At 45.4% G+C, this 52,500-nt stretch overlaps 1 protein-coding gene across 1 annotated transcript; it reads left to right on the top strand.

Moving 5' to 3' along the window:
• Nucleotides 1-19,943: 19,943 nt before the first annotated feature.
• LOC120042381 (L-threonine 3-dehydrogenase, mitochondrial-like) lies at nucleotides 19,944-46,399 on the top strand. The gene is made up of 9 exons (XM_038987219.1): nucleotides 19,944-20,101; nucleotides 34,449-34,645; nucleotides 35,366-35,408; nucleotides 35,693-35,763; nucleotides 40,609-40,758; nucleotides 40,880-41,052; nucleotides 41,411-41,501; nucleotides 42,772-43,041; nucleotides 44,390-46,399. Exons 2-9 carry the CDS (start codon nucleotides 34,462-34,464, stop codon nucleotides 44,527-44,529), a joined length of 1,122 nt encoding a protein of 373 aa, XP_038843147.1. The 5' UTR covers nucleotides 19,944-20,101; nucleotides 34,449-34,461; the 3' UTR covers nucleotides 44,530-46,399.
• Nucleotides 46,400-52,500: the final 6,101 nt, after the last annotated feature.

Here is a 52,500-nt window from a genome sequence, read left to right as displayed (position 1 = left end):
CACACACACACACTGACTACTATAGGACACATAGACCCACATACACACACACTGACTACTATAGGACACACAGACCCACACACACACTGACTACTATAGGACACACAGACCCACATACACACACACTGACTACTATAGGACACACAGACCCACACACACACTGACTACTATAGGACACATAGACCCACATACACACACACTGACTACTATAGGACACACAGACCCACATACACACACACTGACTACTATAGGACACACAGACCCACATACACACACTGACTACTATAGGACACACAGACCCACATACACACACTGACTACTATAGGACACACAGACCCACACACACACACACACTGACTACTATAGGACACACAGACCCACACACACACTGACTACTATAGGACACACAGACCCACATACACACACACACTGACTACTATAGGACACACAGACCCACACACACACTGACTACTATAGGACACACAGACCCACATACACACACTGACTACTATAGGACACACAGACCCACATACACACACACTGACTACTATAGGACACACAGACCCACATACACACACTGACTACTATAGGACACACAGACCCACATACACACACACTGACTACTATAGGACACACAGACCCACATACACACACACTGACTACTATAGGACACACAGACCCACATACACACACACTGACTACTATAGGACACACAGACCCACACACACACTGACTACTATAGGACACACAGACCCACACATACACACGCTGACTACTATAGGACACACAGACCCACATACACACACTGACTACTATAGGACACACAGACCCACATACACACACTGACTACTATAGGACACACAGACCCACACATACACACACTGACTACTATAGGACACACAGACCCACATACACACACTGACTACTATAGGACACACAGACCCACATACACACACTGACTACTATAGGACACACAGACCCACACACACACACACGCTGACTACTATAGGACACACAGACCCACATACACACGCTGACTACTATAGGACACACAGACCCACATACACACACTGACTACTATAGGACACACAGACCCACATACACACGCTGACTACTATAGGACACACAGACCCACATACACACACTGACTACTATAGGACACACAGACCCACACACACACACTGACTACTATAGGACACACAGACCCACACATACACACGCTGACTACTATAGGACACACAGACCCACACACACACACTGACTACTATAGGACACACAGACCCACATACACACACTGACTACTATAGGACACACAGACCCACACACACACACTGACTACTATAGGACACACAGACCCACACATACACACGCTGACTACTATAGGACACACAGACCCACACACACACACTGACTACTATAGGACACACAGACCCACACATACACACGCTGACTACTATAGGACACACAGACCCACACACACACACTGACTACTATAGGACACACAGACCCACATACACACACTGACTACTATAGGACACACAGACCCACACACACACACTGACTACTATAGGACACACAGACCCACACATACACACGCTGACTACTATAGGACACACAGACCCACACATACACACACTGACTACTATAGGACACACAGACCCACATACACACACTGACTACTATAGGACACACAGACCCACATACACACACTGACTACTATAGGACACACAGACCCACACATACACTGACTACTATAGGACACATAGACCCACATACACACACACTGACTACTATAGGACACACAGACCCACATACACACACTGACTACTATAGGACACACAGACCCACACACACACACTGACTACTATAGGACACACAGACCCACACACACACACTGACTACTATAGGACACACAGACCCACACACACACTGACTACTATAGGACACACAGACCCCAAAAGATAAGGACGATTTGAAAAAGAAATGTTGAAAACATAAAACAATATCGTCGCTGTCAAAATAAAACCCTATATATCCAAAATGAAAACTTTTAAACAAATGGGGGGGGGGGGGGAACGACCATTTAACCGTAGTCTTGGCAGACGTTACTACTGCCATTGCTGTTCTGCTTGAAAATAGCTTTTTTGGGAGAGGTATTTCATGTGTAATATTGTTGTTATACTAGCTAACTACAGTAGATGGAAGTTTGATTGTGTTGTATGTTTAACACTATGATGAACCTGTTGTGTACGTTTCATTGACTTGCTGTCTTCATTGGTCAAAATGTCTTAAGATAACAGTATAGGGTGTTCATCAGGATTGGGGTCCATTCCAATTCAGAAAGTTAACTAAGTTAATTACCAAAATTCCAAAATGTTCCTAGTTTAAAATGTATTGCAGAGAATTGGAATGGAAATTGACCCCCAAAAAACCTTGGTGGGCCCCGTCTTATCGCCTCAGACCAGAACATCGACCGTCATTTTCTGTTCGTTTCCTGATGATTCTACGTGTTGAGTCACCGCCAGTCGTTGACACCACGTCGCGACTGTCCTGCTGCTTTTTACAGGTTCATCTTCCTGTTTCAGTTAGAAGAAGAAACACACGGTAAAAAAACTACTGACGCTGAGGTTGAGCGATCAGTCATCTTATGACGTGACACAAAGCGGCATAAACATTCGTAAAAACCCTCTTTTATGACTCTCGTGTCCTGTGTCGTACGTGATTCTATCGAGTGTAATGTGATGGCGGCGTTGCCTATAGCAACCTTCCAAGCGCACGCCTGCATTCTGAAAGGGAAAGGGCGATACCTAGTCCCCCTAGCCTCATGTAGAGGTCAAAGGGCGATACCTAGTCCCCCTAGCCTCATGTAGAGGTCAAAGGGCGATACCTAGTCCCCCTAGCCTCATGTAGAGGTCAAAGGGCGATACCTAGTCCCCCTAGCCTAATGTAGAGGTCAAAGGGCGATACCTAGTCCCCCTAGCCTAATGTAGTGGACTATTTAGAACACAGGAAGTCTTTAAATCTATGAACACTGTCTTAATAATGGGACTGACTGGCTGCTTAGCTCTCTGCTAAGTCATGTTGCAGGGTTGGGTAGCCAACCCTCTTTACAAGAGGGTCTGAAAATTACACTGTCATTTGGGTAAAAAGCTGAGCGACTTAAGAGACCGAGACGGTTATTTGGATCTGTATATTGAAAGATTTTCTGAAAAGGGTTTTCGTGTTCGATGTATGCCCAATTATATACCTATAATTATCTTTGTGAAACCATATAATGATTTGCATGTATGAATGACTTTTAGATGTCAAACTAGTTACGGCTTCAGAATGACATAGGAAAGAGCTGTACATATATAGCCTTTATATTTGTGTCCACTGTTATCACGTGGGTTATTATTAGGCTCATGCTATACTAATGCATTGCTGTTATCACTGACACAAGTTGTTGTACTGTTCAGCCTTCTCACGGTCTGATTGACATTCACTCCTCTGATCAGTGCAATTCCTTATGGGGGGGAAGAAAAAAAAATATTCTGTTTAATCTAAGTTAAATATTTTCGTTTTTCTATCGTCTCCGTTTTGATTTCTTTTTTTGAAATGAACCTTTTTATTAAGTGATTTAAATTAAATATGTTTTCTAGGGCATTAAAATATGATTGTGCTAAAGGTATTGATGTGTGTTTTATTGTGCCTGTGTTCCTGTCTCAGGACTTATTTCAGACCAGTTTGTATTTCAGCTTCACACCGGACAGGCATACACTACATGACTTGCTCGTCCAACATCTCATTCTAAAATCATGGGCATTAATATGGAGTTTGGTCCCCCTTGTTGATGCTATAACAGCCTCCACTCTTCTGGGAAGGCTTTCCACTAGATGTTGGAACATTGCTGCTATAACAGCCTCCACTCTTCTGGGAAGGCTTTCCACTAGATGTTGGAACATTGCTGCTATAACAGCCTCCACTCTTCTGGGAAGGCTTTCCACTAGATGTTGGAACATTGCTGCTATAACAGCCTCCACTCTTCTGGGAAGGCTTTCCACTAGATGTTGGAACATTGCTGCTATAACAGCCTCCACTCTTCTGGGAAGGCTTTCCACTAGATGTTGGAACACTGCTTGCTCTCATTCAGCCACAAGAGCATTAGTGAGGTCGGGCACTGATGTTGGGCGATTAGACCTGGCTCGCAGTCGGTGTTCCAGTTCATGTTTTTATGGGGTTGAGGTCAGGGATAACATCAAGTTGTATTTGTCACATGTGCCGAATACAACAGGTGTAAACCTTACAGTGAAATGCTGAATACAGGTGTAGACCTTACAGTGAAATGCTGAATACAACAGGTGTAGACCTTACAGTGAAATGCTGAATACAACAGGTGTAGTAGACCTCACAGTGAAATGCTGAATACAACAGGTGTAGTAGACCTTACAGTGAAATGCTGAATACAACAGGTGTAGTAGACCTTACAGTGAAATGCTGAATACAACAGGTGTAGACCTTACAGTGAAATGCTGAATACAACAGGTGTAGTAGACCTTACAGTGAAATGCTGAATACAACAGGTGTAGTAGACCTCACAGTGAAATGCTGAATACAACAGGTGTAGTAGACCTTACAGTGAAATGCTGAATACAACAGGTGTAGTAGACCTCACAGTGAAATGCTGAATACAACAGGTGTAGACCTTACAGTGAAATGCTGAATACAACAGGTGTAGACCTTACAGTGAAATGCTGAATACAACAGGTGTAGACCTCACAGTGAAATGCTGAATACAACGGGTGTAGTAGACCTTACAGTGAAATGCTGAATACAACAGGTGTAGACCTTACAGTGAAATGCTGAATACAACAGGTGTAGACCTTACAGTGAAATGCTGAATACAACAGGTGTATTAGACCTCACAGTGAAATGCTGAATACAACAGGTGTAGTAGACCTTACAGTGAGATGCTGAATACAACAGGTGTAGACCTCACAGTGAAATGCTGAATACAACAGGTGTAGTAGACCTTACAGTGAAATGCTGAATACAACAGGTGTAGTAGACCTTACAGTGAAATGTTGAATACAACAGGTGTAGACCTTACAGTGAAATGCTGAATACAACAGGTGTAGACCTTACAGTGAAATGTTGAATACAACAGGTGTAGACCTTACAGTGAGATGCTGAATACAACAGGTGTAGTAGACCTCACAGTGAAATGCTGAATACAACAGGTGTAGTAGACCTTACAGTGAAATGCTGAATACAACAGGTGTAGTAGACCTTACAGTGAGATGCTGAATACAACAGGTGTACTAGACCTTACAGTGAAATGCTGAATACAACAGGTGTAGTAGACCTTACAGTGATATGCTGAATACAACAGGTGTACTAGACCTCACAGTGAAATGCTGAATACAACAGGTGTAGTAGACCTTACAGTGAGATGCTGAATACAACAGGTGTAGTAGACCTTACAGTGAAATGCCGAATGCAACAGGTGTAGTAGACCTTACAGTGAAATGCTGAATACAACAGGTGTAGACCTTACAGTGAAATGTTGAATACAACAGGTGTAGACCTTACAGTGAAATGCTGAATACAACAGGTGTAGTAGACCTTACAGTGAAATGCTGAATACAACAGGTGTAGTAGACCTTACAGTGAAATGCCGAATACAACAGGTGTAGTAGACCTTACAGTGAAATGCCGAATACAACAGGTGTAGACCTTACAGTGAAATGCTGAATACAACAGTTGTAGTAGACCTTACAGTGAAATGCTGAATACAACAGGTGTAGACCTTACAGTGAAATGCTGAATACAACAGGTGTAGTAGACCTTACAGTGAAATGCTGAATACAACAGGTGTAGTAGACCTTACAGTGAAATGTTGAATACAACAGGTGTAGTAGACCTTACAGTGAAATGCTGAATACAACAGGTGTAGTAGACCTCACAGTGAAATGCTGAATACAACAGGTGTAGTAGACCTCACAGTGAAATGCTGAATACAACAGGTGTAGTAGACCTTACAGTGAAATGCTGAATACAACAGGTGTAGTAGACCTTACAGTGAAATGCTGAATACAACAGGTGTAGTAGACCTTACAGTGAAATGCTGAATACAACAGGTGTAGACCTTACAGTGAAATGCTGAATACAACAGGTGTTGACCTTACAGTGAAATGTTGAATACAACAGGTGTAGACCTTACAGTGAAATGCTGAATACAACAGGTGTAGACCTTACAGTGAAATGTTGAATACAACAGGTGTAGACCTTACAGTGAAATGCTGAATACAACAGGTGTAGTAGACCTTACAGTGAAATGCCAAATACAACAGGTGTAGACCTTACAGTGAAATGCTGAATACAACAGTTGTAGTAGACCTTACAGTGAAATGCTGAATACAACAGGTGTAGACCTTACAGTGAAATGCTGAATACAACAGGTGTAGTAGACCTTACAGTGAAATGCTGAATACAACAGGTGTAGTAGACCTTACAGTGAAATGTTGAATACAACAGGTGTAGTAGACCTTACAGTGAAATGCTGAATACAACAGGTGTAGTAGACCTCACAGTGAAATGCTGAATACAACAGGTGTAGTAGACCTCACAGTGAAATGCTGAATACAACAGGTGTAGTAGACCTTACAGTGAAATGCTTACTTACAAGCCCTTAACCAACAATGCAGTTTCAAGAAAATACAACAACAAAAAAGTATGAGAGAAGAATAACAAATAATTAAAGAGCAGCAGTAAATAACAATGTGAAGGCTATATACAGGGGGTACCGGTACAGAGTCAATGTGGAGACTATATACAGGGGGTACCGGTACAGAGTCAATGTGGAGGCTATATACAGGGGGAACCGGTACAGAGTCAATGTGGAGGCTATATACAGGGGGTACCGGTACAGAGTCAATGTGGAGACTATATACAGGGGGTACCGGTACAGAGTCAATGTGGAGGCTATATACAGGGGGTACCGGTACAGAGTCAATGTGGAGGCTATATACAGGGGGGTACCAGTACAGAGTCAATGTGGAGGCTATATACAGGGGGTACCGGTACAGAGTCAATGTGGAGGCTATATACAGGGGGTACCGGTACAGAGTCAATGTGGAGGCTATATACAGGGGGTACCGGTACAGAGTCAATGTGCAGGGGCACCGGTTAGTCGAGGTAATATGTACATGTAGGTAGAGTTATTAAATTGACTATGCATAGATAGAGAGTAACAGCAGAGAGTAACAGCAGTATAAAAGAGGGGGCAATGCAAATAGTCTGGGTAGCCATTTGATTAGATGTTCAGGAGTCTTTTGGCTTGGGGGTAGAAGCTGTTTAGAAGCCTCTTGGACCTAGACTTGGCGCTTCAGTACCGCTTGCCATGTGGTAACAGAGAGAACAGTCTATGACTAGGGCGGTTGGAGTCTTTGACAATTTTTGGGCCTTCCTCTGACACCGCCAGGTATAGAGGTCCTGGATGGCAGGAAGCTTGGCCCCGGTGATGTACTGGGCTGTACGCACTACCCTCTGTAGTGCCTTGCGGTTGGAGGCCGAGCAGTTGCCATACCAGGCAGTGATGTAACCCGTCAGGATGTTCTCGATGGTGAAGCTGTAAAACCTTTTGAGGATTTGAGGACCCATGTCAAATCTTTTAAGTCTCCTGAGGGGGAATAGGTTTTGTTGTGCCCTCTTCACGACTGTCTTGGTGTGTTTGGACCATGTTAGTTTGTTGGTGATGTGGACGCCAAGGAACTTGAAGCTCTCAACCTGCTCCACTACAGCATCGTCGATGAGAACGGGGGCGTGCTCGGTCCTCCTTTTCCTGTAGTCCACAATCATCTCCTTTGTCTTGATCACATTGAGGGAGAGGTTGTTGTCCTGGCACCACACGGCCAGGTCACTGACCTCCTCCCTATAGGCTGTCTCATCGTTGTCGGTGATCAGGCCTACCACTGTTGTCATCTGCATACGTCATGATGGTGTTGGAGTCGTGCCTGGCTGTGCAGTCATGAGTGAACAGGGAGTACAGGACGGGACTGAGTACGCACCCCTGAGGGGCCCCCGTGTTGAGGATCAACGTGGTGGATGTGTTGTTACCTACCCTTACCACCTGGGGGCGTCCTGTCAGGAAGTTCAGGATCCAGTTTAGAGGGAGGTGTTTAGTCCCAGGGTCCTTAGCTTATTGATGAGCTTTGAGGGCACTATGGTGTTGAACGCTGAGCTGTAGTCAATGAATAGCATTCTCACATAAGTGTTCCTTTTGTCCAGGTGTGAAAGGGCAGTGTGGAGTGCAAAAGAGATTGCATCATATATGCATATGTTGGGGAGGTATGCAAATTGGAGTGGGTCTAGGGTTTCTGGGATAATGGTGTTGATGTGAGCCATGACCAGCCTTTCAAAGCATTTCATGGATACGGATGTGAGTGCTACGGGTCGGTAGTCATTTAAGCAGGTTACCTTAGTGTTCTTGGGCACAGGGACTATGGTGGTCTACTTGAAACATGTTGGTATTACAGACTCAGAAAGGGAGAGGTTGAACATGTCAGTGAAGACACTTGCCCGTTGGTCAGCGCATTCTCACAGTACACGTCCTGGTAATCCGTCTGGCCCTGCGGCCTTGTGAATGTTGACCTGTTTAAAGGTCTTATGAACATCGGCTGCGGAGAGCGTGATCACACAGTCCTCCGATTTCTGACGTGCTGTTCCTTCTTTTTCCGTAGTGTATTTCTGTATTGTTTTAGTGATTCACCATAGTGAAGGCGTAGGCTCAGGTTTTTCTGAGTCTCTATGTTTTTGATTGGATAGGTTTCTCAATTTCTTTCTGAGGTTTTTGCATTCTTCATCAAACCATTTGTCATTGTTGTTCATTTTCTTAGGTTGTCTGCTTGACATTTTTTGATTTGATAGGGAAACTGAGAGGTCAAATATACTGTTTAGGTTTTCTACTGCCAAGTTTACACCTTCACTATTACAGTGAAACATTTCGTCCAGGAAATTGTCTAGAAATGGTTGAATTTGTTGTTGCCTAATTGTTTTATGGTAAATATCCACACTACTTTCCTTTCATCTATAGTGTTTCTTAATATTATTCAGTTCCTTTGGCTTTGATGCCTCATGATTGAGTATTGCTCTGTTCAAGTAGACTGTGATTTTGCTGTGGTCTGATAGGGGTGTCAGTGGGCTGACTGAACGCTCTGAAAGACTCTGGGTTGAGGTCAGTGATAAAGTAGTCTACAGTACTACTGCCAAGTGATGAGCTATAGGTGTACCTACCATAGGAGTCCCCTCAAAGCCTACCATTGACTATGTACATACCCAGCATCCGACAGAGCTGCAGGAGTTGTGACCCGTTTTTGTTGGTTACGTTGTCGTAGTTCTGCCAATTGGGGCATATGGGGGAGGGAATGCTGTTACCTCCAGGCAGGTGTTTGTCCCACTGTGTGCTGAGAGTGTCAGGTACTTGTCCAGTTCTGGCATTTAGTTGCCACAGACTAGACATGTCCCTGGGCCTGGAAATGGTTGATCTCCCCCTCCAGGATGGAGAAGCTGTCTTCATTAAGGTATGGAGATTCTAGTGGGGGGATATAGGTAGCACACATGAGGACATTTTTCTCTGTTGAGATAATTTCCTTATCAATTTCTATCCAGATGTAAAATGTTTCTGTTTAAAACTAATTTAATAGAGTGGGTTAGGTCTGCTCTATACCAAATTAGCATACCCCCTGAGTCTCTTCCCTGTTTCACACCTGGTAGTGTGGTGGATGGGACTACCAGCTCTCTGTAACCAAGCGGGCAACTAGTGGGTCCATCTCCTCTATACCATGTTTCACACCTGGTAGTTTGGTGGATGGGACTACCAGCTCTCTGTAATCTAGAGGACAACCAGTGGGTCCGTCTCCTCTATACCATGTTTCACACCTGGTAGTTTGGTCGATGGGACTACCAGCTCTCTGTAACCTAAAGGGCAACCAGTTGGTCCGTCTCCTTTATACCATGTTTCTTGTAGGATGACAATGTCTGTATTTCTGATTTCTTTGATGAAGTCTGGGTTCCTGCTCTTTACGCCAAAGGCAGATGACCTCAGACCTTGTATATTCTAGGATGAGATAGTAAAAGCTTTGTGTTCCATAGTGTCAAGTGTTGTTTTTTTGTGTGGTTTAGGCCCGGACCATCGCAGTAGGTGTGAGCAGAGCATGTTGCACATCTGATACATACCTCTTAGGTCGCAGGATGGGGCTTGGCCGGGTGTAATAGTGGGGGTTGAGCCTGTTGCAGGATGGGGCTTGGCCGGGTGTAATAGTGGGGGTTGAGCCTGTTGCAGGATGGCGCTTGGCCGGGTGTAATAGTGGGGGTTGGGCCTGTTGCTCTGCTCACGGCATGGGCATATGTCCTGCTGTCATGTTGAGGTCCTTCTCTCTCTCTCTCTCTCTCTCTGTGTCTTTCTCTCATACACCATGTCCCTTAGCAGTACACAGCAGGTGCCCTGCATGCTTTAGAAGCCCTGCTGTGTGGAATTCTGGCTGTTGTCCTAGCCCTCTTTAGAAGCCCTGCTGTGTGGAAACCTGGCTGTAGTCCTAGCCCTCTTTAGAAGCCCTGCTGTGTGGAATCCTGGCTGTAGTCCTAGCCCTCTTTAGAAGCCCTGCTGTGTGGAATCCTGGCTGTAGTCCTAGCCCTCTTTAGAAGCCCTGCTGTGTGGAATTCTGGCTGTAGTCCTAGCCCTCTTTAGAAGCCCTGCTGTGTGGAATCCTGGCTGTAGTCCTAGCCCTCTTTAGAAGCCCTGCTGTGTGGAATCCTGGCTGTAGTCCTAGCCCTCTTTAGAAGCCCTGCTGTGTGGAATCCTGGCTGTAGTCCTAGCCCTCTTTAGAAGCCCTGCTGTGTGGAATCCTGGCTGTAGTCCTAGCCCTCTTTAGAAGCCCTGCTGTGTGGAAACCTGGCTGTAGTCCTAGCCCTCTTTAGAAGCCCTGCTGTGTGGAATCCTGGCTGTAGTCCTAGCCCTCTTTAGAAGCCCTGCTGTGTGGAAACCTGGCTGTAGTCCTAGCCCTCTTTAGAAGCCCTGCTGTGTGGAATCCTGGCTGTAGTCCTAGCCCTCTTTAGAAGCCCTGCTGTGTGGAATCCTGGCTGTAGTCCTAGCCCTCTTTAGAAGCCCTGCTGTGTGGAAACCTGGCTGTAGTCCTAGCCCTCTTTATAAGCCCTGCTGTGTGGAAACCTGGCTGTAGTCCTAGCCCTCTTTAGAAGCCCTGCTGTGTGGAAACCTGGCTGTAGTCCTAGCCCTCTTTAGAAGCCCTGCTGTGTGGAAACCTGGCTGTAGTCCTAGCCCTCTTTAGAAGCCCTGCTGTGTGGAAACCTGGCTGTAGTCCTAGCTGACGATCTGGGGCTCCTTATCTCACTTTCTCCCTCCAAACGTTCCAACTTGGAACCATAGAATTTGAATGATTCTCCTAGTTTGATTCTGACCTCAGATGAAACAACAGCACTGGCCATTCTATTAAAACAATGGAAGGAGGATATAGCTGCATGTCTTAGTCCTGGTCCTGGGGAATCTCCCCTTCACCATAGAATCTAGGGAATCTAATGGATGCCCTCAAATCAATACAGCTTATTCAACCATCCGACTGGTTTAATACAGCTTACTCAAACATCCAACTAGTTTAAAACAGCTTATTCAACCATCCGACTGGTTTAATACAGCTTATTCAACCATCCGACTAGTTTAATATAGATTATTCAACCATCCGACTAGTTTAATACAGCTTATTCAACCATCCGACTAGTTTAAAACAGCTTATTCAACCATCCGACTAGTTTAAAACAGCTTATTCAACCATCCAACTAGTTTAATACAGCTTATTCAACCATCCGACTAGTTTAATACAGCTTATTCAACCATCCAACTAGTTTAATACAGCTTATTCAACTATCCAACTAGTTTAATACAGCTTATTCAACCATCCAACTAGTTTAATACAGCTTATTCAACCATCCGATTGGTTTAATACAGCTTATTCAACCATCCGACTAGTTTAATATAGATTATTCAACCATCCGACTAGTTTAATACAGCTTATTCAACCATCCGACTGGTTTAATACAGCTTATTCAACCATCCGACTAGTTTAACACAGCTTATTCAACCATCCGACTAGTTTAAAACAGCTTATTCAACCATCCGACTAGTTTAAAACAGCTTATTCAACCATCCAACTAGTTTAATACAGCTTATTCAACCATCCAACTAGTTTAATACAGCTTATTCAACCATCCAACTAGTTAATACAGCTTATTCAACCATCCGCCTAGTTTAATACAGCTTATTCAACCATCTGACTAGTTTAAAACAACTTATTCAACCATCCGACTAGTTTAAAACAGCTTATCCAACTAGTTTAATACAGTTTATTCAACCATCCAACTAGTTTAATACAGCTTATTCAACTATCCAACTAGTTTAATACAGCTTATTCAACCATCCAACTAGTTTAATACAGCTTATTCAACCATCCAACTAGTTAATACAGCTTATTCAACCATCCAGCTAGTTTAATACAGCTTATTCAACCATCCAACTAGTTAATACAGCTTATTCAACCATCCAACTAGTTAATACAGCTTATTCAACCATCCAACTAGTTTAATACAGCTTATTCAACCATCCAACTAGTTAATACAGCTTATTCAACCATCCAACTAGTTTAATACAGCTTATTCAACCATCCAACTAGTTTAATACAGCTTATTCAACCATCCAACTAGTTAATACAGCTTATTCAACCATCCAACTAGTTTAATACAGCTTATTCAACCATCCGACTAGTTTAATACAGCTTATTCAACCATCCAACTAGTTTAATACAGCTTATTCAACTATCCAACTAGTTTAATACAGCTTATTCAACCATCCAACTAGTTTAATACAGCTTATTCAACCATCCAACTAGTTAATACAGCTTATTCAACCATCCAGCTAGTTTAATACAGCTTATTCAACCATCCAACTAGTTAATACAGCTTATTCAACCATTCAACTAGTTTAATACAGCGTATTCAACCATCCAACTGGTTTTATACAGCTTATTCAACCATCCAACTAGTTTAATACAGCTTATTCAACCATCCAACTAGTTTAATACAGCTTATTCAACCATCCAACTAGTTAATACAGCTTATTCAACCATCCAACTAGTTTAATACAGCTTATTCAACTATCCAACTAGTTTAATACAGATTACTCAGACATCCAGCTAGTTTAATACAGCTTATTCAACCATCTGACTAGTTTAATACAGCTTATTAAACCATCCAACTAGTTTAATACAGCTTATTCAACCATCCAACTAGTTTAATACAGCTTATTCAACCATCCAACTAGTTTAATACAGCTTATTCAACCATCCAACTAGTTTAATACAGCTTATTCAACCATCCAGCTAGTTTAATACAGCTTATTCAACCATCCAACTAGTTTAATATTGCTTATTCAACCATCCAACTAGTTTAATACAGCTTATTCAACCATCCAGCTAGTTTAATACAGCTTATTCAACCATCCAACTAGTTTAATACAGCTTATTCAACCATCCAACTAGTTTAATACAGCTTATTCAACCATCCAACTAGTTTAATACAGCTTATTCAACTATCCAACTAGTTTAATACAGCTTATTCAACCATCCAACTAGTTTAATACAGCTTATTCAACCATCCAACTAGTTAATACAGCTTATTCAACCATCCAGCTAGTTTAATACAGCTTATTCAACCATCCAACTAGTTAATACAGCTTATTCAACCATTCAACTAGTTTAATACAGCGTATTCAACCATCCAACTGGTTTTATACAGCTTATTCAACCATCCAACTAGTTTAATACAGCTTATTCAACCATCCAACTAGTTTAATACAGCTTATTCAACCATCCAACTAGTTAATACAGCTTATTCAACCATCCAACTAGTTTAATACAGCTTATTCAACTATCCAACTAGTTTAATACAGATTACTCAGACATCCAGCTAGTTTAATACAGCTTATTCAACCATCTGACTAGTTTAATACAGCTTATTAAACCATCCAACTAGTTTAATACAGCTTATTCAACCATCCAACTAGTTTAATACAGCTTATTCAACCATCCAACTAGTTTAATACAGCTTATTCAACCATCCAACTAGTTTAATACAGCTTATTCAACCATCCAGCTAGTTTAATACAGCTTATTCAACCATCCAACTAGTTTAATATTGCTTATTCAACCATCCAACTAGTTTAATACAGCTTATTCAACCATCCAGCTAGTTTAATACAGCTTATTCAACCATCCAACTAGTTTAATACAGCTTATTCAACCATCCAACTAGTTTAATACAGCTTATTCAACCATCCGACTAGTTTAATACAGCTTATTCAACCATCCGACTAGTTTAATACAGCTTATTCAACCATCCAACTAGTTTAATACAGCTTATTCAACCATCCGACTAGTTTAAAACAGCTTATTCAACAATTCAACTAGTTTAATACAGCTTATTCAACCTTATTCCTAGCCCTCTTTAGAAGCCCTGCTGTGTGGAATCCTGGCTGTAGTCTTAGCCCTCTTTAGAAGCCCTGCTGTGTGGAATCCTGGCTGTAGTCCTAGCCCTCTTTAGAAGCCCTGCTGTGTGGAAACCTGGCTGTAGTCCTAGCCCTCTTTAGAAGCCCTGCTGTGTGGAAACCTGGCTGTAGTCCTAGCCCTCTTTAGAAGCCCTGCTGTGTGGAAACCTGGCTGTAGTCCTAGCCCTCTTTAGAAGCCCTGCTGTGTGGAAACCTGGCTGTAGTCCTAGCCCTCTTTAGAAGCCCTGCTGTGTGGAAACCTGGCTGTAGTCCTAGCCCTCTTTAGAAGCCCTGCTGTGTGGAAACCTGGCTGTAGTCCTAGCCCTCTTTAGAAGCCCTGCTGTGTGGAAACCTGGCTGTAGTCCTAGCCCTCTTTAGAAGCCCTGCTGTGTGGAAACCTGGCTGTAGTCCTAGCCCTCTTTAGAAGCCCTGCTGTGTGGAAACCTGGCTGTAGTCCTAGCCCTCTTTAGAAGCCCTGCTGTGTGGAATCCTGGCTGTAGTCCTAGCCCTCTTTAGAAGCCCTGCTGTGTGGAATCCTGGCTGTAGTCCTCGCCCTCTTTAGAAGCCCTGCTGTGTGGAAACCTGGCTGTAGTCCTAGCCCTCTTTAGAAGCCCTGCTGTGTGGAAACCTGGCTGTAGTCCTAGCCCTCTTTAGAAGCCCTGCTGTGTGGAAACCTGGCTGTAGTCCTAGCTGACGATCTGGGGCTCCTTATCTCACTTTCTCCCTCCAAACGTTCCAACTTGGAACCATAGAATTTGAATGATTCTCCTAGTTTGATTCTGACCTCAGATGAAACAACAGCACTGGCCATTCTATTAAAACAATGGAAGGAGGATATAGCTGCATGTCTTAGTCCTGGTCCTGGGGAATCTCCCCTTCACCATAGAATCTAGGGAATCTAATGGATGCCCTCAAATCAATACAGCTTATTCAACCATCCGACTAGTTTAATATAGATTATTCAACCATCCGACTAGTTTAATACAGCTTATTCAACCATCCAACTAGTTAATACAGGTTATTCAACCATCCAACTAGTTCAGAACAGCTTATTCAACCATCCGACTAGTTTAAAACAGCTTATTCAACAATTCAACTAGTTTAATACAGCTTATTCAACCATCCAACTAGTTTAATACAGCTTATTCCAACTAGTTTATCATCAAACATACCTGTTCAATTCCAGGTATCAGGGTCCAGGGGGCTCGATTTGGGACATAACCCAGAGTAACCTCGTTGAGGTCACTGAACTTTGTTTACTGTAAAAAGTGTGTCCCTATAAATCACTGATTAACCCGTTGCTTTGGAGTGAGGGGCCTAAAGTAGTGCACTATGTAGGGAATAGGGTGCCATAGCGCTTTTGTCTAAAGTAGTGCACTATATAGGGAATAGGGTGCCGTTTGGGCGCACACGGAGTGTTTACAGTTCTCTTGTCGCCCACTCTTCCTCTGTGTAGAAGGAGCAGGTGCTTGCCTACCTAGCTGGTACCTCTTATCTACAGGATGGAGCTCTTGAAAGACTGAACTCTGGTCTAAAGTAGTGCACTATATAGGAATTAGGGGGCTATTTGGGATGCACTTAGTGTCTTGTTTCCTAATTCCCATACCCCTGATGACGGAAAAGGGGGTGTGCACCTATCGACCAATCACAGGTCAGCTGAGTTATGAGCCTGCACTCTGGTTACTCGGGTCACTCCGTTGTCGGCCCTGCCCTGCCTCTCCTCAGATACAAACAAACCTCAAAGTCTAACGAAGGGTGTGGAAAAACCAACATGTTCAACACTGTAGGTCGAGTCACATGATCTGTAGGCCTGGTCAAATGATCTGTAGGCCTTAATCACATGATCTGTAGGCCTAGTCACATGATCTGTAGACCTAGTCACATGATCTGTAGACCTAGTCACATGATCTGTAGACCTTAATCACATGATCTGTAGACCTAGTCACATGATCTGTAGACCTTAATCACATGATCTGTAGGCCTTAATCACATGATCTGTAGACCTTAATCACATGATCTGTAGGCCTTAATCACATGATCTGTAGGCCTAGTCACATGATCTGTAGACCGAATCCCCTAGAGTATTAACATTAAAATCCCCATCAGAATCTGTCTGTTTAAACTTAAAGATATAATTTTTTTGTTTGGGCTGCGTCTCAATCCACCGCATCTGCCTATGTCTGTATTCCAAACACGTAAAAGTCACTCTCTCTCTCCCCTCAGCCCTCAAATTAAGTGGACACTTCTGATGATCTATCATGAGTTAACACTTGCAGGGAGAGGGAGGAATGAATGAATTTTAAACGAACCGCCTTTGCATGGAAATTCGTCATTTGTTTGTCCCAAGGTAGTGTTTTCAGTTATCATGGAACCACCGGTAGCTGTTGTGTGTGATTTATATGCGCTACAGCCAAATATGATTGTATTTTAATATCTTGGCCGAAAGAAAATGCATCCGCAGACATCGAATACTAGCCATCTGATGATATCAGGTAAATTGAAAATTATAACGTATAAGTGTGATATCAGGGAACGTTATGCACTAGCTATCCTTTCCAAAAGTGAATTAAACAAAAAAACATGAATTACTTTAATTAAGAAGAGGTGTTTGTGCCATCATGTGCATTAGTAGCACAATTTCTAACTTATTTACATTCATTTTTACTTATACTTGTAAGTTGACTCCATATTGATGTTAGTTTTAAGTTTTGGTAAAATTTTCTTTGTGATGTACAATCATCCCGAATTGAATTATGGGGTGTTTCAGGCCCTGGCGTGAACAGAATTCGATCACTAAAACACTCGGATCACAAACGAAGGCTGAGGGACTTAGGTTACCAACTTTCCTTACTTGGCTAATTGTTTGGACCGACAGCAAAGATGGCCGCTGGGATTCCCCCGAGGGCATATGGTGAGGGTAAGTGGACAAGCATGTGTCTCTTTGACGTGTTTGGAATGCAGCCCCTCGTCTGTGGTGGAAAAGGGGTAGAGCTACAGTGGTGTTTGTCAGACCAGGTGACATCCCCAAAATCGGTCTTCTCACCAAAAAACGTCTAGCGTCACGAATACGATGGTGTTCTCCGTAAGTATTGTGTATGTGGAAATATATGATAATAAGGGTGTATTGTATGTATTAATGCCGAGTGTGTAATGTACAGAGTCTATTTTCTATACAGCAGTACATGTGTCTAAGTCAGTTCTCTATATATATATATATATGTTACGCCTGTATTTTGTACCAATTGACAGCAACACAAATGAAATGTTCTGTGAACTGTTTCTTTATTACAATGTTATGGGATTTTCAACAAAAAAAAGTATATAATTTTAAGATACTTGTCAGAACATTTCTCTGGTAACAGTTTACTGCACCTAGCGTTATATTCCGTATCTTATCATGATGCTGTTCCATACTCCCATTTGAGGTCAGTTGCCAAATACCAGCTGTGAGGTCATACATTACACAGTATACCGTAATAACGTTTCTTACCCCAATTACAGAAATCACTGGTTGACTCAGTGTCACGTTCTGACCTTAGTTCTTTTGTATTTTCTTTGTTTTAGTATGGTCAGGGCGTGAGTTGGGTGGGTTATCTATGTTTTGTGTTTCTATGTTGGGTTTTTCGTTTGGCCTGATATGGTTCTCAATCAGAGGCAGGTGTTAGTCTTTGTCTCTGATTGGGAACCATATTTAGGTAGCCTGTTTTCTGTTGTGTTTTGTGGGTGGTTGTCTTCCGTACGGAACTGTTCCGGTTTTCAGTAGTTCACTTTATTGTTTTGTATCTCAGTGTTCAGTTTGTTCTATTAAAGATTCATCATGAACACTTACCACGCTGCGCTTTGGTCCTCCTCTCTTTCTCCCAAAGAAGATCGTTACACTCAGTATCATTTTTTTGTTGTTGTAAATAGACTGTACAAGCAATTTGGCTTCCAGACATTAGAGGAGGAGTTTCTGCATTTTTTCAGTTTTGTCACCTCTCATGTCCCTTCACACACAATAGTGATGAGCGGCTTGACTCATAAACCGCAGTCTAGACGGGTTTAGGGTCATTCGATATTGCGTGGCTGAAGGGCGGGCGGGTTGAATAAAGAGAAACAATACCTTAAAAAATGTATAAATGTATAATTATTGTGCAATGTATATCTATAGGCTACATTGAGGTCTTTCCTTTCATTATTTGAGGCTATCTAGTTTAAGAGCATAAGCCTAAACGTTAGGGTTTCACTGAACTCGCGCCAAATAGCCAACACAGCCAAATGCCAAGTGATGCTTTTGGGCTCAGCAGTGCAGTCTGTGTTGTGTGATGATTGTGAGGCTCTATTACAAATTCTACAGTCACAAGATGGGACTTCAGATAGGCCTTGTGGCACGTCAAGGGAACTGTAGCCTGCTGTTTAGATGGGTTAAATGGAAACTGAAATCTGGACACTGACTGTAGGTCTATAACCTCTCACATTACCTTAATAACTCCTGCAGAATTAAGCATTGTTTGCAGTAAAATGATACACCAAATGTAGGCTAAATTTGGACCAGGGAACAGGAGCGGAGAAATATGATTTATTTATTTATGCATCGTGAGAGAACGCAAGAGTCAGATACAATCTGTAGAGGTGCTGTCTTCATCATAAAAGCATCATAAAAGCAGATAGTATTTCAACCACATAAAATATGCATCAAAGCCGAACTGAAATCATATCAGAAACACGTTGTGTCGTTTGACAGCTTTCTTTTGCCTTTACAACCGGTCAAACTGATGTCATTTGAACATTTTGCACAAACATTTTTCCCGTTTTTTTGTTGTTGTTGCGTTATTGTATTTTCCTCCCCTAAACATCTTTGCACCGTGAAAGATCACCGAGAACTTTACTGATGTCAACTAGATTTAAGCATTTATTCTATCGATCTATTACATTATTCTGTTGGGCAAGGGTTGATTTAGGGCAACATATAATGACAAAGGAGAAGCTGTATGTATCTAATTATAGACAAGTTGACTAACAAAAAAGCCTTTTGTAAATGTCGGAAATTATCATCAGAAACTAAATCAGACAACAACAGAAAAATCCTGCGTCCCCTGTAAAAAAAAAAATCATTCTGCCGTCTTTGACTGTAGCCTATAGTGAATGTTCTATATTTACGGGTTAGGTTTGAGTGGGGCCTCAGATTTTCACATAGAGTCGTTGAGTCGGCGTGCTGGCTCAGTCAATATCCTGACAGAACACGCCAGTCACTGACGTCATGTGGGTGTGGTCTCAGCGCGGGCGTGGGACCGCACCTCCGAGGCTCCGCCAATCCGAGAGGAAACCGGCTTCTCTTGAACCCAGATGGCTTCGGCTGATATATAACGCCCGGGGCTGAGAGATAATTTATGAAAACGTACCAGCGTCGTATAGCTTTGTCTAGCTGACAGCGAATAGGACGGAGCAGCCAAACTTGAGGAGAAGCATACCTAACCAAGGCGCAAAGAAACAAGGGACACTTCGAATTGTATAAAGATCCAGACTATTTATTTGGTGAGTAATTATTCATTTTAATGTATTAAGTTAAAGCAGATATGTTGTGTAAACTGAATTGATATTTTTTTTTTCAAATTTCTTGAAGCAAAATGTACAATTATATGGGATAACATTGAGTTTTTTTTATACTGATGCAAATTAGGACTTTTATTTTAAGGACTTAATATAAATAACTATATTATAGAGACTGTCGCTTATTGTTATTATTTCTCGAAATCAGCAATCTAGTAGAATTAAAACAACTCGATCGATTCAACTGTTGGCACACCTAACCTTCGCGCAAAAAAAAAGGTATTTTAAGGAAACAACACAACATAGAGAAGAAGATATAACACTACTGCTTGAAATTAAACCCTGCCAATGTGGTTTATAGCCTTTCCGTTACGTGGCCTCTACCCGGTCTTTGTTCGGTATAGAATTTTCCAATCAGTCCTAGGACACGTTCATATGAACCAGGGTGAGGAGTTGGACTAAAGCCCGGCAGATGGCGATATTGAGTTGTTTCATCTTACCGTCCGAAGGGAGTGCATGCAGCCGGCTTATACGTTTATCCCCCATGGACCAATTCCTTACATAAAACATTCTCCATTCAACTGCAAAGGCATCAATTTCCTCAACTCGATTTAATGGCGAGAAGGCGGGAAAAATAACTGATTGGCTGAAAGTGACATGGCAACATCCAGGACCAGCATTACCTACTCTAGCATGGGGATGGTAAACGGTGTTTCATGAACATAGTACACATTTTCCCTGTTTTATGTTTTCTTTGTTGTTGTTGCCTTCTCTCTATTAAATAGAGTTAGGGTTAGGGTTAGGGTTAGGGTTAGGAGGAAATTGAGGAAATTGACGCATCTGCAGCTTGTATAGCCGCCTGAATGCATTCATTCCCTTTGGACAGTGAGATGAAACGTCTCAATATTGCATATTAATATGTTACGTGTACACATCGACCTCAAACTACCTCGTACTCCTGCACATCGACTCGGTACCGCTACCACGTGTCTATAGCCAAGTTATCATTACTCATTGTGTATCTATTATTACGTGTTGTTACTTTTATATTATTTCTCTATTTTATTTCTCTATTTTCTTTCTCTGCATTGTTTAACTTGGCTCAAACGTTTCGTGTAGCCTTCCACAAGCTTCCCACAATAAGTTGGGTGAATTTTGGCCCATTCCTCCTGACAGAGCTGGTGTAACTGAGTCAGGTTTGTAGGCCTCCTTGATCGCACACGCTTTTTCAGTTCTGCCCACAACTTTTCTATAGGATTGAGACCTTGACTTTGTTGTCCTGAAGCCATTTTGCCACAACTTTGGAAGTATGCTTGGGGTCATTGTCCATTTGAAAGACCCATTTGCGACCAAGCTTTAACTTCCTGACTAATGTCTTGAGATGTTGCTTCAATATATCCACATAATTTTCCTGCCTCATGATGCCATCTATTGTGTGAAGTGCACCAGTCCCTCCTGCAGCAAAGCACTCCCACAACATGATGCTGCTACCCCCGTGCTTCACGGTTGGGATGGTGTTCTTCAGCTTGCAAGCTTCCCCATTTTTCCTCCAAACATACAATGGCCATTATGGCCAAACAGTTCTATTTTTGTTTCATCAGACAAGAGGACATTTCTCAAAAAAGTACGATCTTTGTCCCCATGTGCAGTTGCAAACCGTAGTCTGGCTTTTTTATGGTGGTTTTGGTGCAGTGGCTTCTTCCTTGCTGAGCGGCCTTTCAGGTTATGTCGATATAGGACTCGTTTTACTGTGGATATAGATACTTTTGTACCTGTTTCCTCCAGCATCTTCACAAGGTCCTTTGCTGTTGTTCTGGGATTGATTTGCACTTTTCGCACCAAAGTACGTTCATCTCTAGGAGACAGAACGCGTCTCCTTCCTGAGTGGTATGACGGCTGTGTGGTCCCATGGTGTTTATACTTGCGTACTATTGTTTGTACAGATGAATGTGTTACCTTCAGGCTTTTGGAAATTGCTCCCAAGGATGAACCAGACTTGTGGAGGTCTACAATTTGTTTCTGAGGTCTTGGCTGATTTCTTTTGATTTTCCCATGATGTCAAGCAAAGAGGCACTGAGTTTGAAGGTAGGCCTTTAAATACATCCACAAGTACACCTCCAATTGACTCAAATTATGTCAATTAGCCTATCAGAAGCTTCTAAATCCATGACATAATTTTCTGGAATTTTCCAAGCTGTTTAAAGGCACAGTCAACTTAGTGTATGTAAACTTCTGACCCACTGGAATTGTGATACAGTGAATTATAAGTGAAACAATCTGTCTGTAAACAATTGTTGGAAAAATTACTTGTGTCATGCACAAAGTAGATGTCCTAACCGACTTACCAAACCTATAGATTGTTAACAAGAAATTTGTAGAGTGGTTGAAAAACGAGTTTTAATGACTCCGACCTAAGTGTATGTAAACTTCCGACTTCAACTGTAGCCAGTCCTTGGCTGGGCTGAGCCTTAGCCTATAGGAATGCTGTGTTTATGTAGCCAGTCCTTGGCTGGGTTGGGCCTTAGCCTATAGGAATGCTGTGTTTATGTAGCCAGTCCTTGGCTGGGTTGGGCCTTAGCCTATAGGAATGCTGTGTTTACATAGCCAGTCCTTGGCTGGGTTGGGCCTTAGGCTATAGGAATGCTGTGTTTATGTAGCCAGTCCTTGGCTGGGTTGGGCCTTAGCCTATAGGAATGCTGTGTTTATGTAGCCAGTCCTTGGCTGGGTTGGGCCTTAGCCTATAGGAATGCTGTGTTTACATAGCCAGTCCTTGGCTGGGCTGAGCCTTAGCCTATAGGAATGCTGTGTTTACATAGCCAGTCCTTGGCTGGGTTGGGCCTTAGCCTATAGGAATGCTGTGTTTACATAGCCAGTCCTTGGCTGGGTTGGGCCTTAGCCTATAGTAATGCTGTGTTTACATAGCCAGTCCTTGGCTCAACATGTTCTCAGGGCATTTCGTAATATTCTGTACGTAAATCTTTAGTTTATAATTACGTTTTGTATGGTAGGACTATGTATTAATTTGTAAATATCTGTCCTCCTTTCCTTATGATATGTTATGAATTACAAGCCGTATGATATGTTACGAATTTCCAATTCGTAAAATATGTTACAAATTGCAATTTGTACCGTATATTTACGAATTTTCTAAATGTAGAAATGGTACGAATTTGCAAAACGTTTAATATGTTATGAATTCCGATTTGTTGTGGCTAATGTTAGATAGATGGCTTAAGCTAACGTTAGCCTAGCACTAGGGGTTCACGTTAGGGTTTAGGTTAGGGGGAAGCCAACATGGTAAGTAGTTTTAAATAGCTAAAATGCTGAAGTTGTCCGTGATGAGATTTGAACACACAACCCTTTTGGGTTGCTAGATGTTCTCATTGTCTCAATGTGTTAGGCTTGGCTCAACAGATGGAGATGGATGAGGGCGCTAATTTACCTGAAAGAGGTATTTTCGTTCAGTGAGTAAAATGAGTATCAAGGACAATTTATTATGTTGCACTTGCAACTGTAGGGGAAATGAGACCAATCACTACATGGCTTTATGTTTGAATGTTCTTGGCAGACGCAGACCAAATGAACAGTGTTTATTGAATTAGACAAATTAGACTAGGCCTACTTGGATAGAGTTAGATACATTACAAAGTAAATGGCAGTTATTATTGGATCTGCCGTGGGTCTATCTGACTGAGTTGGGCCTATGTGTAATACAGTGTTATTTCAGGGCTGTTACAGTGCCAACTGTACATCAGACTACAAGCATAGTCCTATGGATAAAAAAAAAGTTAAATCTGGATTATTTTACATTTCAAGTCAGGTCTGAGAGGGGAACAGAAAAACCTAGTGTCCTAAACCGTTTCCTCTATGTCTCTTAACCCACTGGGCAAATCTGGTTTAATCAACTTTGCTATGTCTTTTCAACAACAACAATCTATTGAATCGTTGAATCAATCTTGAAAATTAATGTGAGGGGAATTTCTTGTTTTTTTGTAACCTAAATCCAGTTACATGGTGACATGTTTTGTTGATTTCACGTTAGTAATTTGCATAGTGGAGTCTTTTGTTTAGACATGTAGCTAGCTAGCTAAACAATGAACCATAATCCCAACTCATAATGTTATTACCCTGCATGAATCTGCAGGTAGCTAACCAACCAGGTTCATTGTTAGCTAGCTAACATTAGGCTATAACTAGCAATGCAAGTGGCTCTGCGATACAAATAATATTACTACACAGATCATACATGTAATGTTAGCTAGCTAGACAGCCAGCTAACGTTAGCTAGCTAGCTAACAGTACACTTTAACTTGAAATGAAAACGGCTTTCTGACAAAATTAGAAACGTGTTATATCTGAAATTTTAGCTAGCTAGGCCGAGAGCTCATCATAGCGGGATGAGAGCTCGTCATAGCGGGATGAGAGCTCGTCATAGCGGGATGAGAGTGCATCATAGCGGGATGAGAGCTCGTCATAGCGGGAGGAGAGTGCATCATAGCGGGATGAGAGTGCATCATAGCGGGAGGAGAGCTCGTCATAGCTGGATGAGAGCTCGTCATAGCGGGATGAGAGTGCATCATAGCGGGATGAGAGCTCGTCATAGCGGGATGAGAGCTCGTCATAGCGGGATGAGAGTGCATCATAGCGGGAGGAGAGCTCGTCATAGCGGGATGAGAGCTCGTCATAGCGGGATGAGAGCTTGTCATAGCGGGATGAGAGCTCGTCATAGCGGGAGGAGAGTGCATCATAGCGGGATGAGAGTGCATCATAGCGGGATGAGAGTGCATCATAGCGGGATGAGAGCTCGTCATAGCGGGATGAGAGCTTGTCATAGCGGGATGAGAGCTCGTCATAGCGGGAGGAGAGTGCATCATAGCGGGATGAGAGTGCATCATAGCGGGATGAGAGTGCATCATAGCTGGATGAGAGCTCGTCATAGCGGGAGGAGAGCTCGTCATAGCGGGATGAGAGTGCATCATAGCTGGATGAGAGCTCGTCATAGCGGGATGAGAGTGCATCATAGCGGGATGAGAGCTCGTCATAGCGGGATGAGAGTGCATCATAGCGGGATGAGAGTGCATCATAGCGGGATGAGAGCTCGTCATAGCGGGATGAGAGTGCATCATAGCGGGATGAGAGCTCGTCATAGCGGGATGAGAGCTCGTCATAGCGGGATGAGAGCTCGCCATAGCGGGATGAGAGCTCGTCATAGCGGGAGGAGAGCTCGTCATAGCGGGATGAGAGTGCATCATAGCGGGATGAGAGCTCGTCATAGCGGGATGAGAGTGCATCATAGCGGGAGGAGAGCTCGTCATAGCGGGATGAGAGCTCGTCATAGCGGGATGAGAGCTCGTCATAGCGGGAGGAGAGCTCGTCATAGCGGGATGAGAGCTCGTCATAGCGGGATGAGAGTGCATCATAGCGGGATGAGAGCTCGTCATAGCGGGATGAGAGCTCGTCATAGCGGGATGAGAGTGCATCATAGCGGGATGAGAGCTCGTCATAGCGGGAGGAGAGCTCGTCATAGCGGGATGAGAGTGCATCATAGCGGGATGAGAGCTCGTCATAGCGGGATGAGAGTGCATCATAGCGGGAGGAGAGCTCGTCATAGCGGGATGAGAGCTCGTCATAGCGGGAGGAGAGCTCGTCATAGCGGGATGAGAGCTCGTCATAGCGGGATGAGAGCTCATCATAGCGGGATGAGAGCTCATCATAGCGGGATGAGAGCTCGTCATAGCGGGACGAGAGCTCGTCATAGCGGGACGAGAGCTCGTCATAGCGGGACGAGAGCTCGTCATAGCGGGACGAGAGCTCGTCATAGCGGGACGAGAGCTCGTCATAGCGGGATGAGAGCTCGTCATAGCGGGATGAGAGTGCATCATAGCGGGAGGAGAGCTCGTCATAGCGGGATGAGAGCTCGTCATAGCGGGATGAGAGCTCGTCATAGCGGGATGAGAGCTCGTCATAGCGGGATGAGAGCTCGTCATAGCGGGATGAGAGCTCGTCATAGCGGGAGGAGAGCTCGTCATAGCGGGATGAGAGTGCATCATAGCGGGATGAGAGTGCATCATAGCGGGATGAGAGTGCATCATAGCTGGATGAGAGCTCGTCATAGCGGGATGAGAGCTCGTCATAGCGGGATGAGAGCTCGTCATAGCGGGATGAGAGCTCGTCATAGCAGGATGAGAGCTCGTCATAGCGGGAGGAGAGTGCATCATAGCGGGATGAGAGCTCGTCATAGTGGGATGAGAGTGCATCATAGCGGGAGGAGAGTGCATCATAGCGGGATGAGAGCTCGTCATAGCGGGATGAGAGCTCGTCATAGCGGGATGAGAGTGCATCATAGCGGGATGAGAGCTCGTCATAGCGGGAGGAGAGTGCATCATAGCGGGATGAGAGCTCGTCATAGCGGGATGAGAGTGCATCATAGCGGGATGAGAGCTCGTCATAGCGGGAGGAGAGCTCGTCATAGCGGGATGAGAGCTCGTCATAGCGGGATGAGAGCTCGTCATAGCGGGATGAGAGCTCGTCATAGCGGGATGAGAGCTCGTCATAGCGGGAGGAGAGCTCGTCATAGCGGGATGAGAGCTCGTCATAGCGGGATGAGAGCTCGTCATAGCGGGAGGAGAGTGCATCATAGCGGGAGGAGAGTGCATCATAGCGGGAGGAGAGTGCATCATAGCGGGATGAGAGCTCGTCATAGCGGGATGAGAGCTCGTCATAGCGGGAGGAGAGTGCATCATAGCGGGATGAGAGCTCGTCATAGCGGGATGAGAGCTCGTCATAGCGGGATGAGAGCTCGTCATAGCGGGATGAGAGTGCATCATAGCGGGATGAGAGCTCGTCATAGCGGGATGAGAGCTCGTCATAGCGGGAGGAGAGTGCATCATAGCGGGATGAGAGCTCGTCATAGCGGGATGAGAGTGCATCATAGCGGGATGAGAGCTCGTCATAGCGGGATGAGAGTGCATCATAGCGGGATGAGAGCTCGTCATAGCGGGATGAGAGCTCGTCATAGCGGGATGAGAGCTCGTCATAGCGGGAGGAGAGCTCGTCATAGCGGGATGAGAGCTCGTCATAGCGGGATGAGAGCTCGTCATAGCGGGATGAGAGTGCATCATAGCGGGATGAGAGCTCGTCATAGCGGGATGAGAGTGCATCATAGCGGGATGAGAGCTCGTCATAGCGGGATGAGAGTGCATCATAGCGGGAGGAGAGCTCGTCATAGCGGGATGAGAGCTCGTCATAGCGGGAGGAGAGCTCGTCATAGCGGGATGAGAGCTCGTCATAGCGGGATGAGAGCTCGTCATAGCGGGATGAGAGTGCATCATAGCGGGATGAGAGCTCGTCATAGCGGGATGAGAGTGCATCATAGCGGGATGAGAGCTCGTCATAGCGGGATGAGAGTGCATCATAGCGGGAGGAGAGCTCGTCATAGCGGGATGAGAGTGCATCATAGCGGGAGGAGAGCTCGTCATAGCGGGATGAGAGTGCATCATAGCTGGATGAGAGCTCGTCATAGCGGGATGAGAGCTCGTCATAGCGGGACGAGAGCTCGTCATAGCGGGATGAGAGCTCGTCATAGCGGGATGAGAGCTCGTCATAGCGGGATGAGAGCTCGTCATAGCGGGAGGAGAGTGCATCATAGCGGGATGAGAGCTCGTCATAGCGGGATGAGAGTGCATCATAGCGGGATGAGAGCTCGTCATAGCGGGATGAGAGTGCATCATAGCGGGATGAGAGCTCGTCATAGCGGGAGGAGAGCTCGTCATAGCGGGATGAGAGTGCATCATAGCGGGATGAGAGTGCATCATAGCGGGATGAGAGCTCGTCATAGCGGGAGGAGAGCTCGTCATAGCGGGATGAGAGCTCGTCATAGCGGGATGAGAGCGCATCATAGCGGGATGAGAGCTCGTCATAGCGGGATGAGAGTGCATCATAGCGGGATGAGAGCTCGTCATAGCGGGATGAGAGTGCATCATAGCGGGATGAGAGTGCATCATAGCGGGATGAGAGTGCATCATAGCGGGATGAGAGCTCGTCATAGCGGGATGTGAGTGCATCATAGCGGGAGGAGAGCTCGTCATAGCGGGATGAGAGTGCATCATAGCGGGATGAGAGCTCGTCATAGCGGGATGAGAGTGCATCATAGCGGGATGAGAGCTCGTCATAGCGGGATGAGAGTGCATCATAGCGGGATGAGAGCTCGTCATAGCGGGATGAGAGCTCGTCATAGCGGGATGAGAGCTCGTCATAGCGGGAGGAGAGCTCGTCATAGCGGGATGAGAGCTCGTCATAGCGGGATGAGAGTGCATCATAGCGGGATGAGAGCTCGTCATAGCGGGATGAGAGTGCATCATAGCGGGATGAGAGTGCATCATAGCGGGATGAGAGCTCGTCATAGCGGGATGAGAGCTCGTCATAGCGGGATGAGAGTGCATCATAGCGGGATGAGAGCTCGTCATAGCGGGATGAGAGTGCATCATAGCTGCACCATATTTGCACTTTGAGTGGTTTTGCGCGCTTGCTACTATTATTTGCCCTTATGATTTGGAGGCATCTGAAAACACTGAACCTGGAAAAAAGCTATTGAATGGTCAGTGATAATCATCATTTGAGACATGTAATTAACTAAACATATTTACATTCAGGCTGCAATATGTTATCGGCCAAGTGGGACCGTCATGGTAGCCTACATAATTGGATGGTGTATCAATACACCCAGACACTACAAAGATACAGGCGTCCTTCCTAACCCAGTTGCCGGAGAGGAAGGAAACCACTCAGGGATTTTCCCATGTTGCCAATGGTGACTAAAACAGTTACAGAGTTTAATGGTTGTGATTCTATTCCTCTTCTTTTAATACCATTGTATTATTTCACTATTCCTGCATGTTGGAGTGGGGGAGCCTGAGATTTCACTGTACCCTGTAATCTCACCTGCAACCCTGTACATGTGACTATTAAACAATCTGAAGCTGTTAGGAGAAAACTGAGGACGGATCAACAATATTGTAGTTACAGTACTGTAAGTGAAGCCTGTACAGAAAATGCATCCGATTTGCAAAAAATATGGCAAAGCAATTAACTTTTTGTCCTGAATACAAAGTGTTATGTTTGGGTCAAATCCAATAAAACACATTACTGAGTACCACTCTCCATATTTTCAAGCACTGTGGTGGCTGCATCATGTTATCGGTATGCTTGTAATTGTTAAGAACTGGGGAGTTTTTCAGGATAAAAAAGAAACAGAAACATGCAAAATCCTAGAGGAAAACCTGGTTCAGTCTGCTTTCCACCAGACACTGGGAGATGAATTCACCTTTCAGCAGGACAATAAGTTAACCCCCCTAAGGTCGATGTCTGCACCCCCGCGGAAATCTAAATAACATTAAAAAAAATCCCCAGCAAAATCCGTCAGTTTAAGCTACAGATATCTGTTTTTTTTGCATTGGATGCATCACAATCCACCTCATCCGCCTATGTCGCACTTCCGCATCTGCTGTGACAGAGCTAGAGCGAATTTAGTCAGACCATGAGAAATGCCGAAATTGTGCCTTCTCACAAGTAGTGCACTATATAGGGAATAGGGCTCTGGTCTAAAGTAGTGCACTATATATAGGGAATAGGGCTCTGGTCTATAGTAGTACACTATATAGGGAATAGGGCTCAGGTCTAAAGTATTGCACTACATAGGGAATAGGGCTCTGGTCTAAAGTAGTGCACTATAGAGGGAATATGGCTCTGGTCTAAAGTAGTGCACTACATAGGGAATAGGGCTCTGGTCAAAAGTATTGCACTACATAGGGAATAGGGCTCTGGTCTAAAGTAGTGCACTATATAGGGAATAGGGCTCTGGTCTAAAGTAGTGCACTATAGAGAGAATAGGGCTCTGGTCAAAAGTATTGCACGACATAGGGAATAGGGCTCTGGTCTAAAGTAGGGCACTATAGAGGGAATAGGGCTCTGGTCTAAAGTAGTGCACTACATAGGGAATAGGGCTCTGGTCTAAAGTAGTGCACTACATAGGGAATAGCAGGGTGCCATTTGGGACAAAGCCTGTGGCTAAACTAAATTATGCCACGACTGCTGAGCACAGTGTACGCTTTGTCCTTCCAGTCCTGGTAGAGGTCCATTTCTTTCCACATATCTCTTTCACGGTTTCGTGTGCGTCCCCGGGCATGTCCCGTGTTGGTTTTGGCACGGCAAACTCACGTTGCTTAGTACAGTTTGTCTCTGTCGTGAGACTGCGGTACTTCTGCTGACTAACTGGCATTTGGCCGCCCAAGTATGACAACATGTCCTGTACCTAGACATAGTCAATCTGGCAGGACCAACCTTGTAGTGAACAAAATGAAATGAGTTTCTCAAATTGTATTTTATGACAGACATTCTTCTAGTGTAAAGTATTCTGATTTCTTGTGTCCTTCCTGCCCCCCCCCCTTCTGTTGACATATTTTTATTTAACTTTTATTTATTCAGCCCAATACCTTATTTATTCAGCCCAATACTTTATTGATTCAGCCCAATACCTTATTGATTCAGCCCAATACTTTATTTATTCATTCCAATACCTTATTGATTCAGCCCAATACTTTATTTATTCAGCCCAATACTTTATTTATTCAGCCCAATACTTTATTTATTCAGCCCAATACTTTATTTATTCAGCCCAATACCTTATTTATTCAGCCCAATACTTTATTTATTCATTCCAATACCTTATTTATTCAGCCCAATACTTTATTTATTCATTCCAATACCTTATTTATTCAGCCCAATACCTTATTTATTCAGCCCAATACTTTATTTATTCATTCCAATACCTTATTTATTCAGCCCAATACTTTATTTATTCAGCCCAATTGTAACGATCGTCGTAATATTCTTCCTCCTCCTCGGACGAGGAGAGGCGAGACGGGTCGGACCAATAAGCAGAGTGATTCGTGTCCATGATATTTTAATGAATCGAACTGAACACTTAACATACAAAAAACAACAAAACGTGACAAAACCGAAAACAGTCCCGTGTGGCACGAACACTGACACGAGATACAACCACCCACAAAACACATGTGAAACCCCGGCTGCCTTAGTATGATTCTCAATCAGGGACAAACGATCTACAGCTGCCTCTGATTGAGAATCATACCAGGCCGAACACAAAAACCCCAACATAGAAAAACACACATAGACCAACCCACCCAACTCACGCCCTGACCAACTAAATAAATACAAGAAAAAAGGAAAACAGGTCAGGAACGTGACATAACCCCCCCCCTTAAGGTGCGAACTCCGGGCGCACCCGCATAAACTCTAGGGGAGGGTCTGGGTGGGCGTCTGTCCACGGTGGCGGCTCTGGCGCTGGTCGTGGTCCCCAACCCACCATAGTCAAACCCCGCTTCCGTGGTCTCCTCCCAATGGCCACCCTCCATGTCAAACCCACTCTACCAAAAGGCAGCACCGGACTGAGGGGCAGCACCGGACTGAGGGGCAGCACCGGACTGAGGGGCAGCACCGGACTGAGGGGCAGCACCGGACTGAGGGACAGCACCGGACTGAGGGGCAGCACCGGACTGAGGGGCAGCACCGGACTGAGGGGCAGCACCGGACTGAGGGGCAGCACCGGACTGAGGAACAGCACCGGACTGAGGGACAGCACCGGACTGAGGGGCAGCACCGGACTGAGGGACAGCACCGGACTGAGGGGCAGCACCGGACTGAGGGGCAGCACCGGACTGAGGGGCAGCACCGGACTGAGGGACAGCACCGGACTGAGGGACAGCACCGGACTGAGGGACAGCACCGGACTGAGGGGCGGATCCTGGCTGGCTGGCTCTGACGGATCCTGGCTGGCTGGCTCTGGCGGATCCTGGCTGGCTGGCTCTGGCGGATCCTGGCTGGCTGGCTCTGGCGGATCCTGGCTGGCTGGCTCTGGCGGATCCTGGCTGGCTGGCTCTGGCGGATCCTGGCTGGACGGCTCTGGCGGATCCTGGCTGGACGGCTCTGGCAGCTCCTGGCTGGACGGCTCTGGCAGGTCCTGGCTGACTGGCTCTGGCAGGTCCTGGCTGACTGGCTCTGGCAGGTCCTGGCTGACTGGCTCTGGCAGGTCCTGGCTGACTGGCTCTGGCAGGTCCTGGCTGGACGGCTCTGGCAGGTCCTGGCTGGACGGCTCTGGCAGGTCCTGGCTGGACGGCTCTGGCAGGTCCTGGCTGGACGGCTTTGGCAGGTCCTGGCTGGACGGCTCTGGCAGGTCCTGGCTGGACGGCTCTGGCAGGTCCTGGCTGGACGGCTCTGGCTGGTCCTGGCTGGACGGCTCTGAAAGCTCAGTACCGACGGACAGCGCTGGGCAGGCAGACAGTTCAGGCGCCGCTGGGCAGACGGCAGACTCTGGCCGGCTGAGACGCACTGTAGACCTGGTGCGTGGTATAGGCACTGGCTGCGCTGGAGAGGAGGAAGGCTCTGACAGCGCTGGACAGGTGGGAGCAGCTGGAGAGAGAACCCGGAGAGACAGCCTGGTGCGGGGGGCTGCCACCGGAGGACTGGTACATGGAGGTGGCACCGGGTATACCGGACCGTGAAGGAGGACACGTGCTCTTGAGCACCGAGCCTGCCCAACCTTACCAGGTTGAATGGTGCCCGTAGCCCTGCCAGTGCGGCGAGGTGGAATAGCCCGCACTGGGCTATGCTGGCGAACCGGGGACACCATTCGTAAGGCTGGTGCCATGTATGCCGGCCCGAGGAGACGCACTGGAGGCCAGATGCGTTGGGCCGGCTTCATGACATCCGGCTCGATGCCCAACTTAGCCCTACCAGTGCGGCGAGGTGGAATAGCCCGCACTGGGCTAAGCACGCGTACTGGGGACACCGTGCGCTTTACCGCATAACACGGTGTCTGACCAGTACGACGCCCTCTCACTCCACGGTAAGCACGGGGAGTTGACTCAGGTATCCTACCCGGCTTTGCCACACTCCTCGTGTGCCCTCCCCCAAGAAATTTTTGGGTCTGACTCTCGGGCTCCCAACCGCGTCGCCGCGCTGCCTCCTCATACCAGCGCCTCTCTGCCTTCGCTGCCTCCAGCTCCGCCTTGGGACGGCGATATTCCCCTGGCTGAGCCCAGGGTCCTTTGCCGTCCAGGATCTCCTCCCAAGTCCAGGAGTCCTGGGTTTTTTCCCACTGCTGTCGCTGCCCGTTTGCACTCCGCTTGATCCTAGATTGGTGGGTGGTTCTGTAACGATCGTCGTAATATTCTTCCTCCTCCTCGGACGAGGAGAGGCGAGACGGGTCGGACCAATAAGCAGAGTGATTCGTGTCCATGATATTTTAATGAATCGAACTGAACACTTAACATACAAAAAACAACAAAACGTGACAAAACCGAAAACAGTCCCGTGTGGCACGAACACTGACACGAGATACAACCACCCACAAAACACACGTGAAACCCCGGCTGCCTTAGTATGATTCTCAATCAGGGACAAACGATCTACAGCTGCCTCTGATTGAGAATCATACCAGGCCGAACACAAAACCCCAACATAGAAAAACACACATAGACAACCCACCCCAACTCACGCCCTGACCAACTAAATAAATACAAGAAAAAAGGAAAACAGGTCAGGAACGTGACACCAATACCTTATTTATTCAGCCCAATACTTTATTTATTAATTCCAATACCTTATTTATTCAGCCCAATACTTTATTTATTCATTCCAATACCTTATTTATTCAGCCCAATACTTTATTTATTCATTCCAATACCTTATTTATTCAGCCCAATACTTTATTTATTCAGCCCAATACCTTATTTATTCATTCCAATACCTTATTTATTCAGCCCAATACTTTATTTATTCAGCCCAATACTTTATTTATTCAGCCCAATACTTTATTTATTCAGCCCAATACTTTATTTATTCAGCCCAATACCTTATTTATTCAGCCCAATACTTTATTTATTCAGCCCAATACTTTATTTATTCAGCCCAATACTTTATTTATTCAGCCCAATACCTTATTTATTCAGCCCAATACCTTATTTATTCAGCCCAATACCTTATTTATTCAGCCCAATAATTTATTTATTCAGCCCAATACCTTATTTATTCAGCCCAATACCTTATTTATTCATTGATGGTGCATCAATGCATCTGATTGATGATCCAATATGTTTTAATTGTATCTGTTGCTAGCAAATAAACACGTTTATTAGAGGTAATGTATCCTGAACCTTGAGTTTGAGTCCTTGACAACTGAAGCATTCTACTTAGTTGTAAAGTATTCAGGTGAGTGGGGTCCTTACAATGCCCCCCCATCCTCCTCCTTTAGGTGACTTGTCAAGATGCCTGTTATTAGAACTCTCAGCAAGGTGGCTAAGCAAGCCCTCCTGAACCCAGGATGTGGCTGTCAGCCAATCACAGTGGCCGTACGGACCATCAGCTTCTCGCCCCGCCAGGTCACCTCGGACGCCAGCTTCCACTCCGTGTCCTTCTCCGAGACAGACCACCCCAAGGTGCTCATCACAGGTAAGACCAATCAATGAATCACCCAGTTAAGACCCCACGAGAGATCACCTAGAGGAAGAAACATAACACATTAGAATCTCTTATTAATGATTCGAATAAGCATCTTTCTCTAATGACTCTCAAGCTAGCTGTAGTCTGTTGGGAAGAACCTCAATAACACAATCTCTCTGTAAAGAAGATGAGCTTTGTATAAACTGAACATTAACATTCTCAAGCAACAGACAGGCATAGCTCTAGTTGTGGGAAGCGAACCTTAATTACACAACCTCACAACCTAACACAATAGGACCTCTATCTATGGTTTATTTAAGTAAAGAAGCGTTTGTCTAACTTCACCTAAACGAGACTCCCAAGCAACAGATAGCTGTATTGATGAAGAGGTTGGTTGATTGTGTGAAGGGAACATCACAGTGTTCAAAGCAGGACCAGGATGAGAGAACAGAACAGCTGTAGGTGTGAAGCTAGGGCCTCTCCTTCTCCGATATAGCTTCCCTACGCCTGACGTAACCTGACTTAACCTGACGTTTCCTGATCTCCATGGCAACCCTGTCGCCATGTTGCTGATCTGTACCGATAACGTCTCTAATGTCCTCTAATAATAATATGTTTTGTCCTTTGTCTCTGTCTTTCTGTTACTGTCTCTCTCTCTGTCTCTCTCTCTCTCTCTCTCTCTGTCTCTCTCTGTCTCTCTCTCTCTCTCTCTCTCTCTCCCTCTCTCAGGCGGCCTTGGACAGTTGGGGGTAGGGCTGGCTAAAAGGTTGAGGTAAGACCATTACAGTGTTCTGTAATAGCGTATGCTTGCCTTTCTACAAGTGTTGCTGTTTAACAGTATATACATATGGTATACATTCATTTAGGATCATATTTGGATGCTTATTATTAGTACTTAATCTAGGTCCCACTTAAAACAAACTACAATTTATAAAGCCTTCGTAGCACTTTGATAACCCAGTGAACGTAGCCTTTAGGAGGGAATGTTTTAGTCAAGCTTCCTCTTCCTTCTTCTTCTTCTTCTTGTGTTTTTAAATGTAACTTCCTGTTTCACAGGAAGCGGTTTGGAAACAACAATGTAATCCTGTCAGATATCAGGAAGCCTCCGAGCCACGTTTTCCACAGCGGTGAGTGATACACAACATGGCAACACGTGTTATACACAGTTTCAAGCATCTGCTGATCTAGGATCAGTTTTGCCCTTTAGATCACAGTGAATAACCAAGATGTCATGGACAGAGGAGACCTGATCCTAGATCAGCACTCCTACTCTGAGACACTTAGAGTATTACTCCGTTGGTCTGTTGTGAATACGGCGTGACGTCTGTGAGGTGAAACAACAGACACACAATGGCATGAAGTAGGCTGGTGGAGCCACCTTGGTTTACTGTGCTACTGAAGTCGACTGGTCTTATCTGTCTACCCATCTGGCTGTATTTGCACTGGGTTGACGTCGGACTAGGTTGTTCATTCATCAGACTGTGTAAATATTCTGTTGGCGTCTGATCAGCTCACAAAGCTAACGGGCTAAATTACGTCGTTACTAGGGCTGTTGCGGTGACCGTATTTCCAGGTCACGAGTCATGAAGGCAGTCAAATTCCACGTGACCGTTTATTCAATAACTAGGCTTCTCCAAGCTCTGATACTGCTGATAGTTATTAGTAGCCTACCAAACTTGCTAATTGCCTGGTACTCAGCACTCTACTGTCCCTCTAATCACTCTGACATCAATGCAAATGTAATTGAAAATCAAATTTAAACACTTCATGAGAGCCCATGAGCTCATGTTGCATAACATTTCAATATCAAATCAAATGTATTTATAAAGCCCTTCTTACGTCAGCTGATATCTCAAAGTGCTGTACAGAAACCCAGCCTAAAACCCCAAACAGCAAGCAATGCAGGTGTAGAAGCACGGTGGCTAGGAAAAACTCCCTAGAAAGGTCAAAACCTAGGAAGAAACCTAGAGAGGAACCAGGCTATGAGGGGTGGCCAGTCCTCTTCTGGCTGTGCCGGGTGGAGATTATAACAGAACATGGCCAAGATGTTCAAATGTTCATAAATTACCAGCATGGTCAAATAATAATAATCACAGTGGTTGTCGAGGGTGCAGCAAGTCAGCACCTCAGGAGTAAATGTCAGTTGGCTTTTCATAGCCGATCATTCAGAGTATCTCTACTGCTCCTGCTGTCTCTAGAGAGTCCAAAACAGCAGGTCTGGGACAGGTAGCACGTCCGGTGAACAGGTCAGGGTTCCATAGCCGCAGGCAGAACAGTTGAAACTGGAGCAGCAGCATGGCCAGGTGGACTGGGGACAGCAAGGAGTCATCATGCCTGTTAGTCCTGAGGCATGGTCCTAGGGCTCAGGTCCTCCGAGAGAGAGAAAGAAAGAAAGAGAGAATTAGAGAGAGCATACTTAAATTCACACAGGACACCGGATAAGACAGTAGAAGTACTCCAGATATAACAGACTGACCCTAGCCCCCCGACACATAAACTACTGCAGCATAAATACTGGAGGCTGAGACAGGAGGGGTCAGGAGACACTGTGGCCCCATCCGATGATACCCCTGGACAGGGCCAAACAGGCAGGATATAACCCCACCCACTTTGCCAAAGCACAGCCCCTATATGTTTTAATATGATTTGTATCACAACTAAAGTGGCCAAATAACTTCTTAAAATTAAGCACATTAATCCGCTTTACAAGGGGTGTAGAGCCATCTGGCAGATATAAGCAGCACGTGAGTTTCAAGTTTGGGTAGAGATCATTTTCACCATAAAAATGCACCTTTTTATAATAAAGTGCATTTGCGGTCACTTTTGATAATGGTGTTTTCCGCTAATGAAACATTAGCGCTTAAAACATTCTACCATGTACCTACTTCTACATACTGCTATGTGAGCATTGCGGCGCTTATAATGTGAAGAAGTAGCCTAATAGTTGATCAACATTTTTAGCTAAACATTCTGATCTGTTGCGTCAGCCACATTGCGTAATTTTTTATTTTTTTTTGTCTGTACGCTACTTATGTTTCTTGTTTAGTTCCGTGTTTGTTTATTTACTAAATTCACTCCCTGTACTTGCTTCCTGTTGATTAGCGTACACGTTACAGAATAACGCCTCACCAAAGGGAAGCAACGGGTTTTTTCATTTTTTTTTTACTGGTGACATCGGGTCCATGGGCCGCTGCCGAAGCAACCAGGGATGCCTCAGCTGGCTTGATAGGTTCACAAGCCTTGGTTGGCTCGTCAGGCTTCCAAGCCTCAACAGGTTCATCAGGTTCTCAAGCCTCATCCAGCACGACTGGTTCCCACGCCTCAGCTGGATCTACTGGTTCTCGCGCCTCAGCAGGGACGACCAGCCTGCTCCTGGTCCCCGGGACCAACCCTCTGGTCGGTGTCCTGCGGCTGGAACCGCGCATCAGGGAGGTGGTGCTGTCAAGTCTACTTCCGCTCCTGGTCCCCGGGACCAACCCTCTGGTCGGTGTCCTGCGGCTGTAACCGCGCGTCAGGGAGGTGGTGCTGTCAAGTCTACTTCCGCTCCTGGTCCTCGGGACCGTCCCTCTGGTCGGTGTCCTGCGGCTGGAACCGCGTGTCAGGGAGGTAGTGCTGTCAAGTCTACTTCCGCTCCTGGTCCTCGGGACCGTCCCTCTGGTCGGTGTCCTGCGGCTGGAACCGCGCGTCAGGGAGGTGGTGCTGTCAAGTCTACTTCCGCTCCTGGTCCTCGGGACCGTCCCTCTGGTCGGTGTCCTGCGGCTGGAACCGCGCGTCAGGGAGGTGGTGCTGTCAAGTCTACTTCCGCTCCTGGTCCCCGGGACCAACCCTCTGGTCGGTGTCCTGCGGCTGGAACCGCGCATCAGGGAGGTGGTGCTGTCAAGTCTACTTCCGCTCCTGGTCCTCGGGACCAACCCTCTGGTCGGTGCCCTGCGGCTGGAATGCGCGTCAGGGAGGTGGTGCTGTCAAGTCTACTTCCGCTCCTGGTCCCCGGGACCAACCCTCTGGTCGGTGCCCTGCGGCTGGAATGCGCGTCAGGGAGGTGGTGCTGTCAAGTCTACTTCCGCTCCTGGTCCTCGGGACCAACCCTCTGGTCGGTGCCCTGCGGCTGGAACCGCGCATCAGGGAGGTGGTGCTGTCAAGTCTACTTCCGCTCCTGGTCCTCGGGACCAACCCTCTGGTCGGTGTCCTGCGGCTGGAACCGCGCATCAGGGAGGTGGTGCTGTCAAGTCTACTTCCGCTCCTGGTCCCCGGGACCGTCCCTCTGGTTGGTGTCCTGCGGCTGGAACCGCGCGTCAGGGAGGTGGTGCTGTCAAGTCTACTTCCGCTCCTGGTCCTCGGGACCAACCCTCTGGTCGGTGCCCTGCGGCTGGAACCGCGCATCAGGGAGGTGGTGCTGTCAAGTCTACTTCCGCTCCTGGTCCTCGGGACCAACCCTCTGGTCGGTGTCCTGCGGCTGGAACCGCGCATCAGGGAGGTGGTGCTGTCAAGTCTACTTCCGCTCCTGGTCCCCGGGACCGTCCCTCTGGTTGGTGTCCTGCGGCTGGAACCGCGCGTCAGGGAGGTGGTGCTGTCAAGTCTACTTCCGCTCCTGGTCCTCGGGACCAACCCTCTGGTCGGTGCCCTGCGGCTGGAATGCGCGTCAGGGAGGTGGTGCTGTCAAGTCTACTTCCGCTCCTGGTCCTCGGGACCGTCCCTCTGGTTGGTGTCCTGCGGCTGGAACCGCGTGTCAGGGAGGTAGTGCTGTCAAGTCTACTTCCGCTCCTGGTCCTCGGGACCGTCCCTCTGGTTGGTGTCCTGCGGCTGGAGCCACGCGTCAGGCAGGGGGTACTGTCACGTCTACTCCCTCTCCGGCGCTCCTTGTCGGCAGTTTTTCGTTATTACGCACACCTATCACCATCGTTACATGCACCTGCACCTCACGAGACTCACCTGGACTCCATCACCTCCTTGACTTCCTCCCCTATGTCTGTCACTCCCTTTGGTTCTTTCCTCAGGCGTTATTGACTCTGGTTATATGTTTCATGTCTGTACGCTACTTATGTTTCTTATTTTGTTCCGTGTTCATTTATTTACTAAATTCACTCCCTGTACTTGCTTCCCGTTTATTAGCGTACACGTTACATCATGTTTCTTTAGACCTGTCTAAAATAAATAATGTATTTATTGTGAAGGTGAAGGCTGTATCACATGGATTTATTAGACTTTTTAAATGTAGATGTTCCAAAGGTCTTCATCAGTGGCTTGTAGTCTGTGTGGAAGCCAGGAGATGCTAAATGTGTTTATGTTAATTAACGGTTAATTACCGTGAGACCGACCAGTTATTTGCTTGACAATCACCGACTGACTTCGTGACCACCACAGTCCTAGTCGTTACAACCAGGAAGGAAGCATTATCCCGATTCCCGTTTGGCTAACGTTACATTTATTAATTCAGTTAGTTCAGGAGAATGTAAACTTGTCCATAGTTTGCTTTAAAATGTCTGAAACGTTAATAGAAAAGAGATCTGGAGGGTCCGTTGTTAAAACAGCGAATGATTTGGTTAGTTGTGATATTGATCCTTGTGAAAAGCTTATGGTACAGAACATCACCAGGATGTGAATGTATTTTGAACAGTTCATGAATGATGATTGGCTGGTCAGAACTGTCAACTACAATGCATGATGAAAGGTGATTGGCTGATCAAAACTGTCTACTACAATGCCCGATGAATGGTGATTGGCTGGTCAAAACTGTCTACTACAATGCTTGATGAATGGTGATTGGTTAGTCAATAACCTGTAATGAACTGTCTGCTACAATGACTGATGCAGGGCCAGCTAATACTAAGGAAGTCTATAGGAATTGTCCAGGGCACTGTTTAACCAATCGTTATCAAGAGTACTATTAGTAATTCTCATCCAAAATCCTTATAAAAATCCTTTTTTTTATATTGATGCTTGTTGTTTCTATGGTGCTTCCTGTTTCTCCTCAGGCCCCTTCATCTACTCTGACATCCTGGACTATAAGAACCTGCGTGAGATTGTGGTGAATAACCGCATCACGTGGTTGGTCCATTACAGCGCCCTGCTCAGCGCCGTGGGAGAGGCCAACGTATCGCTGGCTCGCGACGTCAACATCACTGGTGAGCAATGGAGAAACCGTCATCTTGGCTCAGCCTAGATCCTTGCCACACCAAAGCTTCCTTTTATCCTGGCCTTGGGGAGGTGCCCAGAGAGAGTAACTGTGAACTTCCTGTTCCTCAGGGCTCCACAACATCCTGGACATTGCAGCGGAGCACGGCCTGCGTCTGTTCGTCCCCAGCACCATCGGAGCCTTCGGGCCCACCTCGCCCCGGAACCCGACCCCTGACCTCTGTGTCCAGAGACCCAGGACCATCTATGGAGTGTCCAAGGTCCACGCAGAGCTCATGGGAGAGGTGAGATAAAGACACATGCAAGCAATACAGAATACAGAAGAAATGACCAATCAGCATTCAGCCTCAGCCCAGAACCAGAATCCCCTTTATTCCCCATTTACATGTACCAGGAATTTGACCTGTTGAATTTGACCTTGTAAATCTGACCTGGTGAATTTGACCTGTTGAATTTGACCTGTTGAATTTGACCTTGTAAATCTGACCTGGTGAATTTGACCTGTTGAATTTGACCTGTTGAATTTGACCTTGTAAATCTGACCTGGTGAATTTGACCCCTTCAATCACCTGAAATCATTGGTCTGTAACGTCGCTATAAGTGAAACATCCTAACCCTTATTGCCCGTCTTCCCTCCAACAGTACTACCACCACCGCTATGGCCTTGACTTCCGCTGTCTGCGCTACCCAGGAATCATCTCTGCTGACTCACAGCCTGGAGGAGGAACGACAGGTGAGTTAGAGAGACACACACACCCTTCCCCCACACCCCCCCCTCCCCACACACAGAACTGGTTATATGTTTCATGTCTGTACGCTACTTATGTTTCTTATTTTGTTCCGTGTTCATTTATTTACTAAATTCACTCCCTGTACTTGCTTCCCGTTTATTAGCGTACACGTTACATCATGTTTCTTTAGACCTGTCTAAAATAAATAATGTATTTATTGTGAAGGTGAAGGCTGTATCACATGCTCCCCACACACACACCCCCTCCCCACACACACACCCCCTCCCCACACACACACCCCCTCCCCAAACACACACCCCCTCCCCACATACACACCAAAGCGGAACACCAGGCTCCTCACCGTCATAACTCTATTTGAGTCCACCTTCCTGACTTCAACGTGTCGTTGGGGGTTATCTAACGGGGACATGTTCTAGAACGTCTGCTTCCTGACTTCAACGTGTCGTTGGGGGTTATCTAACAGGGACATGTTATAGAACGTCTGCCTCCTGACTTCAACGTGTTGTTGGGGGTTATCTAACAGGGACATGTTATAGAACGTCTGCCTCCTGACTTCAACGTGTTGTTGGGGGTTATCTAACAGGGACATGTTATAGAACGTCTGCCTCCTGACTTCAACGTGTCGTTGGGGGTTATCTAACAGGGACATGTTCTAGAACATCTTCCTCCTGACTTCTATGACAATACAGCCCTGAGTACCAGGCCATTAGGACCTGATGGAGAGACAATAGAGCCCTGAGTACCAGGCCATTAGGACCTGATGGAGGGACAATAGAGCCCTGAGTACCAGACCATTAGGACCTGATGGAGAGACAATAGAGCCCTGAGTACCAGACCATTAGGACCTGATGGAGAGACAATAGAGCCCTGAGTACCAGGCCATTAGGACCTGATGGAGGGACAATAGAGCCCTGAGTACCAGACCATTAGGACCTGATGGAGAGACAATAGAGCCCTGAGTACCAGACCATTAGGACCTGATGGAGGGACAATAGAGCCCTGAGTACCAGGCCATTAGGACCTGATGGAGGGACAATAGAGCCCTGAGTACCAGGCAGTTTTGGAGACACCTAGTTACCGTGACTCAACGGTCACATGGAATTTGACTCGTGATTGTCGGTGTGGTGGTAATGTGGTCACTGCAACAGCCCTATCCTTAGTGTGTATACTCAAAAATAGATTGAAAGTCATCAATTACTATGATCATACCAAACCTATCTAAACCTCTCCTCCCCTCCTCCCTTTCTCCAGACTACGCGGTGGCCATATTCCACGATGCCGTCAAAACGGGGAAGTTTGAGTGTAACCTGAAGCCAGACACGAGGCTCCCCATGATGTACATCGACGACTGTCTCCGTGCCACCGTGGAGATGATGGAAGCGCCCGCAGACACCCTGTCCATGAGGACCTATAACATCAACGCCATGAGCTTCACCCCTGAAGAGCTGGCTCAGGAGGTCCAGAAACAGCTGCCGGACCTAGAGGTCACCTACGACATCGATCAAGTCAGACAGGCCATCGGTAAGATCAAAACATTTAGTTGATCCTTTATTCAGACTGGTTGGTTGGGTGGGTTGCAAAATTCCTAGGTTTTCCTGAAAACCCAGTTGAAGGATTCCCTCCTGATTCTGGCAATCATCCAACTGGGATTTCTGGGAATTTTGGGAAAAGTTACTCTAATACTGGTGGGTGATACCATTGAGATCAAAGATGGATGAACGAGGGAGACCTGTCTAAATGCACCACTGAAGGGTCTTTTCGAGATTCTCTTGAACTTCCAAGCATTAATATTTGAGTTGAATGTAGAAACTAACAACAAAAGTCTCGTGACAATTTGACTAACTCTTTTACAGCCTTTAGATTAAGAAGACATTATATTAGCAGACGCTCTTACCCAGAGAGACTAGCAGACGCTCTTACCCAGAGAGACTAGCAGACGTTCTTACCCAGAGAGACTAGCAGAAGCTCTTACCCAGAGAGACTAGCAGACGCTCTTACCCAGAGAGACTAGCAGACGCTCTTACCCAGAGAGACTTGCAGACGCTCTTACCCAGAGAGACTAGCAGACGCTCTTACCCAGAGAGACTAGCAGACGCTCTTACCCAGAGAGACTAGCAGACGCTCTTACACAGAGAGACTAGCAGACGTTCTTACCCAGAGAGACTAGCAGACGTTCTTACCCAGAGAGACTAGCAGACGCTCTTACCCAGAGAGACTAGCAGACGCTCTTAACCAGAGAGACTAGCAGACGCTCTTACCCAGAGAGACTAGCAGACGTTCTTACCCAGAGAGACTAGCAGAAGCTCTTACCCAGAGAGACTAGCAGACGCTCTTACCCAGAGAGACTAGCAGACGCTCTTACCCAGAGAGACTTAGTCAACGAGTCATTTAGCAGACCCTGTTATCCAGAGAGTCTTACAGTCTGTGAGTCATTTAGCTGACGCTCTGATGCAGAGAGACTTACGGTCAGTGCATTCTTAAGGAGCTAAGTGAGACGGACAACCACATATGGTAAACAAACGTTTCCTCATTAACTAGCTGTCAGTGAAGTCAGTGTCAGTAATAGACATTCACATTATGAACACGCCCCCGACATTATGAACACGCCCCCAACATTATGGACACGCCCCCGACATTATGAACACGCCCCTGACATGATGGCCACGCCCCCAACATTATGAACACGCCCCCAACATTATGGACACGCCCCCGACATTATGAACACGCCCCCGACATTATGGTCACGCCCCCGACATTATGGACACTCCCCCTGACATTATGAACACGCCCCCGACATTATGAACACGCCCCCAACATTATGAACACGCCCCCGACAAAACGGATACTCTTCTCTTCTCTCCCTTTACAGCTGACAGCTGGCCAATGAATTTTGACGACTCTAACGCGCGAAATGACTGGGGCTGGAAACACAACTACGACCTCCCGGAGCTCGTCCAGACCATGCTCAACTACATCGGCTCAGACTCGCGCATCGCACAGGCCAACTGAGAGGCCAGCGGTGGCGTGCTGCTGGATGGCGTGCTGCTGGGTGGCGTGCTGCTGGGTGGCGTGCTGCTGGGTGGCGTGCTGCAGGGTGGCGTGCTGCTGGGTGGCGTGCTGCTGGGTGGCGTGCTGCTGGGTGACGTGCTGCTGGGTGGCGTGCTGCTGGGTGGCGTGCTGCTGGGTGGCGTGCTGCTGGGTGGCGTGCTGCTGGGTGGCGTGCTGGAGCAGTGTTGTTTCTTTGTACATACTGTAAAAACTGTTGTTATAGAGGAGGGAGACACGTGGTCTATGAAGACTGTTGTCATAGAGGAGACAGACACGTGGTCTATGAAGACTGTTGTTAGAGAGTAGGGAGACACGTGGTCTATGAAGACTGTTGTTAGAGAGGAGACAGACACGTGGTCTATGAAGACTGTTGTTAAAGAGGAGGGAGACACGTGGTCTATGAAGACTGTTGTTAGAGAGGAGGGAGACACGTGGTCTATGAAGACTGTTGTTAGAGAGTAGGGAGACACGTGGTCTATGAAGACTGTTGTTAAAGAGGAGACAGACACGTGGTCTATGAAGACTGTTGTTAAAGAGGAGACAGACACGTGGTCTATGAAGACTGTTGTTAGAGACGAGGGAGACACGTGGTCTATGAAGACTGTTGTTAGAGAGGAGACATGTGGTCTGGAAATAGTCATTGTTTTCTCTCTCTCCTCTCTTTGTCATTTGGAAGGGCTGTCTGTTTGTCTTTGTCTGTCTCTGTATTTCTCCGTCTGTCTCCGTCTGTGTGGCAGAACAAGCTACTACAATGTGAAGGTTGGTCGCGCGAGAAATAGCGGTTTGACTCCCCTCCTCTCGGAAAGGGGTTAGAACACAGGGTCTGTGAGAACATGTTTAGATGAAACATCTCAGAGAGGTTGCCTTGCATGGCTATGAATTGTTCACTTCATTGTACCATTGTGACATTTTCAAGGCAAACAAACAAAGAATGTAGCATTGGTCAATCTTAAGTGCTTGAACCCTTCTTCTCTCTGTGGTGAGCTGATGTTCAAGGGTTACCTCTATGTAAGGTTATTGTAAAGGGGTTAACGATTGTATAATTGTTTTTGCTAAGAGCTGAGAATTCAGGTATCAAAGGGCCTAAATGTACGGCCATAATCACATTAAGTTAAAGTTTTTAGATTATGAGTTTTACTAATATATAAGCATTGTAATTTGATGCAGTTTAGAGTAGGAGAGAACGATTGAAACTCTTTAAAATGTTTGATAAAAATCATTGAACCGTTGTAACTCTGCGTGTGTGTTTTTATATCGACGTGTGGAGGCACACATCGAGTACCAACTCACATTTTTCTATTATTTTATGTTATTTCAGCTGGGTTTTTTCCCCCACTGATTTCATTCTTCTATGTATTCTGTCTGCTGGTGATAATTGACTGGGAATCATGTTGACTCAATGTGCTTCTTGCACTGCTTGTATGTAAAGTGTGAACGTTCCACTGGAACGTTTGGCTGCGTCTCAAATGGCATGCTATTCCCTAGATAGTGTCACCCTATTCCTTAAATATTCCCATATACACTATAAAAGGGAATAGGCTGCCATTTGAGATGTATCCTTTGACTGGTCAACTAGGGACCATAGTTTCCGTTAGTTCGTAAGTGACCTGTCAGGGATGTCCGTTTTCACTCCGTCTGTTCGTCAAAGGGGTCCATGTGGATGTTATTAATTAAAAAAGGGAAATAGTTTTGTGGTAGTTGTATGTTTTTCTTTTCAGATGCTTTTGCTGTAAATGAATTCTTTCTGTGTGTAAGTCTGGAAAACAAATGTGTGTTCTTTCAATCACCGATCTGCTTTGTCATTAAAGTATCTCTTTCTGTATGTTTTTAATAGGACGTGTATTTGTCAGGGACCGTGTATAACATGCCATTGCACCATCTTTATATAGATAGTTCATTTTCATCTGTAGTCTCTGGGCAGAAAACAGTCAACATTAAAACATCCATACAATCCTACAGTATAAAGCACTGTTTTCCTCCTCGCTGTTACAATGTAAACAGGCTCTTCCTTTAATTTTCCTCCTCACTGTTACAATGTAAACGGTTTCTTGAATTTTCCTCCTCACTGTTGTGTATTAGGTCATACTAGTAAAGCCATAGGAAAAGAAGGCCAACTTGTCTTACACTACTAGTTGGGTATTTAAAAGTTATAAAGCGTTCAATACAAAATGTCCTCTTGACCGCCGCACCTCTGGCCTTGAGGTTTGATGCATATTAAAATGTCTGTGAATTCATTACTTCGCTGCATCACTAGGCATTTATTTGATTAACATTTGAATGACAATTTGGAGAAAAAAACACTGACTGGGTAGCTACTGCGGAGAACCTGAAGCTTAAGGAGGGGTTGGGTTGAACTAGTGATACTCTGTGAGATACATTGAGTCATGTACTCTGGCCAACAGTCATGACAGCTCCTGCCTGAGCCAAGGAATAATAAGCCGTTCCAAGGTGTTAATGGTGTCCTGTAAAATACTATAAGGTAGGAACATCCTGTAATCAAAACACGCAAAATGACACGTGACTGACTTTTACTGCACTATACCACTGAAAATACACTGCCTCAGATGGAATGGAATGCATTCTAGAACACCTTAACAGAACTTACACTGAACAAAAACATAAATGCAACATGCAACAATTTAAAAGATTTTACTGAGTTACAGTTCATATAAGGAAATCAGTCAATTGAAATACATTCATTAAGCCCTAGTCTGTGGATTTCACGTCAGGGAATCAGAAAATCAGTCAGTATCTGGTGTGACCACCATTTGCCTCATGCAGAGCCACACATCTCTTTCGCATAGAGTTGATCAGGCTGTTGATTGTGGCCTGTGGAATGTTGTCTCACTTCTCTTCAGTTGGGGCGGCAGGTAGCCTAGTGGTTAGAGCGTTGGACTAGTAACCGAAAGGTTGCAAGATCGAATCCCCAAGCTGAAAATGTGAAAATCTGTCATTCTGCCCCTGTTCCTAGGGTGTCATTGAAAATACGAATTTGTTCTTAACTGACTTGCCTAATGAAAAAGTTACTGGAAGTTACTGGATATTGGCGGGAACTGGAACACACTGTCGTACATGTCAATCCAGAGCATTCCAAACATGCTCAATGGGTGACATGTCTGGTTAGTGTGCAGGCCATGGAAGAACTGGGACATTTTCACCGTCTAGAAATTGTGTACAGATCTTTGCAACATGGGGCTGTGCATTATCATGCTGAAAGATGAGGTGATGGCAGCGAACGAATGGCACGACAATGGATCTCGTCATGGGATCTCTGTGCATTCAAATTGCCATTGATGAAATGCAATTGTGTTCGTTGTCCATACCTTATGCCTGTTCATACCATAACCCCACCGCCACTATGGGGTACTCTGTTCACAACATTGACATCGGCAAACCTCTCGCCCACACAATGCCATACACGTTGTCTGCAGTGTGAGGCCGGTTGGACATACAGACTAATTGTCTAAAACAACGTTGGAGGTGGCTTATGGTAGAGAAATTAACATTCATGCAGTCATAAGCTTGAGACATCTGTGGCATTGTGTTGAGTGACAAAACTGCATATTTTAGAGTGGCCTTTTATTGTCCCCAGCACAAGGTGTGTAATGATCATCAAATCAATCAAATCAAATTTATTTATATAGCCCTTCTTACATCAGCTGATATCTCAAAGTGCTGTACAGAAACCCAGCCTAAAACCCCAAACAGCAAGCAATGCAGGTGTAGAAGCACGGTGGCTAGGAAAAACTCCCTAGAAAGGCCAAAACCTAGGAAGAAACCTAGAGAGGAACCAGGCTATGAGGGGTGGCCAGTCCTCTTCTGGCTGTGCCAGGTGGAGATTATAACAGAACATGGCCAAGATGTTCAAATGTTCATAAATTACCAGCATGGTCAAATAATAATAATCATAGTAGTTGTCGAGGGTGCAGCAAGTCAGCACCTCAGGAATAAATGTCAGTTGGCTTTTCATAGCCGATCATTAAGAGTATCTCTACCGCTCCTGTAGTCTCTAGAGAGTTGAAAACAGCAGGTCTGGGACAGGTAGCACGTCCGGTGAACAGGTCAGGGTTCCATAGCCGCAGGCAGAACAGTTGAAACTGGAGCAGCAGCACGGCAGGTGGACTGGGGACAGCAAGGAGTCATCATGTCAGGTCGTCCCGAGGCATGGTCCTAGGGCTCAGGTCCTCCAAGAGAGAGAAAGAAAGAGAGAATTAGAGAGAGCATACTTAAATTCACACAGGACACCGGATAAGACAGGAGAAGTACTCCAGATATAACAGACTGACCCTAGCCCCCCGACACATAAACTACTGCAGCATAAATACTGGAGGCTGAGACAGGAGGGGTCAGGAGACACTGTGGCCCCATCCGATGATACCCCCGGACAGGGCCAAACAGGAAGGATATAACCCCACCCACTTTGCCAAAGCACAGCCCCCACACCACTAGAGGGATATCTTCAACCACCAACACATATGGAATCATGTAGTAACCAAAAAGTGTTAAACAAATCAAAATATATTTGACATTATTCAAACTAGCCATCCTTTGCCTTGATGACAGCTTTGCAAACTCTTGGCATTCCCTCAACCAGATTCATGAGGTAGTCACCTGGAATGCATTTCAATTAATAGTTGTGACTTGTTAAAAGTTCATTTGTGGAATTAATTTTCTTCTTAATGCGTTTGAGCCAATCAGTTGTAGGGGTGGTATACAGAAGATAGCCCTATTTGTTAAAAGACCATGTCCATATTATGGCAAGATACAGATCAGCTCAAATAAGCAAAGAGAAGTGACAGTCCATCATTACTTTTAGACATGAAGGTCAGTCAATCCGGAAATTGTCAAGGACTTTGAAAGTAGAACCACCCCAGGAAAGGAAGACCCAGAGTTACCTCTGCTGCAGAGGATACGTTCATTAGAGTTAACTGCACCTCAGATTGCAGTCCAAATAGAGTTCAAGTAACAGACACATCTCAACATCAACTGTTCAGATGAAACTGCGTGAATCAGCCCTTCAAGGCCAATTGCTGCAAAGAAACCACTACTAAAGGATACCAATAATAAGAAGAGACTTGCTTGGGCCAAGAAACAACAGACATTAGACCGGTGGAAATCTGTCCTTTGGTCTGATAAGTCCAAATTTGAGATTTTTGGTTCCAACTGCCATGTCTTTGTTAGATGCAGAGTAGATGAATGGATGATCTCCGAATGTGTGGTTCCCACCGTGAAGCATGGAGGAGGAGGTGTAATGGTGTGGGGATGCTTTGCTGGTGACACTGCCTGTGATTTATTAAGAATTCAATGCACACTTAACCAGCATGGCTACCACAGCATTCTGCAGCGATACGCCATCCAATCTGGTTTGCGCTTAGTGGGACTATCATTTGTTTTACAACAGGACAATGACCCAAAACACACCTCCAGACTGTGTAAGGGCCATTTGACCAAGAAGGAGAGTGATTGAGTGCTGCATCAGATGACCTGGCCTCCACAATCACCCGACCTCAACCCAATTGAGATGGTTTGGGATGAGTTGAACCGCAGAGTGAAGGAAAAACAGCCAACAACTCTTTCAAGACTGTTAGTAAAAGCATTCCAGGTGAAGCTGGTTGAGCAAATGCCAAGTGTGCAAAGCTGTCATCAATGCAAATGGTGGCTATTTGAAGAATCTCAAATATATTTTGATTTGTTTAACACTTTTTTGGTTACTACATGAATCCATATGTGTTATTTTATAATTTTGATGTCTTCACTATTCTACAATGTAGAAAATAGTAAAAAATGAAGAAAAAAATCCTTCAATGAGTAGGTGTCCTAAAACTTTTGACCGGTAGTGTATATATATATATATATATATATATATATATATGTGTGTGTCCCACATCAAAAACAAAGTTGCACCCCTGTAAGATAGTGTTAAACAAAGAATGTGAAGAATTTATCGGCACTGTATATTTGTTAGCTGTTTAGTCAGACAGTTTTAGAGGAATCCATTTTTCAAACGAACTACCGGTATGTCAACATTCCATTGAAACATTCCATTGTCAACATTCCATTGAAACAATGCAGTCAATCCACAGCCATGTGGAAATCAGTGACCATACGACTTAGACAAGTTGTAAGTGCAACAAGTACTGATATCGTATCATACAATAGCAAATCACATCTTTCCAAGACTACAAGATCTGAGACATTTATGGTCTGTTTACATATATTTTAGAGAATATTTATACAGAAAATGTGTATAAAACCCTTATCAACTGTATTTATAATGATTTGATCATATTTTAGGTAAACTATAATTCTATGATCATTGGCAGTTGACCTCACATATAGCATGAAAAGAGTACATCCCAGATGTATAAACCACACCTCTACCGTAAATATTTGGTTGAATCCCACCTGCCAATGATCATATAGGCCAAGCCCTATATAGTTTGCATAACGGCACAAGGCGAGACCCAGATGCAGACACGGGAGGCAGATGGTTTGAGTCTTTGATATTTATTAATAATCCAAAAGGGGTAGGCAAGAGAAAGGTCGTGGACAGGTAAAAAGGTCAAAACTAGATCAGAGTCCAGGAGGTACAGAGTGGCAGACAGGCTCGAGGTCAGGGCAGGCAGAATGGTCAGGCAGATGGGTACAGAGTCCAGAAAACAGGCAAGGGTCAAAACTGTGAGGACTAGAAAAAGAGAATAGAAAAGGCAGGAGTACGGGAAAAACACGCTGGTTGACTTGGAAACATACAAGATGAACTGGCACAAGACAGACAGAAAACACAGGTTTAAAATAGCTAGGGGATAATGGGGAAGACCTGGAGGGGATGGAGATAAGCACAAGGACAGGTGAAACAGGTCAGGGTGTGATAGTTTGTTTACTGGTCGTGTGCATTTCAAAGTACTATCACCTACAAATCTCGAAACCCAGAACCAAATCAGCCAGTCTTCAATTGGATCCCCTGGCACCGTACATATTGAGCAGGTTGACGTTTATTGTCATGGTTCTTGTCATGGAGGCAGAACTGAGAGATTTTCCCTTAGATAGACCAGCCGCAAAGTCAAAATTGGCTATAGTGTAAAACAAATCGCTTACGGTTAGCAGTGGGGTTAAGGTTAGGGTTAAGGTTTGGGTTAGGTTTATAACCAGATTTTCTGTCTTTTTGGCTAGTGCCAGCAAGTGACCACTCTGCAGAGCTGCCTCCAGGATATGATTCATGACAAAAACACACTAACCTCCACATAGTGCTCTACTTTTGACCAGGGGCCTATGGGAATATGTTGCTATTTGGGACACAGTCTCTATCAGCCTATCAGTGAACCATAGCACAAACATCAGTCTCTATCAGCCTATCAGTGAACCCATAGCACAAACATCAGTCTCTATCAGCCTATCAGTGAACCCATAGCACAAACATCAGTCTCTATCAGCCTATCAGTGAACCATAGCACAAACATCAATCTCTATCAGCCTATCAGTGAACCCATAGCACAAACATCAGTCTCTATCAGCCTATCAGTGAACCATAGCACAAACATCAGTCTCTATCAGCCTATCAGTGAACCCATAGCACAAACATCAGTCTCTATCCGCCTATCAGTGAACCCATAGCACGAACATCAGTCTCTATCCGCCTATCAGTGAACCCATAGCACAAACATCAGTCTCTATCAGCCTATCAGTGAACCCATAGCACAAACATCAGTCTCTATCCGCCTATCAGTGAACCCATAGCACAAACATCAGTCTCTATCCGCCTATCAGTGAACCATAGCACAAACATCAGTCTCTATCCGCCTATCAGTGAACCATAGCACAAACATCAGTCTCTATCCGCCTATCAGTGAACCATAGCACAAACATCAGTCTCTATCCGCCTATCAGTGAACCATAGCACAAACATCAGTCTCTATCCGCCTATCAGTGAACCAT

This window comes from Salvelinus namaycush, unplaced genomic scaffold (assembly GCF_016432855.1).
Source record: "Salvelinus namaycush isolate Seneca unplaced genomic scaffold, SaNama_1.0 Scaffold664, whole genome shotgun sequence".
Classification (NCBI taxonomy): Eukaryota; Metazoa; Chordata; class Actinopteri; order Salmoniformes; family Salmonidae; genus Salvelinus; species Salvelinus namaycush.
The sequence above is the reverse complement of the archived record's forward strand: the minus strand, read 5'-3'. Positions and strand labels throughout refer to the sequence as shown.

Excerpts from the sequence above, each read along its gene's own strand:
- LOC120042381 (XM_038987219.1), top strand. The coding sequence starts at position 34,462 with ATGCCTGTTATTAGAACTCTCAGCAAGGTGGCTAAGCAAGCCCTCCTG. Across the intron at positions 34,646-35,365 it reads CCCCAAGGTGCTCATCACAG|GCGGCCTTGGACAGTTGGGG; the intron begins GTAAGACCAATC and ends TCCCTCTCTCAG. Across the intron at positions 41,053-41,410 it reads ACGCAGAGCTCATGGGAGAG|TACTACCACCACCGCTATGG; the intron begins GTGAGATAAAGA and ends TCCCTCCAACAG.